Source organism: Hemibagrus wyckioides, linkage group LG07 (assembly GCF_019097595.1).
Source record: "Hemibagrus wyckioides isolate EC202008001 linkage group LG07, SWU_Hwy_1.0, whole genome shotgun sequence".
In the NCBI taxonomy this organism is placed as follows: Eukaryota; Metazoa; Chordata; class Actinopteri; order Siluriformes; family Bagridae; genus Hemibagrus; species Hemibagrus wyckioides.
Genome location: NC_080716.1, coordinates 3,699,933 through 3,772,021, shown reverse-complemented (window position 1 = coordinate 3,772,021; position 72,089 = coordinate 3,699,933). Strand labels below are relative to the sequence as shown.

Sequence of the window (72,089 nt, the reverse complement as noted above, 5' to 3'; positions counted from 1 at the left end):
GTCTGCATGCCTAGGTGCTTGATTTTATACACCTGTGGCCATGGAAGTGATTGGAACACCTGATTCTGATTATTTGGATGGGTGAGCGAATACTTTTGGCAATATAGTGTATATATAACATTATATACATTAATATTAATGCAGTTATTAAACATAGCAGAGAAAAAATAATTAAAAAGAAACAAATGAACAAATGTGTTGCCCTGGTAACAAAGGAGAGAAAGAAAAAAAACAGTATAAGAAATTGATGTGTTAAGAAGACGGCTGCTACCGTGCTCATCGACTGATTCAGCTGATTCTCAGGGACTCGCGGAGTCGGGTTATTGACTGATTTAGCTGAGAATCTTACATTTAGTCTCAGCACCTTCAAAGTGCATGAGCTGACATTCTTAAATGCCAATTTATAGGCAAAGCACTTTATGGATATAGTTATACTTTTTGCACATTTTGCATTTTTGTTCAGTTTGGTTGTTTTATTCCTTATTTAAGATATTTATTTTTATTCCATTTGGTTACTTTAACGTTTAACATATTTAATTTTTGGTTAATATAACTGATTTGCACATTATTTGTGTTAAAGTGTGTGTGTGGCACTTTAAAATAAATGTTTATTGCCCTGGTATGGTAAGTCTTGATTCTTTGTAATTTACATGTTTATTGCCCCTGTCAGTGGTGGAACAAGTACACCACGCCACCCTGGGGCAAACATTTGGTTGGTTACTCATCATGCAATAGTCAGTGATTGTCTAAAAACTTGCAATTACTATTACATACAGGCCATAACATAACAGTAAATAAATAGTCATTAAATTATTAACCACTATTTACCACCATGATTAGAGTTTGTATAGGAAACGAGGGCTATAAAAGAGTCACTTTTCAAAAGGAACTAACTCAAAAGGAATCACTGACTCGATTCATTTCAGTGTGTGACTTTAAAAAGAATCGTTCCACAGATCTAAAATAAAGATAACACTGCATATATTATTTTTTACCTTTATGCTATGTATAAAAACAACTATAGTGTGTTGCATTTATGAAATCAATGAACTGCTACAGAGAACACAATATGTTATTTGTGCATGCAACAAAACATTTTCAACTCAGAAAAAAAGATGCTGGGTTGAAGGTTACGTTCAAATAAAATGCTCAATTTCTATTTGAGTCCTCCTTGTATTTATGAAATAAAAAGCCGAACTTAAATTATCCACCTGCAGCAAACCAAAAATGCCATCTGCTTCTGTGCGTCTGCTTCTGAACCTTCCGCATCAGTTCTGAAACGGCTTTTTTCTCTCCATACAGATATTTTTCAGAAAAGGCTGTTTGTTTATTCTGGAAGTGTCTTGCAACATTCGACTTTTTGTTGTTTGTCAATTTCTCACCACATATTAAGCATACTGTTAAACCAGTCTCGTCAGCAGTGAAAGCAAATGAATCTGCCCACGTAGCACTTTTGGATTCACTTTAGGACTCATCCATGGTTGGCCTACTGGGGGTTGAAAAGCTCAATAAATCGTGCAAGCAGGTGTTGCACATTGGTGGTTGTGGTCAGCCGCTGTACTGCTGGAAGTGTGGGGCACTTGGCCATGCAAAGGAAGCCTGCACTGGGGGATCAGGTTTCGGGTCTGGTTACATTGTTTGATGTTTTCATGATTTGGGTGGTTTAAGTCTTTCAGTATGCACATGGTTTTTGAATTTACTTTGTACTTATGCATCTTTTGACGGTGACCACTTTAAATGTTAGAGGGATTAGGCAACCCCTTAAGAGTGCTGCAGTATTTTTAAGTTTACACACAGTTGCATTTGATTTGATGTTCCTGCAGGAATGTCATTTAAGTTCAGAGGCTGAGGGGAAGGTTTTCTCTAAAGGGTGGGAAGCAGGGCCATCTGTTTGGGGAGTAGGAGATGGGAGGGGAGATTGGGTGGGCATTCTTTTTAATAGTGACTGTGGCCACAGTTTCAGAAGTGCTGGGGAGGGTGTTGTGCATAGACGGCACATTCAGGGGCTTGAAATTCAGAGCCATAGCTGTCTATGCACCATGCAGGGCGGGGCAGAGACAAGGCTTTTTCCACTTCCTAGAGCCACGCCTCTCGACCAACAGGATACTGTTGGTTGGGGGTGACTTTAACGTGGATATAGAGACAGAGGGGGGAGGGGAGCTGGCCCAGGTAATGGCAGGAGCAGGGCTGGTGGATGTTTACAGGGTGGTGGAGTTGCAGGCCTTGGGGTATATCTAGAGGAACTCCAGAGGCGATGCTGCCGACCTCCTGTTTGTGGCGGAGATGGCAGGGGTGCAGTCGTGCTTGTTGAGGCCCTTTTGGGGCTCTGATCACTGTATGGTGATCAGGCACATTGAGGTGGAGGAGGGACAGAGAGGAAGGGGCCTTTGGCAATTGAACACAACCATATTGCAGGACCCCTCCTTCTGTAAAGTGTTTCGCCACCTCTATGCTGGTTGGTGGTGTTTGCGAGCTCAGTACACCACTCAGATCAAGTGGGGGGAAGACCTCAAGAGGAGTATCACCATCCTGTGCCACTGGTGGGGACAGGAGATGGCAAGGAGGAGGAGGGAGAGGGCCAAGCTGTGGTCCAGGAGATTGTATGAGGCCTGGCAAGACGGAGATCCTGGGCAGCTCAGGGATGCTAGTGAGGCCTTACGGGCCCACTACAAGGCTAAGGCCTGGAGTCATTTTGTCCAGGCCAGCAGGGAGGCTCTACAGCAGGACGAGCGGCCGAACGCTATTTTTTTTAGAAGCGTGAGGAGTTGCCAGCATAGGTTGTACATAGAGGGCCTGAAACCGGGCCCTTGAATGGTTACCTCGACCTAAGAGATGCTAGAAGTCACTAGATCTTTCTACGGGATGCATTGACATTGGAGAGATCGATCTCCCTAGAGGAGGTAGAGAGAGCTATGCTCTCCCTGAAGACTGGTGTGGGTCCTGGCGGCAATGGCTTACCGGCAGAATGCTACCATATGTTCTGGCCTTTGGTAGGTCCGGACCTGCTGGCCGTCTACAGGGAAGCCGTGGAAGGTGGAGCTCTACCTCCTTCAGCAGTGGTGGGGTACACTTGTACAAAAATGGGGAAAGAACCAATCTGGCTAATTAGAGACTGATCACATTACTGATGGTCAATTACAAGCTCTTAGCCAAAGTAATGGTTTTTCGCCTGAGAGAGGTGATGAACCTGGCGTTGATCAGAGATGCGCTGGCGTGGGCTTAGCAACGGCAGGTACCATTGGCACTGCTGAGCCTGGATCAAGAGAAAGCCTTTGATCACGTTTCTCATGTGTTTCTCTTTACACTCCTGGAGTGGATAGGACTGCTGTATGCAAGGGCGGTCAGCCTTGTCATTGTGAACGGGCACTGCTCCGGGCTGATCGAGCAGCGAGGAGGGGTGAGACAGGGTTGTCCGCTGTTGCCTTTGCTCTATCTTGTACTTGGAGCCTTTGGCGGAGCAGCTGAGAAGGGAACCTGCATTCCAGGAGCTGCATGTCCCACGTGCAGGAGGAACGAGGGCCAAGGTGTCAGTGTACGCTGACGACGCCACTTTGTTCTTTGGCCGGGACAAAGATTTCGTAGTGCTGGAGCGTGTCCTGGAAGCCTTTTCTGAGGCCACTGGGACGCGCATCAACCGCGCCAAGTCCGCGGTCCTATACGCAGGGGCTTGGGCCGGAAGATCTGATGTCCCGGGGGGGTTCTTGACCCAGTATGGCAACTCTCTTTTTCAGGTCCTGCCACCACTCTCACTGCGTATTGTACAACATCCACAACCTTCGGCAAGCCCTAATCAAAAATAACAAAAACAATCCTAAATTTTTATTTAGCACTGTAGCAAAACTAACTAGGAGTAAAAACCACCAGTAGAAAAGCGCACACCATCTTTATTTAGCAGCAATGACTTCATGAATTTCTTCAATGAAAAAATTGAAAATATCAGGTCTATATTTCAGTCTATTAATTTAAAACCAAATTATTTGTTAGATAATTCCTTAGATAATATAGCTATTTCTGATCAGAGCTTAGAATGCTTCACTCCACTTCAAGAGCCTGATCTAATTTTGCTAATTTCCTCTTCAAAACTCTCTACCTGCATCCTAGATCCTTCACCCATGTCTTTCCTTAAACAGATACTACCAGTAGCTACCGAACCCCTTCTAAAAATCATTAATTCTTCTCTAAGTACTGGCTATGTGCCTAAATCCTTTAAGCTAGCAGTTATAAATCCCTTGATTAAAAAACCGGACCTCGACCCTGTCAGCTGTCTAACTATAGACCGATATCAAACCTGCCCTTTATCTCCAAGATCCTAGAAAAGGCGTTAGCACAGCAGTTATGTTCATACCTGCTTAGAAATAACATTTATGAAATGTATCAATCAGGATTTAGGCCTCATCATAGCACAGAAACAGCACTGGTTAAAGTGGTAAATGACCTGTTACTGGCTTCTGATCAGGGTTGTGTCTCCTTACTGGTGCTACTGGATCTTAGTGCAGCTTTTGTTTTGATTGACCACACTGTTCTACTTGATAGGTTAGAACATGTTGTTGGTGTTAAAGGAACAGCCCTCTCCTGGTTCAGGTCTTATTTGACTGACCGATATCAGTGTGTAGATTTAGATGGTGACTTCTCTATGCATACCAAGGTTATGTTAGGTGTTCCACAAGGTTCTGTTTTAGGCCCACTGCTTTTTTTCCCTATATATGCTACCTCTTGGTGCAATTATTCATAAACATGGTATTAGCTTCCACTGTTATGCCGATGACACACAGCTGTATGTCTCAGCTAAGTCAGATGAGAGACACCAGCTTATTAAGATAGAAGAATGTGTAAAGGACATTAGACATTGGATGGCCACTAACTTCCTCCTGCTTAATTCAGACAAGACAGAGGTGCTTGTACTAGGACCACATGCAGCTAGAAATGAGCTTTCTGATTCCAGAGTAACGGTGGATGGTCTTTCGGTTTCATCTTGTCCAGCAGTAAAAGATCTTGGTGTGATTATTGAGTCTGGTCTTTTGTTTGAAGCTCATGTAGATAATATCACTATGGTAGCCTTCTTCCATCTCAGAAATATTGCCAAGATAAGAAATATGATGTCACTTCATGATGCAGAGAAACTAGTTCATGCTTTTGTTATCTCTAGGTTGGATTATTATAATGCCTTACTGTCTGGATGTTCCAGTAGGAGCAGAAACAAGCTCCAGTTAGTCCAGAATGCAGCAGCTAGAATCCTAACTAGAACCAGAAGATATGAACACATCACTCCTATTTTAGCCACACTACATTGGCTCCCAGTCAAATTTCGCATTGGTTATAAAATACTGTTACTAACCTTTAAAGCACTGAATGGTCTCGCACCGCAGTATTTGTGCAATCTTTTAGTCTTTTATGATCCGCCACGCCTACTCCGATCATAGGGTGCTGGTTATTTGGTAGTACCTCAAGTAGCAAAGGCTACAGCAAGGGGCAGAGTTTCTCTTTCAAAGTCCCAAAGTTATGGAACAGCCTTCCAATTAGTGTTGGGGATTCAGACACAGTCTTAATGTTTAAGTCTAGGCTGAAGACACATTTGTTTAGTCAAGCTTGTAATATATAGTTCTTAGGTAAAGGAGCAGATCTGGAAGGTTCATGGGCCTAGAGTGTTTGGTGTATTGGGATGTTTGGATGCTGTCATCCTACCACCCTGGCAAGTCGCTCAGGTTTGTTGACTGTGAAATGGTTGGACGCCTTATGTCCCGGGAAGCCTTCTTATCTGTCACCTAATGGCTCTCCCTTTTAGTTATGCTGTCATAGCTAGTCTTGCCGGAGTCCCTGCCTGCACTTTACACGTAATCTACATTGTCTTAAACATCACATGATCAGAATCATACTTAATATCTTTCTCTTTCTCTCTCTGTCTTTCTCTGTCGAGCTATACACCCCACTTCTGAGCTCCCACTGTTTGCCAGTTCCAGTGTGACCACTGCCCTACCCCTAGTCAGAGTCTCGTCGCTTGTTGGTGCCCACTGATGCTGTGGATGGATCTGTGGACCAGGAGACAGCCATGGACAGAGCCACTTGGGGACTTTCATACAGTCACAGATCTGCCATTACATCTGTCAGCTTGTGACAGCAAAGTATTAGTGTCTATAATGACCTAATAGTTCCTCATGGGCCATTGATTTCTGTTGTAGAAAGGACATTAATCAGTTACAGTTACATTATTTACTGTTTAGTGTCACCCAAATGAGGATGGGTTCCCTTCTGAGCCTGGTTCCTCTCAAGGTTTCTTTCTTATTTCATCCCAGGGAGTTTTTCCGTGCCACCATCACCACAGCCTTGCTCATTAGGGCTAAAATAGTTTAATTATTAAATTTAATGATTTACACTTATTTCTAGTTATTTAGTTATTTTATTTTATTTTATTTTATTTTTCTTAAATAATTATTTTTCTTTCTCTGTTTTTCTTCTTTTGTAAAGGTGCTTTGAGACAATGTTCATTGTAAAAGGTGCTATACAAAATAAAATTGAATTGAATTGAATTGAATTAAAACACAAGCCTGATGGCAAATCCAGTCCTGCATATGGTGTGAAGCTGAAAAAAACCGAAGTGAATTACTGTCCCACCTATCCATCTGGGGAAACAGCAGAGACACTAGAAAAGATAAGAGTGGGCCTCCTCTCAGAAGTAACGAAAAGAAATAACAAGGATAAGGTGGCAGCAATGATGGACAAGACCTTTGCACACAGAAGGCAAGAAGTAGTTTGAGAGGCACCCATGATAGCTGATTTTAAAACAAGGTGGCCAGCTCTCTTCCATGTGTGTGAGGTAAGTGAATGAGATTGTGAAAGAACATCCCTTCATGTTTTTATTAGAAGATTAAGATTCAATTATTAGTCACATGTACTTTACAGCACAGCGAAATTATTTTTTCGCATATCCCAGTTAAGCAGCGGGGGTCAGAGCACAGGGTCAGCCAGGATACAGCACCCCTGGAGCAGACAGGGTTAAGGGACTTCTCTAGGGCTCAACAGTGGCAGCTTGGCACTGTTGGGGCTTGAACCCCTGACCTTCCAGTTATTAACCCAGAGCCTTAACTGTTTGAGGCACCACATGCAGTCGTGTAAAAGTGCCCCCTTTTAAATTCTTTGTTTGTTATTTTTGTGTAAAAACATAATCATCTGATCGTAGAGGGTCTTAGTATTAGGCAAATACAATGTCAGATAAACAACTTATGACTTTTTTTTTTACCATGCCTTTATTTATTTAACAAAATTAAGGCACAAAGTAAATTGCCAAACTTCTGCTGTATGTGCCATTTAAGACATTGGCAGATTCAGAAATGTAATTCATAAACTGATTAGCATTTACTAAACATCAGTAACAGTAGCCTTTGGCAATCTGACAAACAAAGGTATTTGTATGCAGGAAACTAAGATACAGATTACATTTGCATTTCTCGAACAAACTGAAATGCTATGTTAAATGTGTAACTGTCACATTAACATAGCCAAACAAAGTGTTTTTCTTCATGTATTTGTAGGTTACTGCTGAATTCAAGAGAACCATCAGTTTGCAGTCAAAGTTTTTCTCTGAGCTGGATGCTCACTCTGAAAACCTGATCAGAGTGTATGCTAAGAAAGGTGGTGTTCAAGGGCAAAAGATCAAATGCATCATGGTACCCATAACCCAGATGTGAAAATGGAAAAGGGACAGTGAAACTGTTCAGCCCATACAGTCTTAATGCATATGGTAGTAGTTATCTTACACATGGTAGTAGGTTTTTAAGGGGACCACACATGAGCACGCAGTGGGGGAAGTACTAACAGAATAAAAAACAAAAGTAATTGACAAGGGCAAGATTAGTAGTCGATTGGAGGTTCTGAATTTCAGTTTTAATTAATTGCCCAGTCCTATGCAGAACCTTGATGAAGGGAAATGTGAGAGTGATCAAAACATGTTTGTAGGCATACTTGGTGGATCTGTGCACATAGACACTGAAACCCATTGTATTCGTGAGAGACAGAACATCTAACAACGGAAATATATGTTGAAAATCTGCTCTGATGTCGGAGCACTAGCTCTAGCGTCATAGAACACTGAAATTATGTGTAATCCAAAAATGCAAAAATGCATTTTTAAGCAAAAAATAAACATTGATACTAATATGAAGGCCTAAAATTTGGCATTGCAAAGCTGTCCCTAACATGTCTGTCAATTGGCAAGTGTTTCTACCACAGTGACCAATGAGTGCACAGTGGTTATTAAAAGGATGTTTTAGGCATTCTTAGGATTTCACATGTTTTAGACATAAATCTTAATTATATATTCATTTAAGATATTTATTGTAAAGCATAATTTGATAAAACACAATGCTTGAGTATACAGTATTTGGATAATGTACAAAATACACTAATTCTTATGGTGCCTAGGATAAATAATCCAAATCTATTCAAACTGTGTTTTCCTTTAAGAACCACTCCGTACCAAGCCTCATAATGCTTTATGCTGTGTCTTTCTGTGAACCAAGTTAAAAATTGTATCAGATATGTGAAACTGCTAGTTGGTTGAGATGGTGTTGCTATTTTTTTTTTTTTTTTTACATATTCTCTCTGAACTGCCATTGATGTCAGATGAGAATTCATCCTCAAATGTCTGTGTCTGTAGTTGAATGAAGATCCAGAGAGGTTAGTAATGGAATTCAAGGTATGTTAATTTACATTTATCTTCTCTAAAGGGACAATCAAGGATGGGATTTCTTCTGGGTTTCTGTTAGCTTTAAGATGTGGAAAAATTAAGGTCCTAATTATTTTATTTTATTTTATTTTTTATTTACATATGTAAACAAACGAATAATTGTACTTCCAGATTGAAGTCTGCAAGGATTTAAAATGAGTCCGACTGGTTGTACCTGTACTGTACTGTACATAAGTTGCCTGCTGGTGACCTAGATCACTCACAGATGTTTCAGGAAAATATTCAGTCCCCCATCAACCTACACACAATAACAAATGATGATAAAGTGAAAAACACATTTTTAAACATTTTTGCAACTTACAAATTTACAAATAATTTTCTGTGCATGCAAATTGTGGTCAGGTGCGTTCCCTCCGCCTAAGATGTGCCTGGGAATTGACTGGAGTTCACCTGTGGGAAACTGATTGGACATAGTTAAGATGATGTGTGTGTGTGTGAGAGAGAGAGAGAGAGACACGTCCCACAATTCGCACTCCAAGTCAGGCCAAAAACTAAGACATGGAATCCAAGGAACTCTGTAGACCTCCATGAAAACTTTTTGTGGTGAGGTACAGATCAGGACAAGGGCATTAAACTGTTTCCAAGGAGTGCAGTGGCCTTAATAATTGTGAAATGGAAGAAGTTTAGAATCACCAAGCCTCTTCCTAGAGTTTGCTGTCCAGCCATACTGAGTAATCAGAAAAGAAGGACCTTGATCAATAAGGTGACCAGGAATCGCAGTTCACAGATGCTTCCCATCCAACCCCATAGAGCTTGAGAGGATCTGCCAGCAAGAATGGGAATATCTACCTAAATCCAGGTGTGAGAAGCTTGTAGGAACTTACCCAAGAAGATTTGGAGCTGTAATTACTATCAAAATTTGTTTCTACAAATGATTGAATTAAGGCTTCTAAACAGTTATTTAAATGAGAGATTTCAGTTTTTGATTTGTAATTAATTTGCAATTAAAAATGTTAGCACTTTATTTATGGGTTATTATATATAAATTGATGTGGGAAATGGTTTTCCCCATCAAAAGAAATGAAAAAAGTGAAGGGGTCTGAATACTTTCCAAAACTGTACATAGTGATGGATATTAAGATTTTAATGGTACTGCTAATCTTGGTGATGCTGCTTATTAATCCAGTACTTTGAGTATTGAGTTTTTTATTAATCCAGTACAATGAGTAACACTACTCATCAGTTTTGTTATTATTCAAGAGAAAAAAGGAAATTCTGATTGTAATTAGTTAGTGATCATTTCTATAGTTTCATTGTATAATACACATCAGTGAAAAATCATTGTCCTTTCCTATTTGTTGTCACAGAGCGATGACGAAAGCAGAGGCATGGCAATGGCAAATACAGTCTTTGGAATCTTTGTCACTCGACACAAAGGTGCAGAGCCCAGTGATGACCCAGAGAATGTTGGAATCATTCTGGAGGGGGTGGAAGTGCTGGATGACTTGGGAAATGTACCTTTTGCGGTGGCAGTCTTGTTGGCTCTTGTGTATGCTTTAAACCTAAGCTACCCAAGAGAGCTAAAATACACCTTTGAAGCTCTGCTTTAGATTATTATGGAGCTAGATGGAAACAAATTATCTGCAAAAGTACAAGCTCTCAAAACACTGCTTTCTAGTTAGTGACTTCATTGAAAAATCATTACTAGAAAAAAATGTGCTTAATGTGAGGACGAAGTTTTTGTTAACTTTTGTTTTTGTGAGTTCACCAGCACACTAAACTACATGTGCAAATGTTATGGGGAATGCGAATACAAAGACAGCGTCTTGCATAGTTTTAAAAAAGTTTGCCATTTAAAAAGTGGCACAAACTGATCTATTTTCTTGTGTTTTTGCAAGCAAATGGCAATTTAAAGTATTGTTAAACAATTGACAAACAAATTTATGGCAGCCTGTCTTGCATTATATTTCTAAGCAGACTGTTAATTGTAGACCAAATGTTAACTGTTCACGTTTGTTAAAGTTCCCAGCAGTGTAGTCCATCATGTTGGTATATATTTATTTATTTGGTGTTTGTTTAATTATTGGGGGTTTAAGACCAGCTTTGTGTATTAAGTGGATTAACTTTTCTGTTGGCACTTATTTTTTATTTATATTTATTTATATTTATTTTATTTATATTTTGTATGTATATTACTTATTTATCGTTTTTATATTTTTTATGTCTTTTATATTTTTTTATGTTTTTCTCAAATTGAAACATTTGTTTGTAAGTTGCTGCTGGTGTAAAACACTGTTTGGGAAATATAGTCTTAGTTTAATCCTGTTTGTCGTATGTTTCATTCCTTCACAGAAGTCTGTTGCCCAGGGCTCTTCAAATTCAGTCATTGCTGGCCAGTGTCCAGCACTGTTTCGAATTCACCAACACCTTAACACACCTACTGCAGCTGGTAATTAGTTGAATCAGCTGGCCTGTCTGGATTTTGAAGATCCCTGCTGCAGATAGTTTCACTTAAATATATTTACTTAATTTTTACATTATAGTTACTCTTTGAATGAACTTAATTAAATCATGGAAAGAATTTCCATGTGATTAAATGGCTTTCTTTCAGCATTAAGCGATAATGTTGTGCCAACTAAATTTACTTGGGTTGGATCAACTTTATTTACAACTGTAAAATTTGTTGTACCAACCCTATTCATTTACGTTGGATCAACCTTAATATGTTGGTTCAACACTATTAAATTATGTTGGACCCAAATGTAGTAAATAAGTTAAATGAAACCTAATTAATTAAGTTCACTGAACTTAAGCACATGGTGTTTGGCCAACAAAATTCACTGATGCTGAAAGAAAGTCTTTGATTTACGTTGAAATTCTTTCCATGATTTAATTAAGTTCATTCAAAGAGTTATTTTTTTGAGTGCACTGCTGGTTAAATAAGAGTATGTACAGAATAGGGAAACATGAAACAGGGAAGTGTTACAAATGCAGACAAGAAGAAACGGTTGAGCATGTACTCATTAAATGTGTGGCATATATACATATATATAATAACACCTTCTTTATTGCACCACTACAATCATTTGCTCATTTGCACTCATTGCATTTACTCATTGCATTTACCTCCCACTGTATACTGTTTATATACTGTTATATATGCAAATTATTTATATATTTTTGTATATTGTTTATATATGCAAATTATTTATTGTTATATACTTATTATATATGCTAATTATTTGCACTGCGAAATGCACTTCTGGTTAGATGCTAACTGTATTTCGTTGCCTTGTACCCAGATGTGCAGTGACAATAAAGTTGAATCTAATCTAATCTAATCTAATCTAATCTAATCTAATCTAATCTAATCTAATCTAAGGTTTCATCTAGCACAGGCAGTAAGGGCATTGTGAATAGACACTGTGTCGCTACAGGTACTACTCGGAAATGGCCCAAAGCAGTCCAGAATTTTTCAGCTAGTAATAAACTATTTAAAATAAATAAGATTGATTAACAGAATCTAGGATACAGTACTACAGTCATATGGGTTAACTTTTTTTTTTTTTTGCTTCTGCGTCATGCCACACTCCAATCCAGTAGGTGGTGGAAATGCACCCTTTAAGTCGGTCTGCCAACTGCCAATAAAAAGAAGAAGAAGAGGAGGAATATGATTTCATTTCGAAATTAAATAAATGATTTCTCTTCGTTATTAAAATATGTAATTATTGTTAATATGTTAAAGTAGCTTTCATCTCTGGCTAAATTAAAGGGGGTGGCGCACCAGCGCCCCCTAATGGACCAGCTGCCACTGCCATCAGGGTATATTCCAGGCGACTTGAAAGTAACTATTTGCTACGGAAGCCCAAAGAGGCCATGTGATATTATTATTTTTGCTTTTGTTTTCTCGTGATCACGACTTAATTTTCTCGTGATCTCGAGATAACAAAAGTTGTTTTCTCATGATCACGACTTAATTTTCTCGTGATCTCGAGATAACAAAAGTTGTTTTCTCATGATCACGACTTAATTTTCTCGTGATCTCGAGATAACAAAAGTTGTTTTCTCATGATCACGACTTAATTTTCTCGTGATCTCGAGATAACAAAAGTTGTTTTCTCGTGATCACGACATAATCAGAACCGCGGTGAAGTTAGTTTGATATTTGGACATTAGACAGACATTCGGAAGCGCTAGTTTAGGGACCGTCAACAAATTTCTGTATGACTGAAATGTGGTACTTGTTACTTCACTGACTACGTTCCCCAGTTATTCTAATTTCTTCTTAAATATACATATGGCATGCGGCATTGCAAACAGCATTTGTTTATTTATAAATAAAATTGAATTAATTGATAGTATTAATTATGTATCATGTGAATTAATTTGATATTATTAATTTATTTTTAATAAAAAAAAACTATTTCTTCAATAGCTTCTAGGTCATGTGACGCTGTGACCCAAATCTAGTACCAAAATGATCTAATTGGACACCTCCACAAGGTACACCTCTTTGTATCCGTAGTGAACGTAGTCAGTTAAGTAACAATACATACACATACAGGGGTTGGACAATGAAATTGAAACGCCTGGTTTTAGACCACAATAATTCATTAGTATGGTGTAGGGCCTCCTTTGCGGCCAATACTGCATCAATTCGTCTTGGGAATGACAGATACAAGTCCTGCACAGTGGCCAGAGGGATTTTGAGACATTCTTCTTGCAGAATAGTGGCCAGGTCACTACGTGATGCTGGTGGAGGAAAACGTTTCCTGACTCGCTCCTCTAAAACACCCCAAAGTGGCTCAATAATATTTAGATCTGGTGACTGTGCAGGCCATGGGAGATGTTCAACTTCACTTTCATGTTCATCAAACCACTCTGTCACCAGTCTTGCTGTGTGTATTGGTGCATTATCATCCTGATACACGGGACCGGCTTCAGGATACAATGTTTGAACCAATGGGTGCACATGGTCCTCCAGAATGGTTCGGTAGTCCTTGGCAGTGACGCGCCCATCTAGCACAAGTATTGGGCCTAGGGAATGCCATGATATTGCAGCCCAAACCATCACTGATCCACCCCCATGCTTCACTCTGGGTATGTAACAGTCTGGGTGGTACGCTTCTTTGGGGCTTCTCCACACCGTAACTCTCCCGGATGTGGGAAAGACAGTGAAGGTGGACTCATCAGAGAACAATACATGTTTCACATTGTCCACAGCCCAAGATTTTCGCTGCTGGCACCATTGAAACCGACGTTTGGCATTGGCACGAGTGACCAAAGGTTTGGCTATAGCAGCCCGGCCATGTACATTGACCCTGTGGAGCTCCCGACGGACAGTTTTGGTGGAAACAGGAGAGTTGAGGTGCACATTTATTTCTGCAGTGAGTTGGGCAGCTGTGGTTTTATGTTTTTTGGATACAATCCGGGTTAGCACCCGGACATCCCTTTCAGACAGCTTCCTCTTGTGTCCACAGTTACTCCTGTTGGATGTGGTTCGTCCTTCTTGGTGGTATGCTGACATTACCCTGGATACCGTGGCTCTTGATACATCACAAAGACTTGCTGTCTTAGTCACAGATGCGCCAGCGAGACGTGCACCAACAATTTGTCCTCTTTTGAACTCTGATACAGTATGTCACACATAATGTTGTGTGCATTGCAATATTTTAAGCAAAACTGTGCTATTACTCTGCTAATTAAACCTTCACGCTCTGCTCTTACTGGTGGAATGTGCAATCAATGAAGATTGGCCACCAGGCTGGTCAAATTTAGCCATGAAACCTCCAACACTAAATTGGCCAGTGTATATACTTATATTACACACACACACACACACACATACATATATACACACACATATACAGTGTCTCACAAAAGTAAGTACACCCCTCACATTTTTGTAAATATTTTATTATATCTTTTCATGCGACAACACTGAAGAAATGACACTCTGCTACAATGTAAAGGAGTGAGTGTACAGCCTGTATAACAGTATAAATTTGTAAATTATATATTAAATTTTTTTTATTAAAAAATAAATTAATAATAGCTAATTAATTCACATGATACATAATTAATACTATCAATTAATTCAATTTTTATTTATAAATAAACAAATGCTGTTTGCAATGCCGCATGCCATACGTATATTTTAGAAGAAATTAGAATAACTGGGGAACGTAGTCAGTTAAGTAACAAGCATGGACGTCACTAGCCCATTTTTAGGGGGGCTTTAGCCCCCCTAACATTTTCTACTCAGCCCCCCTAAAAATTCTGCGATTCTCCATAAACTCTACACAAATTGGTCATCTCCTCAGTCCCCTTTAAATTTCAGATGAAAACGGTGGCAGACTTCGGCTCTTCCCCGTCTTTCAGCGCGTTCTTCAATCCACAGATCGCGGCGTCACAGAGCAAGGATCAGAGGACAAGTGTGTGTGTGTGTGTGTGTGATCAGGAAGACTCATATTTGGCTTGTTCAGTACTCAAATGTTATACACATCTATGTAATACAGTGGAATGCTGCAATAGGTTTACCATCCTACCCTGTTAGTCAAACCTTTATTTTATTTTATATTATTTTATTTTATTTATTTTTTACTATTATACCCTCATTGGGGGCTGAGCCCCCCTTAAATGAAAATCCTAGATTCGCCCCTGGTAACAAGTACCACATTTCAGTCGTACAGAAATTTGTCGACGGTCCCTAAACTAGCGCTTCCGAATATCTGTCTGATGTCTGAACATCAAACTAACTTCACCGCGGTCTGAAATTGCTCTGTGTCTGTCAGTGATTGACAGCTTTCACGGTGGTGGCAAAGACGCCAACGTGTATGTGCAACAGTCAGTTGAAACTGCGCCTAATTTTCCAGAGAAAAAATACGTCATTAGGTTCTGATTATGTCGTGATCACAAGAAAACAACTTTTCTTATCTCTAGATCACAAGAAAACAAAAGCAAAAATAATAATATCACATGGCCTCTCTGGGCTTCCGTAATTTGCTGATAAATTAAATGATAAGTCTAGTCAACGGCCCCGTCGTGTTACCTCAACTCGGCAATTAACACGCGAATTTAAAATGATTTATTGCAACATATGATCGTCCAAAATTGACACTGTTTTTAAAAGTTCACACAAAAAAATGGTTATTCAGCTGTTTTTGGTTAATGGCAATAAGCCGTGTTAATAAATGTTACAAATAATATAACACGAATAGCTTTGGGCCATCTTCATTTTTGGCCACCTTTATTTTGTTAAAGGAGCTCTCAGAGGAAAAAGGTTGGAGACTAATGTACTGAATCTGGTGAGTGCTATTAGTGAGAACCAGTGACCTGTGTGCGTGTAACTTTAGCTTCATGTTAGCTAATTTAGCTACCTGTTGGCTATCTTAGCTACCGCCTGTTACCTATCTTATCTTAACTACCTGTTAGCTAACTTAGCTATCACTCTATGTCCTGTGTTTGAGAAATGCAAAATATCGTTTTTTTGTTCAAAGTCTTTTTACTGATATTTTACATAATATACTGTATCAACACTTTCAAAAAGAAAAACAGGATGAAGTTTTTTTTTTTTTGCTCCAACAGAGCTCCCCACCCCCACTGCACCATTCTATACCATATTATTATTTGTATCCATATATATGCATGTACACATAGATAAGTATTTATACACACATATTCATTCGTATACTGTGCCTAAACATACATAGAATAACAGTAAAGTCGATAGGAAGAGAAAAACAAAAAAGGAAGAAAAAAGCGAAAGGGAAGAAAAAAAGGGACATCAAGATTAACCAGCAAATATTAAATTTGGATCCATTCGCTCTATATATGTCAGCACTGGCTGCCAAATAGAAAAAAAAGTTTGACTGCAGCCTTTAGTGGAATAATGGATTTCCTCTAATGTAAGGTGATACATAAGATCCCTAATCCATTGACTAAAAGTGGGTGGCGATTTGTCCTTCCGTTTACGCAATATAAGACGTTTAGCAATTAAAGTTGAAAAGGAGATCATATGTTTTGTATTATTATATAAACCGAGTTCTGTAGTTAGACTAAATAATACAAGAAAAGGAGAAGGATTAACAGGTAAATACAGAACTTCTGAAAGAAAATTAAATATTAATTGCCAGAATTTACAAGCTTGGACCATGACCAAAACATGTGTGTGTCATTAGCTATCTCAATATTACACCTATCGCACAAGGAGTTTATATTTGGTGAAAATCTAGCTAATTTTGCTTTTGTCCAATGCAGGTGGTGAACCACTTTAAACTGAATAATTGTATGTCGTAGACAAATTGAAGATGAATGAATCTTGTTAACAGTATCTTGCCAGAGGTGGACAGTAACGAAGTACATTTACTTGAGTACTGTACTTAAGTTCACTTTTTGAGTATCTGTACTTTACTTGAGTATTATTTTTTCTGGATACTTTTTACTTTAACTTCACTACATTTGAAAGACAAATATTCTACTTTTTACTCCACTACATTTCTGTCAAGGTCATTGAGTAAAAAGTAGTTACGTTAATCAGAGGATGATTTTTTTTCACTCTTGTAGCATCACGCGAGGTTGTCAGAGGTTTTCCATCATTTTTTGAACTCTGATCAATTGGTGACAAAATGGATGATGACAGATCATCAGCACAGTGCGCGCATCCATGGCCATACTTAAACAGTATGTTCCAGTTTTTAGAAAAGAGTAAAGATTCTTTTCGTTTTAAATGTTTGCTTTGTTTACCGAAAACAAACCACATCACAGCCTACAAAAACTCTCCATCCAACCTGCAGAAGCATATAGAGTTATGTATACTTTTAATTTCTGGTAAAAGCTTGACATGGATATTGCCTGTGCCATGAAATATGTATGGTAAGGTAAATGTTTTTTTAATGTATTTGTTTGCCTAGTTGCCACCAACGCATTGGTAACGATGTTAGTTAACACTCAAAAACATATGCTGCGTCCGAATTCTCATACTATCTGTCCTAAACAGTATTCAAAAATAGAATTAGTAAGCCCCAAATCGTAGTATGCTGAAAAGACTATGTCAAAAAATCGCAGATGGTCTACTACTTCCAGTAGAAATTCGAAGTGCAGAACGATGCACACGCTAACGGCTAATAATACCCACAACGCTTTGCACACAGGAGGGAGGAGCCTTGAGAACGGTGTAAATGCATATTAAAATGATGTAAATGAAATGTGGAAATATATATAACTTGTATAAAAAGCGAATAGTAAATTATATTGTATAAATAAGAATGAATCTAAATGTGAAATGCTTTGTTTATAATGAGAGTGCGTAGCTACATTTACTTTTTACTTTTGATACTTAAGTACTTTTAAAAACAAGAACTTCTGTACTTTTACTTAAGTAAAAATCTGTCTTTACAACGGTTACTTGTAATGGAGTAATGTTTGACCAGTAGTATCTGTACTTTCACTCAAGTAAGGAAGTTGTGTACTTTGTCCACCTCTGTATCTTGCCATGTTTCCTGTGAAAAAATCAAATTAAGTTCACTTTCCCATTGTTGCTTTGACTTTGTTAGGGATGTTAAGTTTTGCAAAGAGATCATAGAGTATATCAAACCGATGATTTAGAGAGTGGGTTGATTTTTAGAATGGTATCAAGTAGTGACTCTGGAGGTAGACCCGGAAAATCCTCAGTGTTAGATATCATAAAGCTACGAATCTGTAAATATCTAAAGAAATGTGTTTTTGGAATGTTATATTTTGCTCTTATTTGATGAAATGACATACAGCTAAGATCACTATATGGGTGATTCTCACGAAATCTTGGTTTTAAAAATTTCAAACATGAAAATTTTAAAAATGCTTAAATTAACTTAAAAGATTTTTTTTTCAGACATTAGCAACAAAGTCTGGAGTGTTTGTGAACATTAATTTAAAAACTTTTACTTACCATTTAACGCCTTTTTGAACATAATTTCCAAAATAAGTCCTAAAAAATCTCATTACCGCAACAGTGTGAAAACATCAACACTGTCAGAAAAGCAAATACATTTTCACATTTTTGAAAATGGATTATTAATAGTCATGCACAGTTACTTCAAGTTCTGAAATAATATTTATTTTTAAATTTTGACTGATTTCTCTCATGACCGCAACACCTTCCAAAACTTACAACCATTTTTTCTTTATATTTTGAAGAAACCTGACATTTTTTCAAAATGACATGACAAACCTGAGAGAACATCATTTGAAGAATCTGCACATGCATTTAAAATCAAAGTACTATATTTCCATTAATTAAATTAACATCTTTTAAACATGAGTTTCGGTAATGAGGTTAATTATTTCGGTAATGATAATAAGTATACTAGTCTGAGATTTATACTGAGACTTGTATACTAGTCTGAGATTTGTACTGAGACTTGTGTACTAGTCTGAGATTTGTACTGAGACTTGTGTACTAGTCTGAGATTTATACTGAGACTTGTGTACTAGTCTGAGATTTATACTGAGACTTGTGTACTAGTCTGAGATTTATACTGAGACTTGTGTACTAGTCTGAGATTTATACTGAGACTTGTGTACTAGTCTGAGATTTATACTGAGACTTGTGTACTAGTCTGAGATTTATACTGAGACTTGTATACTAGTCTGAGATTTGTACTGAGACTTGTGTACTAGTCTGAGATTTATACTGAGACTTGTGTACTAGTCTGAGATTTATACTGAGACTTGTGTACTAGTCTGAGATTTATACTGAGACTTGTGTACTAGTCTGAGATTTATACTGAGACTTGTATACTAGTCTGAGATTTATACTGAGACTTGTGTACTAGTCTGAGATTTATACTGAGACTTGTGTACTAGTCTGAGATTTATACTGAGACTTGTATACTAGTCTGAGATTTGTACTGAGACTTGTGTACTAGTCTGAGATTTATACTGAGACTTGTATACTAGTCTGAGATTTATACTGAGACTTGTGTACTAGTCTGAGATTTGTACTGAGACTTGTGTACTAGTCTGAGATTTATACTGAGACTTGTGTACTAGTCTGAGATTTATACTGAGACTTGTATACTAGTCTGAGATTTGTACTGAGACTTGTGTACTAGTCTGAGATTTATACTGAGACTTGTACACTAGTCTGAGATAATGCAGAAAGAAACAGATAATATTTGCACAATCATGCATTCAAGTTCAAAACAGTTTTATTGTGTAATGCTTCAAAAATACAAAAGCCAGAAATAAGAAAAACATTAAACAGGAATTTTCATGGTGCTTCTTAGTCAGCTCTTCAGTTTTCTTTATTTTGTCAGTTTGTTTTTGATTCCTGGAAGTGGAAAGAAAGCATTACATTAAATTAGTCTCATAACATGGGGAAAAAACATTTTATGTATACATCATCATATACTATAGACTTGATGCTTACTCTGTGTGTTTGTGTGTGTGTGTTCTATACTGGGCCTGAATTTGTGGGGTGGGATAGAGCTTAATTTTAGTCTTTGAAATGAATTGAAAAGTAAAGTAAACAAGAAAATTAAAAAAAAAAAAATAGAAGAAGAACAACAAATAACTGTTTATTTATTATGTAATTAAATTACTAAATTATAACAAAATTGTGCAGCAAATTTATTAGGCTGCTGTCACTTTAAGAATCACACGACCATGCCTTAGTGTGGCGGGAATTTCCCCCAGTATGACCAGTACACTCAGTCCAACACCAAAGTCCTGTTATAGTAGTGGCTAAAGGGTTTTGGGTGTGTGTGTGTGTGTGTGTGTGTGTGTGTGTGTGTGTGTGTGTGTGTGTGTATACTCTCATGTACATTTCCTAACACTGTAGGGTGTTTTTTGCTAATTACCCCTGCTGTAACATCTCCAAACCTAACCTCTCTCTCCTAACCTCCCTCTTCTGTACTCCTCCAGCAGTTCTGGGTTTCTGTAGAATTTTTCCCTGAACTTTGTCACCCTAACCTTTGCTAAAGCTTTTTTTTCTCACTTGCTGATTGTCTACAATGAAAGAAATCATAAAGCAAAATATCAACATTTAGGAAATTTGAAATTAGTATTAAATTCATAAGAGATATTTAAAGTTCTCTTTACTGCAAATGGTTGCGGTGTATGAGAATGGTGTTGCGGAGGATGAGGTGCCTCAGGATGTTTTGCTAACAATAGAGAAGCCATGATGGCTTTACAAATTTTTCTCAGTGCATATAATAAGACCTCAATAAAGTAAATTTTCATAAAAACAATCGTAAATCTAAAAATTTTCGAAATGTAGAAAACTTCCTGTTTCGGTAATGATAATCAAAAAGTGGCGTTAACATTCTAACAATAGAATATTTAACATTAAACTGGAAAGATATAAAAAGATGATCTTACCTGGTCACCATCTTGAAGTAACTGTCCCATGTGCTCCATCACTCATAATCAAACTTTATTTATATTCTGTATGTGTGTTTAAACAGTCCTCAAAAAGTGTTGTGGAGGATGAGAACATCAGGCATGGACATCATTTTCCTACTTTTTTTCATTATTATACATGAATATTCAGTAAAAAAAATTCTGTCATCTAGAATAATCTAGTAGAACATCCTTTTATTTTTTTTCTAAATTTTTTTATGTTAATTTGTTTAAATTAAATCATAACACACATTCAGACACAGCCGGACGCATTGCGGTAATGAGAATTTCAGCAGAAAATGCAGTAAAATAGAAAAATAATTCATTCTCATGTTGAAATTACACATTGTGCAAGGTAGAGAACAGTATTGTCTTTATTTTGATGCTTATATTATATGACTAAATTACACATTTTATATTTAAAATTAGTGCCGTGGTGTTTCAATGGTTTCATGAGAATCACCCATATAGATCTTTCAATGCAGTAAGTCCTTTCTCTACCTAACAATTAAAAGCAAGCATGATTTCTCATGATAGGAGCCTGCATTGAGAGGTCAGTAAGCGAGAAACTTCATCTAAACTGACTCCATATTTTAAATGATGTTCTAACAATTGGATTCAGAGAATATTTAGTGTCACGGCCGGGATCCTCACCCTAGGCGGGGCACGAACCCGGGCCGTCCGTGGTGCGCGTGCCCACGCTAGCATGCAGCCGAATGTAGACCCAGACACAGGATTCAGCGAAGCGCTGCTTTTATTCACAAAGACACGACATGGGGAAACAGACGGAAGACGAGACATGGCGTGGTAAACTGAGAATACTGAAGACTAATACTAAAGACGAACGAGAGAAGAGACGGCCTGGAACCACAGCACAAGTAACAGCAAAACAATCACAGACAAAGACCGGCACAAAAGGATCCCTATTTATAGGGCTAGACATTAGGTTAAACTGGGTACAGGTGAGACAATCAGGGGAGAGAACAATAGGACAGGTAATTACAAGACACACGAACAAGCAGGCTTCTCGGGTTCACCTGCCAGCGCCTTCCTCAGGCCTGGCAGGGAACAGTCCAGCAGTTCCTGACATTTAGACACTGGGTCAGGAAGAGGAATCTTAGTACAAAGTAAAGCAGACAATGCAGATTTGCAAGAAGCTTTTTCTAACAGCAGCCATGCTGGGCTGTCAGAAGGGTTAACCCAGTACAACATAAATTTAATATTAGAAGCCCAGTAATAGTTGAAAATTCGGGAGAGACAGGTCACCACAAGAATGATGTCTCTGTAGTATATTTTTACGCATCCGAGGTGTTTTCCTATTCCAAATAAAATCAGATATAAGGGTGTCTATGATCATAAAAAAGGATTTTGTTAAAAAAAATATGGAGACTTTGGAACAAAACAAAAATCTAGGCAGTATGTTCATTTTAACAGTGTTAATTCTACCTCCTAAAGAGAGTAGACAGTATCCTGTTTTAAATTGTTAATAAGTGGGCAGACGTTAGCTTTATAAAGATTATGATATTCACGAGTGACCCAGATACCCAAGTATTTAAATTTTTTGGTACTTATTTTAAATGGAAAAGAATGAGATAATATTGAATGAGATGTAAAATTTATGGGAATGAGTTCAATTTTCTGCATATTAATTTTGTATCCAAAGATTTTAAGTCATTTAACAGTCCGATCAGAGCTGGTAAGCTTGTAAGTGGTTGAGACAAGTATACAAGCATATAGTCTGCATAGAGAGATATTTTATGTTCAGTAAATCCTCTATGTATTCCCTTAATGGTACTCCTCTCACATAGAGCCATAGCTAGTGGTTCGATTGCCAACACAAACAAAAGAGGAGACAAGGGACAGCCCTGTCTCGTACCATGTTGTAAAGGGAAAAAAGGGGATAAGTTATTATTTGTACATACTGCTGCTACTGGTGAAGTATAAAGAACAAATTTTTCCAAAACACAAAAGAGAAAGTCCCATTCCACCCTGTCAAATGCTTTCTCAGCATCAAGTGATAATAGGACCTCAGAAACACTAGATGCTGTGGGATCATAAAGAATATTTAAGAGCCGACGTATGTTAAAAAAACAACCGTCGATGTTTAATAAATCCAGTTTGGTCACTGGATATAATAGATTGCAGAACATTTTCCAACCTACGAGCTAATATTTTAGCCAGAATTTTACTGTCCACATTGAGAAGGGAAATAGGGCGATAAGAGCCACAGTCGAGATGATCTTTTTTTTCTTGAAAATAAGTGATATGATTGCTTGTTGCATTGTTGGAGTACCAGAAGAAAAAGATTCCTCAAATATGCTTAATAATAATGGAGCCAACTCATTCTTAAATGTTTTATAAAATTCACTTGGAAACCCATCAGGGCCAGGTGACAATTTCAGCTGCAGTCTCACTATCAACTGAATGTATAGTAATTTTATAAAAGAATAACGAGATCAAATTCTTAAGTATATAATTCTGATTAGAACTCTGTAAAATCACTGTAAAAACAATGGTTGATCTGTGAATGTTCAGTACACTTATGGCCTAATTTATCTTTTGAGTTATAGTTCGATCTGCTGTCATTTGTCTCAGTTGATGGGCTAGAACTAAGCCAGTCTTCTCACCATGTTCATATGTCATATGTTCATATGTCATGTTTTGTTCATCAAGTTTTCAATACGTTTAGTACTTAAAAGATTATTTTCAGTTTGAAGTCATAATCTTTGTTTATTTAGGGTGGGTGATGGTGTAAGTGCCAAGGTAGCATCTAATTTTAGTATGGCATTTGTTAATTCTTCAAGTCTGGCTGTTTGTATTTTTTTAATGTGGGAAATATAAGATATTATTTCTCCTCTTAAGTATGCTTTCATTGCTTCCCATATAATTGAGAAAGACATTTATGGTGTTTGATTATGTTCAAGAAATATTTTTATCCTAGAGGATATAAAGTTAACAAATGTTTCATCTGAAAGTAGCAGAGTATTTAAACGCCAAGGACAATATCTTTCATATGTAACTGGAATGCATAGTGTCATTAACAAATGAGCATGGTCTGAAATAACAATCTCACCGATCAAGGTACGCCTTTTACCTCACGACTAATGGCGGATCTGTGTCAGCTTATACAGGTCAAACACCTGAGGACATCCGTGTACCACCCACAGACTGATGGGCTGGTAGAGTGGTTCAACCAAACCCTCAAGAGAATGCTATGCCGGGTGGAAGACGAGGAGGGGAGGAACTGGGACCTCCTCCTTCCCTACGTCCTCTTCCCTGTTCGAGAGACGCCTCAGGCAGGGTTTACCCCATTCGAGCTCCTGTTTGGACGGCGACCACGAGGACTGTTAGATGTGGCCCGCGAAGCCTGGGAAAGACACCACTTACCGTTCCGCTCCATGATTGACTAAGTCCAGGACATGCAGGCGAGAATAGACCAGGTGGGGCCCATCGTGAGAGAGCATATGGAGGTGTCCCAGAGAGACCAGCAGCAAGCCTACAACCGGCCAGCCCAGCCCTGGGAGTTTCACCCCGGGGACCAAGTACCTAGTCCCCAATAAGTAAGCTCCTGGTCAAGTGGCAGGGCCCCTACACAGTCCTCAAACGGATGGGACCGGTAAACTACCGCCTCCTGCAGCCAGGTAAGCGCGCAGACACTTATACCACATCAATATCCTGCCATCTCCAGCCTTCGCCAGGACCCCGCTTCTGCCTCCAGCCCTTCTTGGCCTCGGCCTATCCTACTCTCCTTCAGAAAAGAACCTTAGTTAATTCTTTTTGCGATTTTTACTTTCTTTTCTTTCGCTCTCCAGCTCATCTAAGTTCCTTTTTTCCCTACTTTCTGTTGATAATTAAAAAGCTGGTGTTGACATGCTCCCTGGCTCTGTGTGTGTTCTCTGTCCCCACTCAGCACGCTACAGTATGTATGTAGTGTTTACAACTCTGAGTTGCTGCTGTTGGATATGGACAGACCTGGACAAAATGTCCTCTTTGTCTGCAGTATCCACAGTGCACCATACAGCATTGTTGTGCCCCAAGGAAGGTTCTTTCACCACTAATATTTTGGTCATTTGTTTCTTTCAGCAAAAGAAACATTGGGTGTGGAATTGCAAATGATCATTTGGATCCTTCTGGTGTCTTCAGATGCTCTTCAAACCTGTCTGATGAATCTTCAGAAGAAGAGGAATCAGTAGAGAAGGAGTGAGCAGGAATGGAGAATGCTGAAGAAGAGGTGGCTGTCTCCCTTTGGTGAGCAGGTTGAAGGCAATTGTCAGAAAAAAAAAAACAATCTTCTACACCTTTGGTGGGCAAACTTGGTTTTAAAATTTGACAGACAGACAGCTGACCCAATAGCATATGGGAGGATGAACTAGCATGAAAATATAATATATATTTTTGTATTATATTTATGTTAATAATATATTTACTATAATATTGCACTTCCATTTAAATATGTATTATATTAATAATATATAAACAAGTATAAATTACATGCAAAACCTTTATTGTATTGACTGGTTGCTAGTGTAGGTAGCATACTTGGTGGAAAAGTGACGCCTGATTTTGTATTTTTTTTTTTTTTTTGCAGGAAAAAGGAGAAATAAATGTGGTCATTACCTTTGCATAGTATTTCATCTTTGCAATGTGTAAATATTGTAAATAAACTGTAAGTCAGAAGTTCTGTTTGATTATTTGCGAAATGTGATCTAGCTAGTGACAGCAAAAGTTTAGAAAAGCAGCTTTTCATGTTCATAGTTATGATGGTAGATGTGTCACTTGTTTTTAAACAAAACTAAATCACATGGATATCAGGATCTGGGAAAAAAGTAGCATTGTGTCCTGTTATTATGTATTATTAATAAATAAAAATAAACTTGTATGTATTCTTTCTTTTTCAATTCAGAGAAAGCTGAAAAAGCTGAGAAATATTCCATAATGAAAAGTGAACTGAAAAATATAGAAAAAAAATCCTGTTTTTTTAAATCAATTCAGGAGGGATAGCTCCTAACCATATAAACTGCTGCTGTTCTGTAGTTTTGCAAAACGAGAAAGCACAGATTTTGTGAACACATGGCAGCAGGATGCACTATGGAAAGCAAGAAAGCCAGTGGAGGCAGTGTCATACTTTGGGCAATATTCTGCTGGGAAACCTTGGGTCCTGCCATCCATGTGGATGTTTTTTTGACATATACCACCTAAACATTGTTGTAGACCATGTACACCCTTTCATGGAAACGTGATTGCCTCTTTCAGCAGGATAATGTGTTGTGCCACAAAGCAAAAATGGTTCAGGAATGGTTTGATGAGCACAACGAGTTTGAGGTGTTGACTTGGCCTTCAAATTCTCCAAATCTCAATCCAGTCGAGCATCTGTGGGATATGCTGGGCAAACATGTCCGATCCATGGGGGCCCCACCTCACAACTTACAGGACTTAAAGGATCTTCGGTAAAGGATATTCGGTAGATATTATGGCTGATCTGTGTGTGTGTGTGTGCATGCACAATATTTATCGGACAGATAAATTATCGGCTGATATGGGTGAAAATGACATTTTATTGCTCTGATAAATAAATTAAATCCTATAACTAGATCCGATAAAGTATGCTTGCTGGTAAATCAATCAATCAGTCAGTCTGAGTTATCCGAGGTTTATCCACTTTCCAAGTGCAAGTGACTCCAGCTTTAAACTCAGTGACTCTTAGCCTGTGTTGTGCTTATTAAGTCATCATCTGTGAACATGTCTTTGCTGGTCTGGAAGTTTTTCTTGGTGGCAGCGGAGGACAATGCAATGCATGTTCAGCAAGGATTCCGAGAGGAGGTAAAAAGGTGTCAACTTTTAAAACAGCGAATCTTCTATCTCATTTTGAATGGTTGTCATCACAGCGAAGCTGTATTAAAAGAATATGAAGCAGCCATGGCAGCAGCAGCTACTAGAACTAAGCCTAAAACATGGATTAAAAACATCTGAAGAGTCAGGACTGATGTTTGCTATTACACTTAGGCCAGACCTACTAAAATATCAGTGCATTTCAACAGTGCATCTTAGATTTTCTGTTCTCCTGGGTGCACAAACTGCAGATTATATGTTTATTTTCCACATTTGATGTTTTATTTTTTTTTTACTTTTCTCTAGAGAGCTTGTCACTGACTCAGCCTTGAGGGAAGTGATTAAGAGAAATGAGATCTATGAGTACATGCTGTTTCTGACCTCAGGATTCGGCCAGCCAGACTTTCAGGTCGGGAATTTCTGTCCCATGTAACTCTGGGGAAGCTCGGATGATTCCTGAAACTCAATCAGCATCATGATGTTACAATCCACAGAAACTATTTTATTGTTTCAAAATCACTTAATCAAGGTATGTGTGTGTGAGAGAGATATATGTATAATAGTCTAGATTTTTATATTTGCATCATGTAATATTACCTCCAGATGCTTATATTCAGCACAGTGTACCTATAGACGGATGTAATAACGATGCTGGAATGTAATCGCAACTGAATGATTGTGTGTTTAATAGGTGAGCTTGATTCATGGTACATTATGGAAGAGGTCCTGGGTAGAGGAGGCTATGGCAGTGTCTACAGTGGAGTCCGTAAGGAGGATGGGGAAAAAGGTCAATAATTCTGTTAAATGTTTGCTGACCCCTAAAATGTAGTGATTTTACTAATTGGAAGGTTGAGTTGGCTTAGAGAACTGACTGTGTTTTGTCCTTACAAACAGGTTGCCATTAAATGTATTGCCAAAATGCCACATGACAAATTCATCACCATCGTAAGTAAACTTCAAGACAATGGGATGAGCCCTTCCTCGAGTGCCAGGGGTCGTCTAACCCAGCTGGTTAGACGGGGCCAGCAAGGACTTGCATTGGCTGGAGGCTTTCAAATGTCTCCCTGTCACGGAGCACCTCTACCTTCACTGCATAAGCCCTATGCCCCTGTGTCCAATCGGATGTGGAGGAGAAGAGACGGGCGAGCATGCCCTGTTGTCCTGTCCCATTGCATACGATTCTGGAGACAGATCTCTTAGTGGTGGTCTGCCAAAGGGGAAGCTGACATAAGAAGCACATGGGACCGGAGGCAGCGAAGCCTTTGTGGCAAGCCATCTCGGTGGCAAAGTGCATTCTGTGTGGGCATGAGATGCGAGTGCATCCAAGGCCTAACACCGCCAGTATAGCCTGTTCCATGTGTTCAGGGCCAGAAAGTTAAATATCTTAGTAGTATAGAGGAAAGCAGGTATGGGATTGTTAGAGCAGGTGTAGGGGGTGCAGAGAGGGAAAGGTTTTCAGGGATAATGGCAAAACTAAGAAAGGATGGTAGGGAGTTTTTTGTTTCCTTTTTTCCTTTATTTCTTTTTGTAGGGTGGGGAGGTTTATTTTGTTTCCCTCTTAGCCTCAGTATTTTTTTGTTTTTTTGGACCACATAGGGGTCTCCTTCACTATCCAGGCCAGCCCCTGTTGGAGGTGCAATGTTTTTGGGCATGCCAAGAAGGTTTGCACTGGGTGGTTGTGCCATCTGTGTGAGTCAGAGGAGCATATGGTGGGGGATTTGTTTGAATCGTTTGAATGGGAAATTGAAAACATGGTATCAGAAATGTCGGGGAGGGTTTTGTGTGGACATTAAATAGAAGGGGATAAAAAAAAATAAAAAAAATCACTTTAGGGGTGTATGCACCATGTAAGGGAGGGTAATGGTGGGGGTTCATCTGCCTGCTGGAGCCACTTCACTACACGAATAGAATACTCTTGGTGGGAGGGGACTTTAATGTGGCTATTGAGTCTGAGGGGGTGAGGGAGCTGGCCGCAGTGATGTCAGGGGCAAGGATGGTTGATGTGATGTGGTTGATGTGAACCCAGAATGGGCCTCTGACCATTGCATGGTGGTTGGCAGCATCCGGTTTGAGGGTTGTCAGAGAGTATGGGGTTGCTGGAGATTGAACTGTTCCATCTTGCAGGCCCCCACCTTTGTTGAGATTTTTTACTGCCTATACAGAGGTCCTGGGGGACTTCCTGTGCCAGGATAAGCTCAGGATTTTGGGGGTTGTTTTCTGAAGGGAGATCAGCAGCCAAAAGAACTGGGACATCGCCCTAAGGAAAGTACAAGCAAGTGCCGAAAGCTGGAGCTGGAGTGATCTCTATTTTGAGTAGAATGCTCGCAGTAAATGTTGATCTGCTGGCGAGACTGAATAATTGGCCCATGTCTTTCCTGTCCCATTTGTAATGGGAAGGCGCCTGGAGCACCTTGTGTTTACATTTGTTTGGGGAGGGAGGAACGAGCAGGTTGCCTGTGTAAGAATGTACATGGAATGGGAGAAAGGGGGAAAGAGGTGTGATTTGTGCTCCCCTAAAGAAATTGGCCATGTTCGTGTCCTTCAGGGCAAGATTGACCAGAGGGTCAGGGGGCCAAATATCGGCTCTATTTGCAAAGTTTTGGCTGTTTCACCTTGCGAACAGTGATACCCTTGAGAGACATGGCACCATGGTTGATCAACCACCCATGCCATTTGCAGAAGGTGACTGATTTTATTTGGGATCAGCCTTGGTGCCTGGTGGACAGCCTTGTGCTAGATCACCAAAACCTTTATAGAAAATGGAGAGATTGCTGTGCAGCACATATAAGCGTGACACTCCCCCATATGCCAGCCATTGATTGGGCAGCTCTGCAGCGTGACTGGCTAGATGGGGCCAGTAAAGACTTGCCCCATTGTGACCTGCTTTTGAAGAGTTGTGTCAGAGTGGCTGTCCACAAATGGAGGAGCAGCAATAAGCCATGACCTTGAGGTATGCGGCAGCAGTTTAAGGCAAATAGAGCCGAAAAGGGTGAAGCCATTATGGCAAGCTATCTTGGTGGCGAAGTGCATACTTTGGGGCATGAGGTGTGAGTGCATCTGGAGCCTGTCCCCATGCGTCAGCCAGGAAAGCCTGTTCTGGGCATTCAGGGCCAGACTCCTCAAAGTGCAGCAGGGGGAGCAGGGAAGAGAGGGCTTTGTAAGTGTAAGAGTTGGAGGGTGAGGAAGGAACTACAGTAGTGGGGCCCCCTTGGTGGTTTGATTATTTAAAACAGTTAATTATTTTGTTGCATATCTGCATTAATAAAAAGGGTACATGTATATATGTATGTTTATTTAATTGGAATTCATATGCATCATTTGATGGACAAGGTTCCCATGATGGTCCACATGTACAACCCATTCAGGACATCAGGGCTTTCCTTGGAAGGTATTGCTTCTTAGTGTCAGCAGAACAGGAAAAGGAGATTCCTTGCCAGACTGAAGGTGGACCTATTGTCGTCTGGGGGCCTGCTACACTCCCCAGGCAGTTTCTCTATCCAGCTCCACTGTGGCCTCCTCCACTACCTGGGCCAGCCTCTCTACTGCTGGCATTGTTCAGCTCTTAGACACATAAAGGAGCACTGCACTGAAAGCAACAGCATTAGGAATAAAGCTACCAAGCTGCAAAAGCAAAACCATTAATTTCACCTTTAATTGAATAAATTCACAAATGCATGAAGATACAGGATGAGTGTGCTGTACACATTTCTTATTAGTGCAGGTTATGTTTCATAGTAAAGTATTGTTTAATATTTCCCATTGCACTTACATATGAATGCCATAAAATTCTATTTAATCACATGAAGTCTAATACAATTTCAAAATAAATATTACCTTCAATATCAAAGGTATTCCCTTTTTTTTCTTACTCAGTCTTGCTGGGCCATCAGGGTATGTCTCAGGGGACTTTTAAATAACAATTTACTCCTAAATAGTAGAATCTTTGTGAATGAAAGGAATCTGACAGTAATAAGTTAAAATTCTAGTCATCAAACACTTTTTTTAAAATCACTTACCTCAACTCAACAATTAACATGCTGCTCATTTAATTTAAAATGATTTATTGCAAAATATTATAGTTTGATATTGACATTGTTTTTCACACCAAAATAGCTTGTTTGGTTTATGCCAATAAGCTGTGTTAATAAATGTTACTAATAATTAAACACGAGTAGCTTTTGGCCACCTTTATATTTTTAAGAAGCTCTCAAAATAAGGAAATAAAGTTTCTTCAATATACTGAATCTGGTGAGTGATGTTGGTGAGAAGTAGGGAGCTGTGTGTGTTTACTTTAGCTTCCTCTTGGGTAGTATAGCTACCTGTTAGCTATCATTCCATGGGCTGTTTGAGAAGTGAAAAATGTTGTTTTAATTTCACGGACATGTTTGTTAGTTACCTGTAAGGTAATTTAGCTACTGTTATTTCCCTATGGGTTCTTTGTGCACAGTGAAAAATGTTTCAACTGTTTGATGGATATTTTCACCTGTTAGTTACATGTAAGCTAACTTAGCCACCTTATGACTCTATGGCTTTTTTGTGAGCAGTGAAAAACATTTTAAACAGTTAGACAGGACTTTTTATTTTTTTATTTTTTACATCTTTTGTTTTTTTGGGTTTTTTTTCAGTTTCTCTGTTGATTAGGTGAAATGGCTGATTTTATGCACATAACAAAGCAATGACATATTTTACACATCTACACATATTGTTGGTGAATTGCATGAAAAATGTAAACACCAGATACAAATAAAACCTCCAAAATGTTAAATTTGCAACACAGATGTAAAAGCAGCTTATAATGGTTTGTGGGTTAGACAATTGTGCAGGTGTTCCTAATAAACTGGACTGACATGCAGCACATAACTGCTATGTGGTGGCATGACTGTGGCTGGATTCACAACAAAAATTTCAACTGAATGGATATGACAGGTACACTATATTGCCAAAAGTATTCGCTCGCCTATCCAAATAATCAGAATCAGGTGTTCCAATCACTTCCATGGCCACAGGTGTATAAAATCAAGCACCTAGGCATGCAGACTGTTTTTACAAACATTTGTGAAAGAATGGGTCGCTCTCAGGAGCTCAGTGAATTCCAGCGTGGAACTGTGATAGGATGCCACCTGTGCAACAAATCCAGTCGTGAAATTTCCTCGCTCCTAAATATTCCACAGTCAACTGTCAGCTGTATTATAAGAACGTGGAAGTGTTTGGGAACGACAGCAACTCAGCCACGAAGTGGTAGGCCACGTAAACTGACGGAGCGGGGTCAGCGGATGCTGAGGCGCATAGTGCGAAGAGGTCGCCAACTTTCTGCAGAGTCAATCGCTACAGACCTCCAAACTTCATGTGGCCTTCAGATTAGCTCAAGAACAGTGTGCAGAGAGCTTCATGGAATGGGTTTCCATGGCCGAGCAGCTGCATCCAAGCCATACATCACCAAGTGCAATGCAAAGCGTCGGATGCAGTGGTGTAAAGCACGCCGCCACTGGACTCTAGAGCAGTGGAGACGTGTTCTCTGGAGTGACGGATCACGCTTCTCCATCTGGCAATCTGATGGACGAGTCTGGGTTTGGCGGTTGCCAGGAGAACGGTACTTGTCTGACTGCATTGTGCCAAGTGTAAAGTTTGGTGGAGGGGGGATTATGGTGTGGGGTTGTTTTTCAGGAGCTGGGCTCGGCCCCTTAGTTCCAGTGAAAGGAACTCTGAATGCTTCAGCATACCAAGACATTTTGGACAATTCCATGCTCCCAACTTTGTGGGAACAGTTTGGAGCTGGCCCCTTCCTCTTCCAACATGACTGTGCACCAGTGCACAAAGCAAGGTCCATAAAGACATGGATGACAGAGTCTGGTGTGGAGGAACTTGACTGGCCTGCACAGAGTCCTGACCTCAACCCAATAGAACACCTTTGGGATGAATTAGAGCGGAGACTGAGAGCCAGACCTTCTCGTCCAACATCAGTGTGTGACCTCACAAATGCGCTTCTGGAAGAATGGTCAAAAATTCCCATAAACACACTCCTAAACCTTGTGGACAGCCTTCCCAGAAGAGTTGAAGCTGTTATAGCTGCAAAGGGCGGACCGACGTCATATTGAACCCTATGGATTAGGAATGGGATGTCACTTAAGTTCATATGCGAGTCAAGGCAGGTGAGCGAATACTTTTGGCAATATAGTGTATATACAACCCCTGGCAAAAAGTATGGAATCACCACTCTTGGAAGATGTTCATTCAATTGTTTAATTGTGTAGAAAAAAAACAATCACAGCCACAAAACTATTTTCATTTAACATTCCATCCTTCTGGCTTTATGAAACACTTACAAAAATAAAAAAGAAAAAAATTGTAGTCAATCGCAACTGTTTTTACAGATCAAACAGAGGAAAAAAATATTAAATATTATGGAATCACTAAACAAAAACACCACTAGTACTTTGTTGCACCACCTCTGGCTTTTATAACAGTTTGAATTCTCTGAGGCATGGATTTAACTATTGACAAACAGTATTCTTCATCAATCCGGCTCCAACTTTCTCTTATTGCAGTTTCCAGATCAGCTTTGCAGGTTGGAGCCTTGGTGTGAACCATTTTCTTTCATTTCCACCATAGATTTTCAATTGGATTAAGGTCCGGACTATTTGCAGGCCATGTCATTGACATTATATGTCTTTCTTGAAGAAAGGTTTCACAGCTTTTGCCCTATGGCATGATGCATTATCATCCTGAAAAATGATGTCATCATCACCAAACATACTGATGGAATAAGAAAAGTGTCCAAAATCTCAGTATAAACTTGTGCATTTATTAAGGATGTAATGACCGTCATCTCTCCCATACCTTTACCTGACATACAGCCCCATATCATTAATGATTGTGGAAATTTGCATGTTTTCTTCAGGCAGTTGTCTTTATAAATTTCATTGGAACGGCACCAAACAAAAGTTCCAGCATCATCACCCTGCCCAATGCAGATTGGTGATTCATCACTGAATATCACTCTCATCCGGTCATCCACAGTCCATGATTACTTTTGTTTAGCCCACTGAAACCTTGTTTTTTTCTGTTTAGATGTTAATGATGGTTTTTGTTTGGCTTTTCTGGATGTAAATCCTATTTCTTTTAGGCGATTTCTTACAGTTCAGTTATAGACATTGACTCCACTTTCTGCCCATTTGTTCCTCATTTGTTTTGTTGTGCGTTTTCTGTTTTCAAGGCACATTGCTTTAAGTTTTCTATCTTGACGCTTTGATGTCTTCCTTGGTCTACCAGTACGCTTCCCTTTTACAACCTTCCCATTTGATTTGAAGATTTACCTTCAGTTTTATAATCCTCTCCTTTGTTTCAGCTGACATCTCTCGTGTTGGAGCCATGATTTGTCAATCAGCTTGGTTCAACAGCTCACTAAGGTGTGCAAGCACTATTTTTTAACTGCAGACTAATTAGCAGATGTAATCGGATACAGGTGTTTTTTTAGAACTGCAAAGTACATGGTGATTCCATAATATTTTCAAATGTTTGATCTGTAAACACAGGTGCAAATGACTACAATTTTCTTTCTTTTTTATTTTTGTAAGTGTTTCATAAAGCCAGAAGGTTGGAATGTTAAATGAAAATAGTTTTGTGGCATGTCTGTGATTGGGTTTTTTTTCTACACAATTAAACAATTGAATCTTCCAAGAGTGGTGATTCCATACTTTTTGCCAGGGGTTGTATATATATATATACACACAGTATATATGTGTGTGTGTGTGTCTTTCCTCCAGAGAGCCAGCCAGACTTCCAGGTCGGAAAATGTCTGTCACGTTTCACTTTTTTCTGTGTTGAATTGAACAACGACCCCTCATAATAAAAACAGACTGTTTTCTGTTATAGATGTCCAAATTCCTTCATGCCTGCAAGCTATGGACTTACCAAGGCTGGACTTACTTCTCAAGCACTCGATTACTGCAAGACCATCAATACAACAGCTTTCAGATTCCCTTAATGCATCCACTATAATATAATGGGATGGTTTATATGGGTAAACGAGACGAGTTGAATTTGAGAAATGAATGCCGGGTATCAGTTGTCAAGTTTTCATCAGTGGTTTTATTTCCCTGTCTGTCTTGCAGTTCTGTAACAATCTGCTTCAAGGGAAGAAATGAGAAAGACCCGAGTGGCAAATGCTCCAAGGCCAAACTCCTCTTTCTAGCTTTTCTGGTGACGAGGAGCAGTTCTTCTCATCTAACTCTGAGTTTCAGGAATCAGATGAGCTTCCCCTAACATCAACCCATCTGTTACAATCCATAGAAACTATTTTAATGTTTCAAAATCACTTAATCAAGGTATGTGTGTGAGAAGTCTAATAGTTTGCATCATGTAATATTACCCCCAGACTGACTTAAAGAACTGACTAATTGTGTTTTGTCCATACAAATAGGTTGCCATTGAATGTATCACCAAAAAGCCACAAGAAAAACTCATCACCATCGTAAATAAACTTCTGAGATTCTCCAGAGAAGTGCAAATGACAGTGTTATGAATCAGATTTCTATTTCTTCTCTACCAGTAAGCATGGTGTTTCTGCTCCTGTCAGGGGTCTGGGAGCACTTGTTTGAAACATGCCCTTTGATGATACTGATGAGATTGCTGCGGCACATGTGCCTTCCGTGCCTGGTTTATCTGAAGGTAAGAAAATTGCAAAAGCATAAAGGTTCATTTAAATTTCTTTCGCAAACTCTGTCTCATCACTGCTTACACAGATTTCAAAGATTTGGTGCCTGAAGCAGGACTCTGATACGCGTCCAACTTTTGATGAAATTGGAACAGAACAGACTACAACACTCTAGACTCTAGAGTACAGGGATTATAGTGGATTGGTACTGAGAGTTCTGTAATTATGAGTTAATATTTAACTGTATGTTTGTTTATTTTTCAGACTCCTAATGATGATACCCTTCATAACCCCCACCCCCAGGGAAATAATAAATCACACCTGATCGATTAGAAATCCATTAAAAATGTTTATAAAATACATTAACAGGCCTTTTTTGGCCGTTTTATATATGCATATGTCAACAAGGAATTTCCACCCACAAAGTCGGTGTTCACACTTTTTCATCATTCTTTAGGTGACCTGTGTTCTCATGTATCTTAAATGAATGTGATACGTCATGGCCACAATTTAATAAGATGTGTGAACAAGATAGTTAAGTCATATGATCACAATCTACTAAGACATGAAAATTATGGCTATGTAAGGCATGAAAATGAGACAATGAAGTTCTGGGAACGAGATGCATAAGATATGGATACCACTTGCTAAGGAATGAGAACCAGAATTAATGAAGTCATGGCCATAGCTCATGCTGCATTCGATTACATTATGTCATAGCCACATACAGTATAGAACCCCAATGGTGACATCCCTTTTTAATAAAACTAATGCATGGCCATGAATTATTAAAGAAAGTGAACAAGGTCAAAGAACGAGAATTTCAGTACATATTCAAGGATGTCACAAATTCTTGCCATGTTTAACAGACTCTGGCAGATTTGTTTTACAATATATTGGACTATAATAATACCACGGGCTATTATTAATCCTCTGTAGTTGAGAAATGTTGCATTGTATAGAGGACACTTTGAAAGCAAATTACAGTTGTTGCTGCCTGTTCGGGGTTCTACTGTGATTTGGCTTATAGACCAGATACTCTTTCTGATGCAACCCTTCTCAATTTTAACCAGGCTTGGAACCTACACTAACAGTCAGTTTGCCTGTGAATCAAACCCTGGCTGTGGTGGTCAGAGCACAAGATCCCACCACTGGACCACCAGGGACAGTTTAAGTGAATGACTAAAGCTGTTGATAAAAGTACCATAGCAGCATAATAGTACTATCTCTCTCAACAAGCACATATGGGTGGGATGGTCAGGTGTCCACAAACATTTGGCCAGACAGTCTATATATCTCTTGTCTTTACAGAAATTTCACAACACACTTATTCAAAACATCAAAAAAGATACAAGTTTGGCATTTATTGAAAACACTTTTTCCTAGGAACAATGAAAGGTACGTCTTGCATCTACGCAATTTCAAGTGTGTGAAAGTTACTAATGCGAACAGGTTGTGTTGAAGTAGATTTTTCTTTATAAAGCTTCAAGAAAAGAAAAACCTTCAGATGTTTTTTTTTTTATTCATGTCATTTGACAAGTGTCATCGGGAAGAACATAAAACAGTACGAAAAGGGGAGTTATGAGAATAAAAAATTCAGTATAATTCTATAGCTTTGGGACTGTTTGGATGACCTACGAACTTGGCAGTTCAGTGCACAGAACCATGATTAGAAAATTTTAAGTGGATGTAGTGACTTTAAGCCCAGATACTCAAATGTTACCAAAACTGTAACCGAATACAAAAGAATGTCATGCTCAAAACTGACCAAAACTATCAAGTGCTGCACAGTACGTTTTTTTTTTTTACTTGAGACCAAAATAACATAGTATGCATCTCCCTCTACAAGCCAATAGTGTAAGACCGTCCTGCGGGGTTGTGAATGGCTGAGCAGATAGGATCGGTGACAGCCCACTCGTACCACACCTTCTTCCCATTGTTACACCTCCAGAACTTCACGCTCACATCATCGCCGCCAGACAGGGGAATGGGTTGCTATGAAAGGGGAGAGGCAGAGAAGCCAAAAAAGCAAAACAATTAGCTTTTTTTCAATCTAGATCATTAACTAGATAAAAACAAGCCAGAAGTGCTTACTTTGAGAGGAAAGAGGATTGGGAACCAGGAGAACATTCCTGGAGAGTGGGTCTCTGGTCTAATACCTAAAATGGAAAACAAAGTTTTTCCATCATCCGCACCACAGCAGTGTTCCCACGAAAGGTTGATTTACATTAGGGGTGAAATGATTACTCGAGTAACTCGAATACAAAAAATCATTGAGGCAAACTAGTTGCCTTAAAGCTTCATTTAGTCCATTTACTGTAACTACACAGAGAAGATTCAGACCAAAGAAAACTTTCAAAGTTTGGGATCATTTCAAACTAAAACAGACATAAAACTCTGTACAGTGTGATTACTGTAACACAACATGGTGAAGTTAGTTTGATATTTGGACATTCGGAAGCGGTATTTTAGGGACTGTCGACAAATAAAAATCAGTGAAAACATATTTTGGGATAACAAGAGGTGTACCTCGTGGGGGTTTTCAATTAGATTATTTTGGTACTAGTTTTGGGTCACATGGTATATGTATATTTAAGAAGAAATTAGAATAACTGGGGCACGTAGCCAGGTAACAAATACCACATTTCAGTCGTACAGAAATCTGTCGACGGTCGCTAAAATACCACTTCCGAATGTCTGTCTAATGTCCGAATATCAAAATATCAAACTAACTTCACTGTGTTAATATCTCATTCACACACAATCCCCGCTTTAAGCTTAGCTTAAATCAATATGATTGCTAGTCGAAATTAAGGCCACTATAAATGTATGCAGATTGTGGCTACATGTAGTGATTATTTAAGACCGTAAATCAGTATGGTGGCTAGTTATGATGTCCCTACTGCCTTATTTTCTCTTACATATTTAGTATTCCTCTTTAATAAAGAAAACGTATCCGATTAATCAATGGAATAATTGGTAGAATATTCGATTTCTAATATAATCGATAGCTGCAACCCTAATTTACATGCACCATTAACTGTGTGTGTGTTAGATATCCTGTGGCCACTGTCACATTGCTTGTGTATATCCTCAGAAATATACCCATCTGTGTGGTACAGCACAGCCATAAATAGTGGGAGCATCATGTCCCCAAATGAATAAACAATCTAACATGTCTCAAACCTATGTACTATTAGTAACAATATTCTATTAGTTTGAATTTTAAAAACACATCGTATCTGTCTACTAAATTAGTACTTTATTATTTGAGAGATGCAAGAGTTTTAAACAGTAACAGAGCAGGAAATTCCTGGGGTAGAGATGGCTTGAGATTGCCCAAAAGAAATAAATATAAATGAAATATGCTATATATACAAAATGTACATAAATCGAGCAGATGAACAGGGATGTTTTGTCTGTGTGGAGCATGTACCTGTAGTGTAAGTAACCAAAAAGTAATACTTACTAAGCATAACGTCTTTATACAGCGTGGTCTCAAAATATCCAGCAAAACCATGAAGGACAGAGTTACAGGACACAGTGAAACGCAGACACTGGTATCTGTTGTTGTTCATATCTGAGAGGAAAACAAAGCAACTGTTGTTAGAGGACTTCTGCACAGCAAAAACAATTATCTGTAGATGAGAAGCCTTTGATGTATACCTGCACAACTGGGCCCTTCTTACCTGTGGTCGGGTGTACAAAGGTAAAGCAGGGTTTGGGTTCAGAAAGCTGGTGGAAGTTGTGGAGCCTCACTACATACGGGGTCTCAAAATGGCACTCTGGGTCCTTGTCCCGCTCCCGACAGCTTCGCACTTCATTATACAGCTTCGAAGAGGACAGGGGTGCCAAAAACGAGGTGTATGAGCAAGGAATACTCACTCCATCTTCTGCAAAACAAACAAAAGATAAAATGTAAGAAACCTGGAGAACTGAAACACTATTAACACTACAACATTATCTCAAAGAGTATGGCAGAGTTAAAGTTGGACACAAAAGGGAGGAGCACCAGTGAAGTAAGAAATATGCCTGGGAAAGAAAGAAAAAGATAGGTATTTGTAAAAGAAAGACTCACATGCAACTCCTGATTTTGAAAGGGGTCCAACGTACCTTTGAGAAAGTGCTGTGCTCCATCAAGGCACTCAGGTGAAAGCTCATTGTCACCAAAAGATCCTAAAAGCTCACTGACAATGATGTCAGCTTTCTCTGGAGCTGTCCACTCCCGCATGTCACATGATATAACAGTAACCTGATCTCCCCATTCTTCGAACTTCCAGTTCTCCAGTCTGCAGATAAACAAACAAGCAAACAAACCAAAAAAAAAAAAAAAAAAAAATCACTGCTTTCATTGTACCACCTTACGATCCAATGTGAATGTAATAAAATGTCACGATATGCCTATTAATAAGACAAATGTGTAAGTACATACGTGACAACAGCATTAGGGTTCTTTTCAACAGCATACACACGCAGCTTTCTGTCTGCCTGCTTGGCTGCACGAAGTGAGGCATTCACCAGTGGGCCACGGCCAGCACCCAGCACCATCAGCACCCTAGGAAAACAGAATACGTAATAAATAAATAGATTTTAAAAAAAAATAGATTTTTTCTTTGTACATTGGATTAAAACATTGGGCACTGGCAAATTTCCTGGACTCCAATATCCCAAACACACACAAAAAAAAGAGAGCAAGAAAGCATTTTTCAACACTGTTTGGGTTACTCAAATTCATATGCGATCACATATATAGATGAGATGATAATTAACAGTAATGACAAACAGCAGCATGTGTGTGCCCCGAGTTCCAAACCTAAAGAAGTGTGCAATTGACCAGATGGATGCAAGCTGGATGCAAGGTATTAATTTGTGATCCCACTTGGGCAGGTGTGTCCCCAAATTGATATGGCACAGTGATTACAGCCTTTTAACAGATTTGTACCTTTTGTTTCAGTTGAAAATAGAAGCCTGGGACACACACATTCAGACAATGCTTCTTGTTGCTGCATCGAAAACATACACTTTTGCATCAAATCTGAATTTAGTGTATTGTTATGATCCTAAGAAATATCTGGTAGGGGGAAAAAAAAAAGTTTAATACTTACTGTACGTTGGTTTCTTTTTGCTCTTCTGGAACTCTGTCTAGCAGACATTTATACACCGCCTGAGGAAGTGGATAAATTAACCACACTAGTGCCACAAGGTTTGCAAATACAACACACAAATGAAAAAACTGATCTACTGTGTTCTCTGCTCACCTGCTGGTATTGTGAATACTTAATGGGATCTTTTTCAAAAACCTCATACGTCTGGGACTCCAGATTATCCATCAGAGGCTAAAAAGAACGCATTTGTAAGATAAATGTGACGCTTAACCAGCTCTAAAATCCTGTTTGTTTGTGTATACATGTACACACCTGTAATGGCGACTGCAGGTAGTCCTCATATCCCTTGGCAAAAAGCTCATAAGCGTTGGGTGCTGGCCGGTTCTGGTTGAGGTATTCTAGGTACTGCAGATAGGTGCGGAAGTCCTTGTCGCTGTGGCGACTCGTCCCAGTAAATATAAACTGAGACTCGAGCTGGAGTGGACGAGAACAAGCTTAAGTTTACAGGGAAAATTAAAAAAATATATCAAAAGCGCATCAACAGGAAATGGCACTTACCTTGAAAAGGCGGAATATGATCCGCTGATGGGCTTTTGAGAGAACCGGAAATCCTTTCTTATTGGTCAGAAATATGCTGGTGGGAAGAATGGCAGCTTTGATGGGCTCCCCAAGCCACTTGTCAATCACGGGGTCCGAGGGAATGTCCGCACCAATCTCAATGGCTTCAGACAGATGCAAAGGATAGCATTAGGGTGTGATAGTAAAAAAAACCTTAAAACCTCTCTGAAATAAAATGTGTCACTCACCAAGGCAAATCCTTTTGTTGTAGTCACAAAGTGTTCTGAACGAATGCCACCTGAGAGAATCAAAGCAAAGACAGAAAAAGTAATATTCACACTCGTCCTGTTCTAACCTGAATATCAGATTTTAAAACAATGGTATATAATAAATTAAATATTGAACATATAATTTTAATGTAAACCTCTGTCTGACATCAGAAAAAAAAAAAGACTGAAAATAATATTTAAAGTTACTAATAGTCCTACTGTACAAATGTTAGAACTGAAAAATAATCATTTTAAATATTTATGAAATAAACGGGTAACAAACCCAATACAACAGAGCTGTTCGTCTCTATTCACAATGCTACCACAAAGTTTTCTCACCAGCCCCAGGTTTTTTCTTCATTGTCAACAGCATCGGTTTGTTTACTTGGCTCATTTGCAATGAGGTCTTCTCGAGAGTCCTCGGGTGCTAACAGGGGTACTCGGATCCAGAACTGAAACCCCAGGAAAAGCAACTTTGAGGATCCAAGCAACACGAATGGGTATCTAATTACTAGCTGGAATTTTACAAGTGCATGCTCACCATGGAAGAATGGTGTCCGGTATGCAAGTGGTTTAGCAGGACTCGGGCCAAGTTGGCACACTGTGCGCCCTTCAGAGGAATCATGAAGGCGGGTAACCCCAGGTAGGCACAGAAATTCAACTCCTGTACTAGTGCCTGCAAGGACAAAGAATTCACTGTGAAGACACTGTGAGGATATTCAAGCCATGCTAGTTCTTATAGTCATTATAGCCATCATTAGAAAGTATATTTACAGTTTTCAACTGCCTTCTAATCTAAATCTCTTAGATTAGTTTGTTGTTCAAAAACCAGGGCTAAACAAGTACTAACTTACTGCCTCGGAGTTCCTGCGCTCTGTGGTCAGTTCGGAGTCGGCATCTATCCATGGTGAGAGCTTCCCCACGATAAGTGTGTTCCAGTCTGGTTTATAAACAAACAGTGTAATAATAATAATAATAATAATAATAATAATAACAACAACAACAAATATGACTAATATTTTGAGCACTCACACACAGTTTAAGAGCAGTGCTAATTTTCCCCATATTTGCAAAAATGTACAACAGAAAACAAGTGACTTCTTACCGCGTCCACACAGCAGCAGGTCAGAGCGGGTTTGAGCTCCGGGTCTGGCCTTGGCAGGGTCCAGTTCATACTCTCTCCGGAAACGAGGATGGAAGAGGGGCATGCACAGGAAGTCAAAGCTGAAGAGAACAGGCCGTTATTTTATTAGGAGAAACAAAGCTTTCAAAAACTTAAAATAAATAAAAGCAGCACCCTAATTACGGATGATCCCTGGAAAGATAAACAGATAGGTAGTCTCTGAGCTATATTAGTGATCGCCCTGCACTTGATGGGTAAAGTGCTGAGTTGTGCGTAAACATCCCAACAACCATTCACTGATCAGCGATGTCCCCCATGACTAATCACAGATCACCATCGTACCCATCGCCCAATCACCATACAACCAATCACAGATCCCCACTGTTTCTAATGACCAATCACCACACAACCAATGACAGATCCCCACTGTTTCTAATGACCAATCACCATACAACCAATCACAGCTCCCATATGGTCTCAACAACCAATCGACATGCAATAACACATGCGTAGCATGACAAATTATATACCACACTGTTCTGATAAATCACAGAAATTGTCATAATTTGAAAAGCTTTTAGAATTTATTCAAATTATTATTTTATTACTTTTATAGTTTAAATTCTGTATTTATTTATTTTTTTAGTTATTTGTGGACACCAACCTATATAGCATGAAACTATCATACTTATACACGTCATAATGTATTTTTCAAGTGTGTTTTCTCATTAGCAACATTAGTAAACTTCTGCTTCATTTATCTGAATTCCTGATAGAAATAAAAGTCTAAGTAATAAATATAATAAATACATAAACGTAAAACAAATTGATATGTAAATACTTGGTTTGTGGGGATGTAAACAAAGCCAATTCCTTTCCATTATTAATTTATAATAAGTTTATAATAAATATTTTATAATATTTATAATAAATATTTTGGGTTTTTTTTTTTAACATAAACTTCATTCAAGTCTATTTTTAGAAACTCTTTACATAACTTCTGATACTAAATTAATCATAAAAACGCAATGAATATGCAAATTAATCGATGGCGTCATCTGGCGGCATCCAGCGATTAATGGCGTCATCTGGCGCCTTCCAGAGCAATATATTTCCCCTGAAATGAAAGTTCAAGCTACCGGCAAGCTAAGCATTAAACTTTTACATGTGCAAAAGCCTTCATGGATTCCTTATGACAGCTAAAATTCGCTTGAACAGATACTTTAATAATGACTTTCTCCTCATAACATGCGACCCACATGCGCCAATGAGCAACCCTCGTGGAGGCTGGAGCATATTCAATATCCATTTTGCTGACTTATTTTAAAATAAAGGTTTTTAAATCACATTTTCAATGAACTTTGGAGACTTAAACACAACACCGGCCATGACTGTTCTTCAGCATGACAAATACGAATCAGCTCCGTTGATAATTATACCCTTTTTAGCTAACAAGTGCATTAGCTAACCTACAAAACCGGTTTGTTAGCAGCAATAAATAAATAAATAGACTAATCATTTTATTAATAGCTATTTAAGAGTCAAACAACGCCCAAATCCGCACCACAATACTATATAGTGTGCGAAAACACTTGTGTACACGAGTGTTTTGTCTTTTGTTAAGCCGCTTAGCATTGCAGCGTGAGGTTTTTAGACGTAGGCACAGAGTCTATGAGCATCACGTGCAGTCACCAAAACAGCCGAACTTCACTGTAAAATCCATCCTAAACCGCTGTCTCTCGGCTCAGCAATTGCCCCGATCTTTTTTCACGGCTTACCCCAGTTTTGCGACCGCGGCGAGAGTGTCCGCCACCTCGGGAACACAACTTAAATCTCTCCCGCAAGAGACCCTGCTCCCTGTGCTGGCGGACGCCATCGTTTTACAGCGGAGATGGGAGGGAAAAACGAAAAGTCACTTCCACCGCTATAGAGAAATGGTCGCCATGTTGGCTCAAATAAAGTGAAAATAACTGTTGACAGCCAATTGTTTTTAGATCCAAAATGGCGACGGCCGGCAGTGTAGTTTCTTCCGGCGAAATCCCGCGAGATTTAAACGACACCGTAACTGTGCACCAGACTAGACAGGGACATACTGTCAGAAGAAATGCAAATTTTGTGTACAGTAATGAATCACTGTACATGCATTCGCGACTGAAAAACTTGTACATGTGTTTCAATCCTTGATTAATTGTTACTTACTTTATTAATTCATTCAATTTTCAATAATATTAATTACGTCATTTATTCAGTCATTGTTTACTTTCTTTTAATGAAGCCTTTCACATATATTTTACATTATGCTCAAATTTGTTTCTTTGCATATCCCAGCTTGTTAGGAAGCTGCGGTCAGAGCACAGCCATTTCAGCCATGATACATGAACCTCAAAGCACAGAGGACTCGACAGACTCTGAAGATTCAAAGCTTTATGCCCATATGTGCAATTTGTAATACAGCTTCGGCACTAAACCTTAAACCCAGATAGTGTTAGGCCTCAGAGAGCCGAGCTGAGTACATAGTTAAGTACGTATTCAAAGATAAATAACCTGATGTCATTTCCTTGCCATTATCACCTTTAACTTGCTCCTTTGGGATCCAAAATATATCTATATACAGATGTCAGTAAAGCTGCTTTCTGACGATTGTCCAAAAAAAAGCCTTGAATGTGAATAAAACTGTTTACTTGTTATGTTCTTTTCTCTCTCTCTCTCTCTCTCACACACACACACACACACACATTTTAAACCCCAACACATTATATTTTACTTGGTCAAACGGTAATTTCCCTAAGCACTAGAATTCAGCTGCTTGGTATCAAGAAAATCAAGTCAGAGATTTGAGGAAGTTGCTAGAAAACTATAGAGCAAAATGTGGCTGTTTCATATCATAATGATTTAATGATGACACATATATTATACACTGAATTTTTTGAGGGTAGATGTGTGCGAGAGACTGATAAAGTAGTTTTACAGTAAAATTCACACTCAGCATTTTGTTCTATTAAGAGTCGCTTCTCTGAGGCGCAGCAGATGCTACCAAGCACAATATCAAATGTCACAGTGTAGGCATATTTTTGAGTGTGTGTGAGTGGGGAGAGAGAGAGAGAGAGAGAGAGAGAGAGAGAGAGAGAGATGATGATGATTATTTAATAGGTGTCTGGGTAAGGAGGTGTGTTCTCTTCTCTTAAGTATATAAATACAAGAAGATTTACTTTCTGATTGTTTTATCTGTATTGATTTTGGCACTGGTTGGATTACTGAGGAGAGTTTTATTTTGTTGAGCCACAACAAAAGGATATCGAAAGGAAGAAAGCACTCATTTTTCAAGATGAAAGGAGAACTCAATTTCCTAAGGACATATATAGGACCTAAGAGAAAACCAACTTTGGTGCCATTTGAGAGAGATGAAGGAATTCCTCTTCCCATTCTCAACATCAGATCTTCTCTTTTCTCTCCAACACTGGGTGCAGCCCAAAAACTCCTACTGATGCCTGGTTGATTCCTCGAATCTATGTCTTTCAGCCTATTTATATCAACGGATATCCACCTTTCTTAGAACAATCAAGGAAGGAGTGAAGAAGAGGCTTTCGTATCAATGACACACAGGTGCTTCCTGTATGAAAATGGTTTTCTTTTTCTTGCATCCTTTCTTCTCTTTGTCAGACAGAGGAACAAAGAAGCAAGATAAGCAAATGAGGTGGACGAATTAAGAAATGTGAACCTTCCACCAAATGTCCTATCCAATAGGCCCATGGTGCCACCACATTTCAGTTTGTGTTCCATGATGGTGGAGTGGTGCAACTGGCAAACATTTATTCAAAAGATAATAAAAAACGCCTGTCCACTCTACACACTTGGCTGACAACACACTCTGGGCCATGCATGTGAGAGCAGACCTTTAGTAGGAAGTGATGCACTTGGAGAACATACACTGGCAAAGATGGAATCCATACACTGCATATGCAAGCAATATGAAAAGGAAAGAGTGGATGCATTCAAGTATGCCTGACTCTTTGCTAATGTCTCCAGGGAATCTAATTGGATTCTAACACTACAAATCTCAAATCAATACCATGTGTGGAGTTGAAAGCTTTACTTTACAACAGTCAGTTTGAGCCCAGAGTGATACCTTGTTTATTAAGAGAAGAGTTGATTTCAGTAGTCCCTGGTATCTTTATGCCTATTCTGTTCTGTATAGTGGCAGAAGGTGAAGGATGAGAGTGAATGAAGCTGTAGACCTGGACAGGGCAAGCAGTTTAAAGATAAGAATGAATATAAACAAGAAGAAGGAGGTGGACTCGATCCCAAACGACTTCACACTTGACAACATGATAATCAGTGACCTCCAAGATTTATTTTATTATGAAACGAGTAGTAAGCTAACTTATTTTTTTTTATTTTTTTATTTAAACCTCTGTCCTTGGCATGTCAGTATAGGTTCAATTTGGTTAACAGTTTCAAACATTAACGCTGTTCAACTACCTGTCGATAGTGGTGTCTGTGTTCGAATAAAATTATAAATCAGGATTTTTTTTTTTACCAAAGAGCACATCCCTTCAACCAGAAAGAGCAGGGAAACTGTCCTAAAACTCACATTAAAGGTTCATCAAGTAGCGCTTAGTTACATTTAAATGAGTTATGTTATTAGTATGCTAGTATATACTAGTATAATAGTATAAAATACTATATATATATATCTATATATCTATATATCTATATATATATATATATATATATATATATATATATATATATATATATATACAGTGAAACCTTGACTTACAAGTGACTCAACTTACAAGTTTTCCGAGATACGAGCCGTCGCTCGGTTGATTTTTTGCTTTAAGATACGAGCCGAGATCTGAGTTACGAGCGAGCGAGCTTATGCCACCCGCCACTCGGTCACCCAGCGAGCGGTCAGTTCACGTGGTTATCTCTCCAGGTCGTGCGTTGGCGCTGTGTAACGACACTTCATCACTCATTTTTCAAACATTTTGAAAGGGAGGAAGAAACAAACCTCCCTGGACAGGTTTTTATTGAAACGCCCTGCAAGTGAAAGCGAGGAAAGTGTGGCGAAAAAGGCAAAAGTCAGAGAAGAAGATGATTAACTGAAGTGAAAAAAAATAAATAAAAAAGTAGCAATTATGTTTAGCGATAAAGTGTAGCATAGTGTTTAAGTTAAATTTAGCAATTAATTGTAGCATTAAGTGTGTAGCGAGTAAGTTAAGTTAAGCGATAGAGTACGAAATGAAAAACTCCGCCACCCTCCTCCACCAATCTCCTCCCACCTCCGCTAGCATCTTCGTCTGATCTTCAACGTAAGTACACTTAATAAAACCAGTTTATTTCTTTACATTCTCTTTTATTATGTATTATTATTGTTTTATACATTATTTGTTATTTATAAAGTACATTTTTCTTATTTAAAAAACACGTAACAAAAAAAATTGGTGTGGTTTTTGGGGGTCTGGAACGGATTAATAGCATTGCAATTCATTTTAATGCGGAAATTTGATTTGATATACGAGCAAATTGAGTTACGAGCTCGGACACAGAACCAATTAAACTCGTAAGTCAAGGTATTACTGTACTAGTATTTTCTTTAGATCAAGCACTTTACAGGCATATTAGCTTGTTAACTCTATAGCAGTGAACACAGTTCAATAAGCTGGACGGTTGCTGAGAAAAGAGTTTTAGAGGTTTACATAGCGGGTTTTTCAGACAAGTTTTGCAACTTTCAACTGCAGAATTTTATCTTCTCATCTTGACATATGAAGAGCAGATTCCAAAGTTTCAACATCATCCTTGTTCTCTGGAACTTATAGTCCGCAATTTTGCTATCTCTGCTACGCCTACACTGGATTTCCTTTTAAAGTGTTGACCAATGTCACAGAACATTCAGACGGGGTTTTTAATCCAATATGTCTGAAACCACTGATATTTTTCTTCGATTAAACGTTAAACTAGGCTAGTGATGTCACAATAGCATGGCACACGCTAATTTCTCACAGGACTAGCGGAAATTTTGCACTAACTAGCATCTGATTCACTAAAGACAGTAGAAATATTTGAGTAGGAATATGTTTCATGTGTTTCAGGATGGAGTTTTAGTTTTCATGGGGCTGTTGTTTTTTGTTTTTTAAAGTTAGAAGTCTTTGTATTTTGGGCGTTCAATGTGCTGCGCGACATACTAACGAGCTGCTTGCACTCCCTAACGGTAGATGGCGCTACAAGCAAATTTGCGCCATTGTGAGAGCATTATACGCTCCGGCGGAAAACAAGGGAGAGTTGATATTTGTAAAGATGGCGCTGGCTAATGTGTTGAAGAGTGAGTGTGCGGATTTTGAACAGCCTTTTTCATTCGGCTGTGGATTCAACGACACTGATCTCGGTTTCGGTGAACCTTCAGGCGACCGTCTGAATTTCTCCGTGAAGTCCTTTGAAGGAGAAGAAGATGGAATTGAGAGAAAAATTGAGTTTCTTCACGGGACAACCACCTTAGCCTTCAAAGTGAGTTATAGTCTCTGTGCTAGCTTGGTATTTCTAGTAGCTGTCCGTCATTGGAAAAAAAAAGAAAAGATATTTATAAAGCGTATAGTGTTTAAATCATTGTTGCAAACAAGGCAAGATGTAGCTAACCCTGTCTCGCTAGCACATTATGTAGTGGCACTTGGTGTAGCTAGCTAAATAGCCGGCAGAGAATAATAAATTGATAAATACTTCAAACCACTTTTCTCGCCTCTAACATTACATTTGATCGCTTTATATATTTTATTTGCGTATAATGATAATGATTGAATGCTTCCTCCATGTCGTCAGCTTACCGTTTCTCTTATTCATGCTCTCTGCCGCTATATTAAGCTTAAATCCTAAACGGCTTCGTGTTCCCTTCATCTGTGCACTTCGCGCCGTGTGAAGTATAGCGTGCTTGCGCCCTATCTAGTGCACTTTGGTTTAGCCGGGAGACATTTTGGGATTCCAAATTACGCTCTTGCTTCTAAATGTAACTTTGAAATACTGCCTTTACAGGGAATGTTTCTAGCTGATTATTTAATAAATCCTTTCTGTTGCTGTATAAATGAGACTTGGTCTTAATAATTAAGAATAATAATAGTAATAATAGTAGTAGTAGTAGTAGTAACGCACAACATAAATCGTTTATGTAATGTTTATCTTTTCAAAATTGTTTCCCCCTCGATTTCCTCATTAAATTATTAAATATCTAACATTCCGTGTAACGGAATATCTTAATTACTGAATCTTGACTCGTTTGTTAGAATCGATTCTTTTGAATGAATCAGTTGAATCTGTTTCAACCTGTTTCATACTTCTGCATTCAGTGTAGCGATACAGAGAGCTCCAAGGAATTTAATTTGTTTACTTGTGTGTATTTTAGTCTCATTTTCTTTTTCTTATTGTAGTTTGACAGTTTCCTCTTGCACAACAGCTACAAACACGGGATGTTTGTTAAAGTCTGACTTACGAACTGTTTTAAAACGTTATTGGAACGGTTTTCCAATTACTGTCCAGTTACAGGTCTTTCTTGAGTGCTTACTAAAATAATAAATATTTTTGAATGTATAGTGAGGGTTTTTTTTCTTTTTGACACACACGCAGATGGCCGAAAGTTTTCCTAAACAGTTAGAGTGCGTTTGACGTTTGTACGTTAGTGACATCTAGTGGTCAAAAGCGTGAAGTGCATTTGTTAATACACTGAGTCCTAATGAAAGGTGTTGCATTATATTTATTTATTTATTTGTCAAGTCTTGGTGGGATATGATGCATGTTTTCATTTGTAAAGTACCTGCTCTTTGCTTTTTCTTCCTCAGTTTCAGCATGGCGTCATCGTAGCGGTGGACTCCCGAGCGACAGCTGGTTCGTACATTGCATCTCAGACAGTGAAGAAGGTCATCGAGATCAACCCCTACCTGCTGGGCACCATGGCGGGTGGAGCCGCCGACTGCAGTTTCTGGGAGCGCCTTTTGGCAAGGCAGTGCCGCATCTACGAGCTGCGCAACAAGGAGCGTATTTCAGTAGCTGCCGCCTCCAAGCTGTTGGCTAACATGGTGTACCAGTACAAAGGAATGGGCCTGAGCATGGGCACCATGGTCTGTGGCTGGGACAAGAGGGGGCCAGGTAATTATGATACTGCTTGGTTTTTGGATGAGTCATGACAGATTCACATGGAAAACTATAGTTTTTCATCTAATGATTTATGATTGATTCATGATTATTTATAATTCTGCAAAAATATGCAATTTAAAACATCAGATAAAATGCCTCAGAAACAATTTTTGTTTCTCAGAGATTCAGGGGCAATAAGGGTCAATCACAGAGAGAGGACAATCGGACAGTCGACATGTTTAACGAGGCCCTGCGTTAATTGAAATCAATATGGCTGTGACCATCATGTTGCATTATGGCTGACTCTGGTGCTCTAAAAGGACAATTGGGTCATGTGTATAATCCAATTGGCTGGATCAATATGGTTTATGCAGAGCCCATAGTGAATGGTGTCTACTGAAACTGTGCTTTTTTTCTGTCAACTGGGAATAATGATTGTGTAAAAGCATCAGTAGCAGTTCTTTTAAACAAAATGTGATTGATTTGATTTACAAAACATTTATGTCTTGTAAATGTTACAAGAAATGTTAGTAACAGCACTGTTCATGTCTGCTACACTTATTCCTGTCATTTAGTTCAAATGAATCCAAATATGACAGAGTTGTGTTGGTAATGAAGTTAAGGATCATCTATGTAAAGTTTTGAATAGTAAAGCATCTGCTCTGAAAGTCAGAAAAAGCTCGACCACTAGGTGCTTGACACCTGGATGATTGAAAAAGGCTGAGGCTCGCAGAAACTTCATGGTACGCTGTTCACTTCTGTTTACTTTTACAAAGTGCCACATATTCAGGTGCTTTTTCTACGCCGTTCGCATCACCCCACTTCCTCGGCATGCAGTCACAGAGCTTATTGTTGGCTGGTTGCGTCACTTTGCCTCCCCGACCTCATTCCCTGTATACGAGCACACAGCCGTTCTGTAGAAAGGAATGATGGCAGGCTCCTTTTGTTGGGAAATGATTTCAAGTGTTTGAGAGCTGTGGAGATGGTATGGTATTATCTGTGACTGTATCCTGAAGTGCTCTTGCACAGCTCTCCTGATGGGTCCTCATGCATCTCTGCAATGAAAAGCCTATCCATTTTATTATTATTATTTTTTTTTTTTTCCCAGTCTGGCAAATTACCCCAAGAAGTCAGGGGGCTGTAACGATTAGCGTGCTGAGCTAACGATGCATACAGAAGGTGCAATTTGCCAGTTGAAAGCCTTTCTGAGCTAAACCGTTTAAAGAATCTTCCGGTAATAGACAATCCTTAAATAGTCAGCGATTGCCTGACGTTTGTTAAAAGTTCCTCTAAGCAGGTGGGCTGACTTCTGCCAACATGCATCTGCTGTCCATGTTTTGACCGCGTGACGGACTCATACTCATTAATGCCCCATCTGCAGCTTGGCTCTGGCTAAGCACAGATGGGTACTAGTCACCATTAGCGATCTGTGCTGGTTGTACATGTCTCACCATGGAGAACACGCAGTGCCATGCATCCTATTGGTGTCCTATAACCTTTACTGCTGACCCTGTGAAGTAGAGAATTGGGTCAGTTATGAAACCCCTACTTATGCCATATTGAAGTAATTCCTCTTCCTTAATAACACTGAGTGAGGTCTGAGCCTCAGGTATGGATCAATAATTAATTTGAGTGTTCCAGAGGCATCGATATCTCAAGCTACGATACGTCTGCCTGTGCCATGTCAGCAGCTTGTACGAGGCTTGTTCAGTCTGAGGAGAAAGTTGAAGTGCTCCAGGTCTATCTTTTTTTCCATTTCCTATTTTTGTTCTGGAAGACTGGTGTCTTAGCTGTCAGGATCGTAGACGGATCCCAGAAACTGTGAGGCGACACCAGTGCTGTGCCTTTGACATAGCGATCTTTCTTTTTTCAGGGCTCTACTACGTGGATTCTGAAGGGAACCGGGTATGCGGTGATATGTTTGCTGTAGGCTCAGGTTCGATGTATGCCTACGGAGTCCTCGACAGTGGCCATCGGAATGATCTGACCATCGAGGAGGCCTGCGATCTTGGCCGGCGTGCCATCTACCAAGCCACCTACCGTGATGCCTACAGCGGCGGTCAAGTCAACCTTTACCGTGTACACAGTGAAGGCTGGGAGAGAGTCTCGCAAGATAACGTACTCGAGCTCCACCACCAATACCAGAGTCAGAAGGCCTAGGGAGATGAACGGGTCAGGAGGGGTGGGTTAGTGACAGAAGATAATATGGTGTTTTGTGGGTTTCAAACAGTGTAACACAAGTACAGTTAAGAGTGCAAGTGGAAGGACCAGGGGTCGAACATTTGGTCCTATGTTAATATGTTCATTTCTTTCTTGTAACACATCAGTTAAACCTGGAAGAAATTGTGGCGCTTAATTAGACCCTAGAAATGCTGAAGTTCTTGAATCTCTGTAACTGTATTGTAACCCATTTACATTTACCACGGTCTCATTTTCATTTATTTTTCTCGCAATATGTTTGTTGAGTAGCTCAGTGCTCGTATGTCATTGTGCTGCAGTTCCTCATGTTTGGTGTGATAAATATTACACATTGCATCTTAGTGGCCATATCGAGCTAGCCAGCTTTGTCAAAGCACGAGTTCGCTTAATTACTTCTCACTACATACATAACTGTTAAGAACACTTATAATAAACTCTGGGATTGTTTTTGCTATGTTCCTTGGTTACTTCTTTCTTGATTTACACCCTAATTTAAATACTCAGACATTTGCTTGTGAAGTGGAGAGTCATTAGGTTTGTCCAAGGTACCCTTTTTTTTTTTTTTTTTTTTAAACTTTTCTCTGAGACTCACTTCTGTGTATTTAATTGGTTCAAGTCATGCCATCTTAAAAAAAAAAAAAGACCCCATTAAACATTTATACCCTGTTTTGTAACCTATTATTTATTACCGTTTATTAACTTGCTGGACTGACATGGACACAGTACTCAAAGGCCCTGTGTTCTACACCAGTAATGGCTTTAACCTTGTTCTAAGCTCTCATTAAATTCTAAATTGTCCCCCTCAGTACTGCCTTTCCATGGCAACTCCTTAACCTTTCCAGCTGTCCACACCATCAGATCCACCAGGATATGAGCTAAGGTGGGCAGTTTGTAAGATATTTCTATAGATGTAAATGAGCAGCCTCTTTTTTTCCACTGCGTTGCTTCAAGAAAATGAAGAGGCAAGAACTGCTCACTCATAACAAGGCTGCAAATCGAATATGGTAATGAGTTTTTCTAGGATTAATGTGCAAGTGAAACATCTGCGACAAGAAAGTAGGAGAAGCTGGTTTGGGGTAAATTTGAGTTTGTGAGAACAGCGTTCAGGCGTGTTCAATACAAATCCGAACCTGAACTGTGTTTAAATGGTTTGCTTAATTATCTCATCTGTTAACATTTCATGAACTAGTGGTGGGCGACCGGGTAATTTCGTATAGATATGGATAGAATTATAATATATAGAGCTATTAGCGACCCTAATTGTCTTAATTTAGATTAGAATAATTCTACTTTTTGTTTCTTCTCTTGATATCCCAATTTATATCACATCCATAGATACAGAATTATGACCCATAACAAGTCTTAACAAGCATTTGTCACAAAGCCTTCATGCAATCATGAGTTTTGTAAATGAGGCTCCACCTTGCTAAAATTGATTGGCATGTGGTGCAGATTTTGTTTACAAATCTCACCAGGTTTTTCATAATTATTGAGATTCTCTCTGCAGGATGAGTACATGTGTACACTCATGCCAAGGCATTTTAACAAAGGGATAAAGTGATGTTTGTTGATTTTCTGTCAATGCAGCTGAATCATTTTTTTTTTTTTAACCCTCACAGATGCTTTCCTTTGGGCAGCTTGCCATCTTCCCACTATGCTTTGGCAAAGTTTTGCGTTTGTCTAGGGTACACCTAGAGGGTTTCTGAAGATTAGCGTTGGTGTATGAGATTGGGCCAAGGGTTTTAGATCGTTCTGTCCTGTCCTCTTTGATTAGGCAAGAGACAGAATTCTCAGCTGTTCCCTTTTATCTGTATCCTGTTTCCACACCATATTTTTTTCAGCATTCATGGTAATTACAAAAACTACAAATTGGTCTGCCCTTCGCAAGAAGGGTAGCAGACCAACACAAGCCACCTTACCCTGTGCCAGCTTTCTAGCTCTCCACTGGAGGTATGGTTGTTGGATTCAGGTCCGGCCTTGGATTCTGGTCTGATACAAGACTGAATCCCAATACATTTTCTTTATTGATTTAAGCTTGTCTCTGATTTATTGTCATTTGTACTTGGACTTGTTTCAGTCTCTGCATGGGTCTTGCTAAATGTCTTCTTCAACTCTGCCAAGAGTTTGTAAAAATAAACGTTGTGGTGTGTTCTTACATAAATTTTGGCAAGAAGTGGTTCCTTCTTCAAGCTGATTTTTTTAGTTTGGAACTTTTCTTGGACATTACAGTTCCATTTTGCTTAGGTTTCTCTCTGTTCATGTACAAATCTTTTGCAAAGCTGCACATTTCTTAATGGGATGGAGTCTTAATAAGTGGAACCTTAACCCCTTCTCTTTGCTTGAGAACAGACTGCCTCCTGAAGGGAGGTCTTGATAGACAGATCTATCAGTCTGGTCACTTAACTCTGTACCAAAGCCAATACCTTTGCATCTCCATGCGGTGGGTCCACAGGCATGCGCTAAAACCTTGAAGTGCAACATCTGATCTTATCAGTTTAGATTTCTTGAACAGGGAGCCTAAAGAGAGGCTTGCTCCATCCTCTTCAGACATTGCCCTGGTGTTGTGGAGCCTTAACAAATGTATGTAAATACATTCATGTAGTTATGCAAGTCTCTATGTTAGAGTTGGGCTAAGGTTAAGTTTCATCTAGGGTTGATGTAGGATTACGGTTTGATCAGGGTAAGGACTTCCAATTGAGTTATTGCTTACCTTAGAGTTGGCCTTGAAGTATGATTAATTTTGTTCTAAGGTTCTGGTTAAACTAAAGTTATGGTTTGCTTTGGCGCATAGACTTTGCTTTAGGTTATTCAAGTCTTTCTTTTGCTAAGAATGGAAAATCTAAAATATTAAACTTGGATCTACTGAAATAGATCACTGTCATGTGTTTCTATAACCAGACTGACCTTCTAGAATTTGAAATACCCCGAACCGCACATATAATGCAATTTCACAAAATAGTTTACAATTTCACATACCTGATTACATTTACAGTCTACTAAAACATGGGTGTAATATACACACCCCTTGATGCTTAAAGTAAAAATTTCTCAAGTGTCCACTAGAGGCCTCTATTGGTCAAAAAAATATAGGCCCTGTGTAAATATCTTCAATGTTTCTGTGAAAGGGCAAAAATCTTTCTGTTTTATTTGTTGAAATATTAAGTACTTTTTCTAAATAAATTTTTATACATTTTAAAAGTAAGTATTTTTATGACCTAATTTTTTAATACACATACAACAAAACACACTTTCTGAAATCACAGTTTAGTTTTTCTTCCCATGAAGTGTTAAGTTTATTATGATATTCTTATGATTAAATTTTCACAACCTGGAGCCATATCTGAGAAGGAGAAAGTATTAGCATTCATGTTGTTGTGCCTTCTGGCTTCTCTGTTAACATTTAATTTTTATTTCATTTTCTTGTATCACCAACAGCATAACGATTAGGTGAGTAACATTTTTAATCCAATTATTGCAGGCTTATTGTTGTTAAAAGAAAGTCATTAAAAATCCATCTTCAGGCCATGTTTCTTTATTGACACACCCCCAAGTTGGAATGATGGGTCTTGTGTAGAAATGTACAAGCTTCCGAGTTGTATTTTGATATTGTTGTTGCGTACATTAATTGCATTAATATGATGATTCTGGCAGGTCTTGAAGGCAGCGAGCCACTTAGAATAGAATTTTTTACACAATGCAAGCAATCAGATCTGGATGAAGATGTGTACTCCTTTATGGTCTGTTTCTTCAATTAAAAATGGCTAAATTTTCCAAACTGCTTTGAGGGTTTGCTAAGGTCATACAAAAATGAGGTGGTGATTAAATTTAGCTAGCTGTCTTGGTTTATCACTTTGGTTTGCTAGGTATAATATCAGGTTTCATTGAAAATTGTACTGCAGTCAGCCACTAGAGGGCTTCAGAAATATTTTGTCTTTACTTATTAATCCCTGTTATGACTAATCTTATGTACAGTCATTGGTTGGAATTCTGAAGTTTAATACATGTGTGATGAAATCAGACTCATTTTGTCAGAATGAGTATAAATGAAGAAACATTTATACTGACTGTGAAATATTTATGCATGGCACTGTCCAGGACTGTCTTGCATGCACAAGCTTGCAGGAAGATCTAGGGTTGTGGAGAAAGCAGAGAGAAACCTAATAAAGTAAATTAGCTTTCAAAACAGTGTTACTGTACCCTTGATCACAAAGCGTAATATAAACTGGCACAAAACCAGACTTGTTGGCTTGCTAGAAAGCGAGCTTTTATGTTTGTTGTTGTTGTTGTTGTTGTTGTTGGGGCGCTGGTGGCTCAGTGGTAGGTTTCTCGCCTACCATGTGGAAGGCCCGGGTTCGATTCCCAGCCAGTGCCCACACCCCAGCAACTGGATGCAGTGCCGGTCCCAAGCCTGGATAAAATGGGAGGGTTGCGTCAGGAAGGGCATCTGGCGTAAAACCGGATGCAAAAGCTTTTATGATAAATTCAGTTTAGAGGTTATATAGACCATCCGAGTTTTGTTTAAAAGTATTGCATTCTTTAAAATGACAGGCAGAGACCCTATAGCAAAAGTTTGTAGTTTTATCTATTACAATCATGTCATCCTGGTTTGATTTTACTTGATATTGGCTTGATATTGCCTTTGAAGCATTATTCATGAAAAAAAAAATTAAAATGACCCCGGGCGATAAATTTTCTTACTTTTTTATTCAAATCCAAGCTTTCTACTACCTAAGCATTTAACCCAACCTTATTGCTACCCAATAAACTCTCCATTACTTGATTCACAGCACAGCAGATACATCCAGCTGAAATCTTAGATGTTTTCCCATAAACCCCTTCTCTGCATCTTGATATTTATGTGCATCATCACAAACTAATTTAAAGCATACATCTTTTCCTAACATGAAAACAATGTGTCAAAACTGTAAAGCAAAGGAAACACGCATTTAAATATGTTCAAGTTCTGTTTGTTAGTGAAATATTGGTATCAAAAGCCACATCATTATTACAGCCTGCTCCCTGGGATACTGCTTAAAAACCAAACAATTTACTCCCCGACCTGGCAGTGTAAGTGCAGTGTGTGCTTTATCGTTACTCCCTCACACCAGGGAACAGGAGCACCTTGGAGGCAAAAACAGTGCCGTGCCAAAACAACTGCCAGCGAGACATTTGGGATGATCTTTGCTCCGACATTTTGCTCTTTATTGTGTTCTATGGAACATGGCCTGCAGAGTTTGTCAAAAAAATCTTTTTATTGTTTTTTCCTTAGTGGTTGCAGATGGCAATCTTTATTTTATATGCTCTACTTTGTTTCAGGGGACCTCAAACCTTCTGCAACGAACCGGTAAAAAAGTATTCCTCGGACACACTTAAGCCCATTTTGGTTTTCACAAACATTTACTAAGGATTTTGCCTAATTAGGGTGCCAAGCACTGAAGGTACATAAGCACATTACTGTTGTTGTTGTTGTTGTTGTTGTTGTCGTTGTTGTTGTTGTCGTCGTCGTCGTTGTTGTCGTCGTTGTTGTTGTTGTTGTCGTTGTTGTTGTCGTTGTTGTTGTTGTTGTTCTTCTTCTTCTTCTTCTTCTTCCTCTTCTTCTTCTTCTTCTTCTCACCATCTGGTAAAAAGTTATTTGCCAAATGTGGCAAAAGTTATTGGCCAGTCCTCCAGCACCACCATTGGGCCAAATCTGGGCCTAAATGGACTTTTGGAAGAACCTTTAAACCATGTGCCCAAAATCTAAACACCAGGCATCCATAGATTACCTGAGTTGAGTCAATTTCACCTTATAACATCAATTTCTAACATATTACAGTTTCCCCCATTTTGGAAATGTTTCTTCTTCAAAAATGTTTTTTTTGCTACTCTTCATACAAATTATTTCCAGTCAACACAAAATTTGGCACACACCATCTGCAGACCAACCTGGACAAATTTTTTGGTTTGTTTTGATATCAAACCGTTCTCAAATTTGAGGGGAATGTGTGAAAAAAAAAGCCGGACTGTGATTGAGAGAAAAAAACATAAACACCTTAGATGTTTTAAAATTCCAAGAAGAAAAGAATTTTCAGGTGAAAGCTGTAGCAATCATGAGTGATACTACAAATCACTCCTGAATCCTAAAGTTATGGCTTTGCTTTGACTGCTTTGGCAACAATTGTAGCACGCCTGTGAATGTGTAAAGTCTGAGTGCTTGGGCCCTGTAAGTTTTTAATTATTATTATTATTACTCAGCTTCAAATACTGCAGAAATCTGAATTCTGAGATGCTTTTCTGCTCACCATGTTTGTAAAGAGTGGTTATTTGACCTAACATAGCCTTTGGTTCAGCTTGACCCAGCCTCTCTTTCTACTCAGACCTCTCTGGTTGTTTTTTAACACTACACTTTTTAAAATAATTATAGTCATTGCTTTTGTTATCATCATTATTCCAGCCACAAAGCTGCAACAACAAGAGGATGTCAAGAGTGTGAGAGAAAAAATAAACAAAGAGTACAGTACAGTTAAGAAGGGAAAATAAAGTCTTCAGTTGAGGAGAGAAAGAAGATGAAAGACAAATAGGACTTAATAATTAAAGATAAGTTAACAGGTTATTTTAATATTAAAAAATATTAATTTAAAATAATATTAAAAAAGTTATCCTGTCATCAACTGTGAGTGATCTTAGTATAAAGCTTTGAGAAGGCTGGATATCGATAATGAAGAAATGACATTTAGATGTACCTATAGCCTGTGCAAGACCTTTGACCAAAATTTATTAAAGTAAGGACGTAACCAGAAGGCATGATAGTAATCATCTGTTAATGCTAGCTGTGGCCCCAGGATTGAGTACGATCCAAACAAGTAGCTTCTTAATTTAGTTGCTCATGTCTAAATCTGTTGTGTTTTGGTTTTGTCAGTGTAGAGTCAAGGCTTAATTTGATGACTCTCGTGTGTCCTTTTTTTGGCACTGCAAGATTTTTGATCAGGGACTAGGTACTCTGAACTCCTTATTCCTTAACCATATACATTTATCTTATCAACACCCACAGTAAATGAAGGTGCAGGTAAAATGTGTGTGTGTGGGCGTGTGAACCATGCTGAGCTACTGATTCTACATTTCTGACAGGCTGTGTGAGCAATGGAAGTAGATGTACCAACTCTACTGAATGCCAAACATAGAGGGGAATGAGTGACAGTGATTGGAGCAGGTTGGGCTGTAATTGGCAGGTTTGGTGCTAGCTGGTGATAGGTATTGTGATTATATGACGGATGCAGAATTTGGGGAAAGTGACAAGGTCAGTAGACCAAGTATGGTTTTTTTTTTTTTTTGGGCAGGGTGGTATAGCAATGGAAGTTGCTGTGACATGACAGGAAACAGGACATGGTATAGATGTCGAAGGTCTCATTTTGTCTCAGCTTTAGGACATTCCTTTCAGTCTGGCCACAAACTGACTTTCACCAATTGCCTGTTTTTCCACTCTGTTAAGAAATGTAAAACCAAGCCTCTCTTTATTTCTTATGAATGTGCTTATTACACCTCGGTGACTTTTCCTATAAAACACATTTTATCTAATTTAATGGGGAGCACTGTGGCTTGATGGTTAGCATATTTGCCTCACACCTCCAGGTTTGGGAGTTCAATTCCTGCCTATGCTTCGTGTGGAGCTTGCATGTTCTCCCTGTACCTTGGGATCTTGTTGGTCCTCTGGGTACTCCGGTTTCTTCCGCCAGTCATGCGTTATAGGCTGACTTGCATCTCTAAATCATGCGTAGTGTATGTGTGCAGTTGTGTCCTGTGATAGACTGGCATGCTGTCCAGGATGTGCCCTGCCTTGTGCCCTGAGTCTCCTGGGATAGGCTCTAGGTTTCTTGTGACCCAATGGGATAAATTGTATAGAGAATGGATGGATTTTATTTTATGCAACTAAACAGTTGATGGTTAATGGCTTTTGCTCAAAGGCACAGCAAGCCCCAACTTGGCTGGGATCTCAATTAATTTAATTATTTTTACAACCTGCATTGTGTTCTAATCAACTTAGTTGTTCTGTATCACAACATAAATAAATGAATAACCCTAACCAGTCAGTTACTAAGGATGCTCAAGACAGGGCTTTTATTGTCCCATGAGCTTCATATCTGACATCACTTGTGTAAATAAAATCTAAATAAAAAACACCTGCTTGTGTGACTTTTTTCCACTTGTGATGCACAATTTAACCAGATGGCTAAAGCAATTGTGTGTCTCCTATTTGCATCTGTATGTGCCTGTTTAGAACATCTGTTCATTCCCTATAGTGTATTTGGTTACATCCCTACTTTAATCGTACAATGGACAGACCCATGTTTGTCATTTATTTGTGATATTGGCCTCGCATTTTCATGTTTAGCGTGTCTTTTACGTCACCCAGTTTTAATGGATACAGAGATTGAGTCCTAATCTTCTGTTTATTACTCCTCCTTACCCTCATTAACTGCGTCTGCCACTGTTTCCACTAGCAGATTTAATTAGTGTGCTTGTAGAAATTGTCGATATCTGTCTTACACACTCACATACTGCTTTGTGTTATTCCTCATTGCCTTTCTTCATCCACCATGATTCTTTCACTCAGATACTCACGTTCATTTCACAAATAATTAATTTGTTTGTTTACTTCACAGAAGTTGGATAATTTCTCACTGTGATGATGCGCATGTAGCATCTTTTGCTGGCAGATGGGACCCGCTGGTACTTCACAGAAGCACCATACAGGCTGGGCAGGCTAATGTAGCACAAGAAGAGACCAGGTGTTCTGCAAGCGACAGGTTAGCCTGATGTGCTGATGCATGTCAATGAAGAAGAAGGTGCAAGACCAGCTTCCAGTCTTTTCCTTTTCTACATCCAGCAATATGCTCTTCCCAGCTGGAGCTGTTTTTGGTCCTGACCAAGAATAGAACTTTCCGAAAGTTTTAGATTTTTTGCTTGTAGCTAGAATAAAGAATTATAGCTATGAGTGTTCCAGTAATGAGATTGCTAAGACCAGGGTATTTTGGCGACAGTTTATTGTGTGATTTGGCCATGTATATAGTCCATAGAAGAAAAAAAGCCTATAGGCTGGAATTAAAATAGAATAAATCTACTTTTTCCACCTAATCCATGCAGAACACAACAATGTCAAAGTGAAAAGCTGGCAATAAAACATTTCTAGCATTATTTATTAATAAACAGCTACAATATCTTGGTTTGTATATCCTTTGGTTTGTATAACCTTTGGTTTGTATATCCTTTAATATTCCTATTCCCAGGAATAACTAATTGCTTTTAAGGTCACATAGTAACTTGATTTTATAAATACCTGTGTAAAATTCTAATAATAGACTTAAATAAAAACAGTTGTTTTTTTATGGCCCTTCAGTTTTCAACTGCACATCCATACAAATGCGGTAGCATGGGCTCTAAGGGCAAAAAAACTATTTGAAGACTTTGAAGATACCCCAAAGTACTATGAACTTCATCATCCATCCATTTTCCAAATCACTTTTCTTACCAGGATGCAGGAAGCTTGGAGCCTATCCTAGAAGACCTGGGGCACAAGGCAGGGTACACCCTGGACAGGATGCCAGTCTGTCATAAGGCGCACACTACAGACATTTTTATTTTAGTGATGCCAATCTCCCATGTCTCTGGACTGGGCAAGTCATGGGGAGAACATGCAAAATCCATGTGCAGGAATCAACCCCAACCCTGTTGTGGGTCAAATATGTTAATTACCGAGCCACCGTGCCCCATGTGCTACCATCAAAACTAGATGACTTGGAAAGAATGCATTTTATCCGCCAAAAAGGGAGCCAAATGGCAACTTTGAATACCTCAGAAGTTTTTATGGCCAACATAAGCAAACGTGCATGTACACAACAATTTCACAGATGTTCTACAAATCTGAAGTTTGCATAAAGACACTTGAAAGCTCCTGCAACAAACTGGCAGAAAGTTTTGTGTTCAGCAAAATAAAACATTTTGGCATGGATGCCAACAAGGCTCATAACTGAAACAATATTATCCTGGCTGTGAAGCATGGTGCTAGAAGCATGATGTTTTTAAACTGCAGGGACTTGGGAACTTGAGATTCTGGTGATCCAAATGAAAACTGGATGGAAATCTCCAGTAGGACAGTGACACAAAATCACAAGACCAAAGCTTCCACAGTGGTTTGCTAGAAACAAAGGATGGTGGATGTTCTAGCCCTGACCTAAATTCAATTGAAAAACGTTGGAGGTTAATAACTTACAACCTTAACTTGAAGGTTACTGTCTGTAAACCAGGAGCTCTTCCTGCTCCTCAAACAGTTCTGCCAATAGGAGTAGGGGAAGATCTCCACAGCAAGGTTTAAATTCCTGAATTCGTGGCCACATATCACCAATTCATGCACACAGTTTCAGAAATCCATCATCTTTTTACTGTGTAGAGATAAAAGACATTTAAGCATCTGTTGACAATTTGATTAAGTTTTATTTTGAGTTGATCCTCATACTTAAAAAGACGTTATACTATGCAAGGCTTTGAGAATATCCCTATTCCTCACCTCATTTATAACAGCAGCTATAGATGTATTTTGTATTTTGGATACATGATGGATTTATGATATTACAGGCAAAATTTGTAAAATGTGGTCATAATTTATTTTCCACATGTCATGTTCAGGACTCTGGATTGATATATTTATGATACCAATGTATTAATATTGCATAAGATCCTCTAAACATAATGATTATTTGTATTAGAGAGAAGAAAATTCAAGAAGTTTTGAAGCTTCACATCAACTACTGTAGGTTGGAAAAAGGGTTGTTTCTCAGATGTCCATTGGCGGCCTCTAGTGGTCAAAGAAATAATAATAGCCTGTGAGCCGTGCGAAACGTTTTTTTGACTGATGACAGCACTGTGAGGCCAAAATTAAATACAGCTGATGTAAGCAATGCCAAATAAAGGATAAATGAGGTGTCTTAGTAATGATGTCTTGATATTATCTGTTCTTCAGCAACCACTAAAATGCTTCCATAGAAATTTCTTTGCATCAGTGGTGAGACGTGTATCTGACTCTCAGCTGTGTGTATGAGACAAGTGCGTTAGGTGATCAGTTATTATGACAAATGGAAATGAGGCTTCTTAATGAAGCACAGATACAGCAGGCACAATAACATTATACAAGGATGCTTAATGCATTAGTCAATTCACATTTGACATTTGTAGTCACCGTGCTGATTAATGATTTAAATACATTTTATAAAATGCAAATGTGATGTGCCAGAATGTAGAATAAGATGTACTGTTTCAGCTGTAGTGTCACAATGAAGAACAATCACTGGTTAAAATATCACAAAAACGTCTGGTTCAGGCAAAAAATCGCCTCAGAGTCGTTGAAAAGAGCCGACTCCAGAGTGTGAGCTTGGCTGAACAATATGACTCACAAGAAAAGAGTTGGAAGGCCCATCACAAGTATTAGTTTGGCTTTAGTTCACTGTTGTACGTCAGGACAAAAAAGAGTGTGTGTGTGAATGGGACAGTGAGATCCAGCAACACCAGCAAGGAAACACAACCCTGATCAGAGGCCAGTAGTAGGTAATTTACCACTTTAACCAGTGCTGTTTCTGTACTATGATGAGGCCTAAATCTTGACTGATAATGTTATTCCTATGTATTTATGAGCATAACGTCTGTGCTACAACCTTTTTCTAGGATCTTGGAGATGAAATGGAGCTTTGATATTGGCTGATAATTGGACAGCTGACAGCGGTGGAGGTTTGGTTTTTAATCAGGGGTTTGATAACTGCTAGTTTTAAAGATTTAGGTTTGGTTGGTACTGGAATTATTTGTTTAAAGAAACATGTTGTTAAGGGATCTAGTATGCACAAATGAGGGTGAAATTTCACCCCCCCCCCACACACACCTCCAGATGTTTGTTCCTAATAAAATGGACACTGAAATTTCACTGTACTGTATTCGTCTTTAAAAAAAAACTAATCTGTACTAGCATTTAAAGTGATTTGCTGTGCGAAATAGATTTATTTGTCAATAATTTTCTTATTATATATCCTTATTAGAATAATATATCGGCATTCATTTGGCAGACTATATTACATTTATTTTGCATAATGGAACAGCCATCCGTAGTACCATTTATAAATCTTTTTCATGCCAACAGAAATTCAATATAAATGAGCACTGCAGTAGTACAAATCATAGAGAGAAGTTGATCTTATTAAACCAAAAAGCTCCTGACAGAATTGTGCTTTGAAGCATCGGAACGTGGCAGTTATACGAGTTAAACCTTGAATATGGAGCTGTAATTCACGGACTTGGCGTAAATTCGGTGTAGGCACGCTGTGGAGAATTTATTTCCGTGCAGCTTTCTTTGCAGTGAGTTAGTAAATATAACATGCAAATGCCCATACTGAGTATTAGATTATGATATACACGTGTTTTCACTGTGTATAATCAAATTAAGTTCATTAATTCAGTGAGAATTTCACTTCTACGCTCACACGGTTCACACAGTTTGAGTGAGGGAAAAATGCATGCTGCTGTTGGCATACAAGTAATGACTGAGATATTTCATGTTTAACTTATAATGATCAGAAATATTGATGATATTTTTCCCCTTTGTTTTTCTCATCAACTGGGCAAAGTGAGTCATCTGTTGCATATGGCGTAAAAGTTATGCTCCACAGTGTTAGCATCCATTATCAGTGATGAAGCTCATCCCCTGAACATGAGTGAGTAAAAATACATTTGTATACTAATCGACTATAGACACTGGTGTCACAAACAGTGGCAGTGAAGGACTGTAAGAAAGGAAATGAGGAAACCTTGACAAGAACCTGACTCAAAAGATTCAGAAGATTGCAAGATTTAAGAAGCTGGGGGACAAAATGTAGGTGCTGGAGAAACTTATAGAGAAACACTGATAGAAAATTAGATTTCTTAAGGTGAATATAGGCCTATAAAGAATAAAATCAACTTTGGCTCATATAACATTTGGAACTTGCCTATGTAAAGAAATGTTTAATGTTTCTTCATTTGATGTACAGATCGATGAGAAAGGTTAACTGAAAACCCACATGAAAGGATCAAATCTAAACAGACATGGTTTTATGACTAAAGGTAGGAATCACTGCATGTATCACCTTCCAAGTTAGTTGGAGAGGCTATGCAGGTGTGAGGTTTAAAATTGATGGGTAGGGGAGATAGTAGGTAGAGAGAAAACAGATGGGTCAGCCATCTGCTCCAAAGAGAAAAGTGGAGGAAATGGAAAGAAGAACACCGGAGACAAGGAAATGGGGGAAAGCCGAACAGGTTGAGGTGAAAGTGCTGACTTGAGCATTTCACTCCATTTATCCATCTATTTGTAAGCTGTTGTTTACTTGAGGTGTAGACTATTGCAGTGTGACTTAAATCCGAATTAGAAATATAGAGTCAGGTGACTCCAAAGTAGAGTCAGTTTTACTGGCCACATTGGTACCATACTGCTATGCTGAACCTGATTGGGTTCCTTATGGTGGTGCTTAATTTGTCCTTATTTAACTAAGAATTCTTAAAAAGAAATCATGCCTAATTGTTTTAAGTCATGTGACTGAGTTATTATTCATCAAAGTACAGAGCTCGTTATACTTAATGAAACAAACTCTTCAAAACGTTTGAGGATTATGATGCCTGTTTCTCATTAGACAGTGCATTATCACTATGAATTTCTAAATTTTAGCACTAATGAGCTATAATCTTATATGGAAATGTCTGAGAAATAATTGCTACTATAGGCTGCAGGAATTTGAGAATGCATACCCTTTGTTAATTTTTGGGACGGTTTTAAATCAGTACCAAATATATTTACAGAGATGACTCATTTACCTCTGCTTCGAGTCGACATTCTGCCTGCATGTGTCATTTGAAAAGAAAATGGAATTGCTCCTGTAGCTATCAGAAGTAAACAAGTTTCACGTGAATTTACAACAAATGGAGACCAGTGCAGTCTAGAATCAGGTCACCATTCTAAATATAAACATATCAGATGGCAGAACAGAGAATGAAAATTGAAACCCAGTACAAATTTCTGCAAAAGAGATATCTGTTTTACATAAATAATGTTGTCATGAGGCCTGATATAGACTTCTACAGCTATGATTTCTTTGTTAATTACATAATTGTAATATAATTATATAATTCTATTCTTGCATATTGGCTTAGAGCAAAATAAATAAAGCATTTCTGTATTGTTTTCTATTCTATAAAAAAAATAAAATAAATCCATAGGGTTTGCTTGCTGTGCCGGGGCTAACATGTTGACCCTTTAGTTATTTATATATGCATGCACCATAAATGATTATATATTCACGTAAAGAGTCGCACTGGAGCAAAAATATACGTAGGTGGTGTTAGGCTTATAAGAATGCAAAGATGCATTAAGTGAAGTTTAATCATGTTGATCATCATTATTTATTTATTTATTTATTTATTTATTTATTTTTTACATTTTTACAGCAAGTTACACCATTTTACAGCAAGTTCATATAGCAGAACGCCACTATTGTTCATTTAAGTTAAGCCTTTCAGTATTAGAAGTAGAAGAAGTATTTAGAATACTGAGTAGAATACTGTTTAGAATAACCTGCCTAAGCTTGGGAAATTTATGCAGAAATAGGCATCATTTTTCAATCTTTTACTACAGTTGTGTGTAAATATGATCATAAACCAAACTGAGGCAAAACCTTCTACCGGATTTACAAAAGTTTCAGAAAAACTGATTTTTTCTTAGAAAGTGCAAAGCACGTTCCTGACACAGCTCATTTGCATGTAGTGTGGAAGAGGAAGTTATTTTCACTAAATAATATATAAATCTTCTATCAGCTTGCAGCTTAGGGCTCTGAAGTCAATTAAATTCAACATTTATGCACACAATGATTTTCACAAGTACCAGTTTTCTTTTGGAAATGCTTATATGAACAATTTACAAATAAATTTGTTTGTAGCCAATAGATGTAACTAGTAAACTCATGCCACTAGAAAGGATAATAAGTTGGTAGAAGATGAGGAAAGTGCCCAGGTAGCATTATCTACAAATTCCTGAAATGGCACACCCCATCAGCAGGAGATTTTGTGTGAACAGGGTGGGCCATGGTCAATACATCCAGGACCACATCCAGTCCCATGACCAACAAGCTGCAACTGCTGAGCCCTTGAGCAAGGCTCTTAACCCTCAGCTGCTGAGTTGTATAAATGAAATAAATGTAAGTCTCTCTGGCTAAGGGTGTGTGCCTTAATGACAAAAATATGTAAAATCCACCTCCCACCAGACCAGCCTCAGCTTGGGCAATAGAGCCATCTTTATCTTTCCTCCATGACAAATGACCACTAAATAGTATCATAGGAAAAGTACTAGGCACAAAAAGGAAAATACTGTAAAGTTAATTAAATGATTCACTGAATATGCTTGTGTAAACATCCACATATACACCCAAATGTCACTGCAATGCCTGACACATACATCTGTCACTGTCCAGCAGTCCTTGAAATATAGTGAAAAATACAGAAAAGGATTGTGTGAATTATGCGATGCAATGGATCCTGCCTATGGTCAGAAAAGGACATGACCAGGAGTATGTTTCCTGGCCTGTTGTTACACAGTTCTCAGCTGGGGAGTCTTTCTAGGTCGCCAAAACCACAGGCACAGGTGACCTAGATAAGTGTGCCAAAACTTTCTGTCCCTTTGGTACAATGGATCTGCTCAGGGAACAAGATGCTAGGGGTTACAAATACTAGTTAAAGCAGTAGTCTTCTATCTATTCTATAGGTCTTCTGGGACATCTCTGGACCACAAGCAGGACTTTGTGGCCTTGTTGCCGAATTGTCTAATGTGGTATGAATAAGTGGTGGAGGAGGAATAGTGTAAGTGAGTAAATACATTCCATTTATAGAGGACATTTAAAATGTCTGTGGTCCAAAATGCTCTCCATATATATATATATATATATATATATATATATATTTCTACCAGTTACTGTTTATGATTTCTTTAGACAGCAATATATGTAAACCCATTCTCAAAGGGCAGTCAAACAATCAACAGTTCTAAATTCTACCCAATCTAACCAAACTTTGGGCTACCAGGTCCATGTACAGATAATGCTCCCCAGAGAACATGCAGGATTTCAACAGTGCATTTACTGCCCTGTGGTCTAGCAGATTTGTTGCCCTCAGTGAGGCTAAATGCAGATAGACCAACCTGAAGAGATTCCCTGCAAGCTGAACGGGCTACCTAGTATAGATTCAAAAGAAGCCTGTAAGGGAAGCATCCATTATGACTAACTCCTGCCAGTGAGAGGCAACAAGGCCACTTACACACATCTCAATAACATCTTAATTGTGGTGCTAGAGACAGGCGGGTAGATAGACCTTTGAATTGGAATATCTGGCCATGTTTGGGACACAGATGTTGACATAATGTTGATAAATAAATTGTTTAAACAATATCAAGGTTAAAGACACCCATGCTTCTTGATTTACCTTGTGCTCTCTATGTCGAAGTGAAAAGAATAACTCAGCTCAGGGGAGAGATGTGTAATTGACTCTTGTATGCTACAAAACAGCACATTTGAGTTACACATCTACAAACAGAGAAGCAGGAGGATGTTGATCTTTCAGCTGCTCCCTACATGTGTGAGGGGTCACCACAGCAGAGCAACTGGGCCACACAACAACTTGGCACAGGTTTTACACCAGATTCCCTTCCTGACAAAACCCTCCCATTTTTATCAGGGCTTGGGACCGGCACTGCAGCCAGTGGCTGGGAATCGAACCCGGGCCTTCCGCATGGTACGCGAGAAACCTAGCACTGAGCCACCAGCACCCCGGATTAAGAAGGAACACTGAATAGAGCACAGTAAAAAAAACAGAAATGAGAGCAGAAAATGGTAGAGGGCTTGAGATTATTTAATGCTGTAAGAAAGATACAAAGAGAAATGGTGAGCAGAGATAAGTAAGAAGACACAGATCCCACTCTTGTGGCAAATCCTGAAAAGATCAAAGTAATGATCTGTCTAAGAGCAGATGCCAGAAAAATAGATTCCAATTTATAGCAGGCAACAGAAGCCTTGAATACACCTTCAATTACACAGCATTCCATCTGCCTGAGATAGCATACTTTAGTAAGACCTCCCATATACCCACAGGAAACAAAGTCTTCCCAGAGGAGCTCTATACACAGTGTGTTTCAGTGGTACTGTAATTTGTCTAAAATTGTACACACATGGCACAGAGGAATTATTTTGCTGTCTCATTACACATCAATGACATTTATCGCCAGTTTCAAATCTCAATTTCTCACCTTCATAAATAACTCCCCATTGAAACTTTACACTTTATGTAATGAGTATAAAATGCTTAGTCATGCCTTGCTCCTGCAGTCTTAGGGTCTTTGATTCCCACCTCTGCCCTGTGTATGTACACAGCGCAGGGGTGGGTTTCCTCTAGGTACTACAAATAGTAAGATGCTTTAAAACCAAAAACATTACTATTTGGACAGCAAAATTAAATACTCAAAAAATTTTTTTTAGTTCTCTCATGGAAAGAAACACAATTTGACATGTAGAACAAATGGTTCTACTCAGTATATAAAAATCCTCCACCTTTTTATTCTATAGGTCTTTGTATTGTTCAGACTGGTTCACATCAGTGGATGGAAACAGGTGCATCTGTAGGGTCACCACTCCAAATGTATGCCCTTTTGGCTATGTTTAGCTCAACAGGTATTTTCAAGTACACAGGATCCGCCTGTATTTTGACAACTGGCTCCTGTGTGCCTCAACCGAGGAGAGGTTTGCTCACATTTCGAAGGTCTATCTCAAGGTAAACTCATGCTGATGAACTGTTCCTCTCTCTTTGAATCTGTACAGAAAGCTAATCTGAAAGGGGTATTATTACACAACATGTTATTCTGGAGAACATCTCAGCTTAAAGTGGGGGAATACGCCTTGGCAATAAGCTTGCCCTTCCACTGTGATCTTGTGGCTGAAGATCTATGCATTATCACTGAGAAAATCCCATGTTCGTGGAACCATAGTTACTAGTGCTTTATATTCAGCCATATTGTAAGCCCACATTCAAAAGCCTGTAAAAAAACAGTTTTCTTTCTGTACTGCAGAATTAATAGCTGTAGTCTATATTCTTATCGAAATCTTACCATTTTAAATTTTGCAGTATATATTCTATGAGAAATCCTAATACTTACTGCTTTTTAATACAGAAGAGATTAATTACTTGCCAATACTTTCCATTCTATGGAAGGAAAATTGAAGTCCAGATGCAAAGTAGAAGCGGCAGAGGAGCCAAGGTGCTGTTGTCTGATTGAAATATTGGTCATTGTATATACTTTCCATCAAGCATAGGTCACTTAAAGCAGTAGTGGGTTCTCTGCAATGTATGACCCCGATAAGTATGCTTGTAAAAGTAAAAAATAGAATAAAACTAATGTCCTCTGACTGAAAGTTTCCCACACTGTGCTCTTGGTGATTTAGAAGCAAGCAGCTGAACTACATTAAATGATTAAAACAGCATGGCTGTTTATTTACGTTTAGGATTAAGTATTTGAAATCCACATTTTCATTGTTGACAGTTTCAACTGTAAACCTCTTGAAAGGCATTCATCAGCAAGCTGTGAGTTATAGGCACAGTGGTCAGAGAGCAGTGTTCATATACCTTTAAGATCCATTCTTCATAAAGTGGAGACTTTGTGAAGATCAAGCATTGTATGTAATGTCACATGCAGCATTTTAGTTCACAGTTTTAGAGGCTTGTCAGTGAACCATCAATTCATGCTCATCACCATTAGTAAACAGGGATGTTATTTGCAAGGGTCTCTGGTAGCAATGCATCCATCTCTCCATCCATCTATTTTATGTACTGCTTATCCTACACCAGGTCACAGGTAGACTGTCCCAGGGGACTCAGGACACCATAGATGGAGCGCTAACCCATTGCACACACACACACACACCTATTTACACACTACAGACATTTTCTAAATGCTAATCAGCATCATGTCTTTGGAGTTGAGGAGGAAACTAGAGAACACAGAGGAAATGTGCAAGGCAAGTGTACTAACCAAAAAGCCACTGTGTCCCACCGGCAATGGAACTAGATTGATTCTATTAATTATTGAACATTC

General features: G+C 38.8%; 2 protein-coding genes across 2 annotated transcripts; one reads left to right on the top strand and one right to left on the bottom strand.

The window, feature by feature from the left end:
- Positions 1-36,892: 36,892 nt before the first annotated feature.
- On the bottom strand, positions 36,893-44,535 carry prmt5 (protein arginine methyltransferase 5). Its single transcript, XM_058395917.1, has 16 exons — positions 44,377-44,535; positions 42,581-42,699; positions 42,330-42,415; positions 42,017-42,151; positions 41,815-41,927; positions 41,455-41,504; positions 41,207-41,370; positions 40,961-41,122; positions 40,802-40,879; positions 40,649-40,707; positions 39,976-40,098; positions 39,657-39,832; positions 39,233-39,436; positions 39,013-39,123; positions 37,638-37,702; positions 36,893-37,538 (listed from the first exon to the last, which is right to left on the bottom strand). The coding sequence occupies exons 1-16, from the start codon at positions 44,472-44,474 to the stop codon at positions 37,386-37,388; spliced, it is 1,896 nt and encodes a 631-aa protein (XP_058251900.1). The 5' UTR covers positions 44,475-44,535; the 3' UTR covers positions 36,893-37,385.
- Positions 44,536-48,873: 4,338 nt separating this feature from the next.
- On the top strand, positions 48,874-53,372 carry psmb5 (proteasome 20S subunit beta 5). Its single transcript, XM_058395152.1, has 3 exons — positions 48,874-49,105; positions 50,425-50,731; positions 52,593-53,372. The coding sequence occupies exons 1-3, from the start codon at positions 48,899-48,901 to the stop codon at positions 52,877-52,879; spliced, it is 801 nt and encodes a 266-aa protein (XP_058251135.1). The 5' UTR covers positions 48,874-48,898; the 3' UTR covers positions 52,880-53,372.
- Positions 53,373-72,089: the final 18,717 nt, after the last annotated feature.

Coding starts and splice junctions, on each gene's coding strand:
- prmt5 (XM_058395917.1), bottom strand. CDS start 44,474: ATGGCGTCCGCCAGCACAGGGAGCAGGGTCTCTTGCGGGAGAGATTTA. Junction 42,700..44,376: donor GCCGCGGTCGCAAAACTGGG/GTAAGCCGTGAA, acceptor TGTTCTCTTCAG/CTTTGACTTCCTGTGCATGC. Junction 40,880..40,960: donor ACCTGCAGTCGCCATTACAG/GTGTGTACATGT, acceptor CGTTCTTTTTAG/CCTCTGATGGATAATCTGGA.
- psmb5 (XM_058395152.1), top strand. CDS start 48,899: ATGGCGCTGGCTAATGTGTTGAAGAGTGAGTGTGCGGATTTTGAACAG. Junction 49,106..50,424: donor CAACCACCTTAGCCTTCAAA/GTGAGTTATAGT, acceptor TTTCTTCCTCAG/TTTCAGCATGGCGTCATCGT. Junction 50,732..52,592: donor CTGGGACAAGAGGGGGCCAG/GTAATTATGATA, acceptor TTCTTTTTTCAG/GGCTCTACTACGTGGATTCT.